This window comes from Bos grunniens, chromosome X (genome assembly GCF_055505025.1).
Source record: "Bos grunniens cultivar Pamir isolate PY7600 chromosome X, Bosgru_T2T1.0, whole genome shotgun sequence".
Lineage (NCBI taxonomy): Eukaryota > Metazoa > Chordata > Mammalia > Artiodactyla > Bovidae > Bos > Bos grunniens.
Genome location: NC_141194.1, coordinates 70,056,952 through 70,113,473, shown reverse-complemented (window position 1 = coordinate 70,113,473; position 56,522 = coordinate 70,056,952). Strand labels below are relative to the sequence as shown.

The window sequence follows — 56,522 nt, the reverse complement described above, 5'->3', positions numbered from 1 at the left end:
ATCATAAGGTGCGAACTATGACATAAAATACTAAATTCTGAAATGACTGTCTTGTGAGCTATGCCTGTACTGCTAAAGTTTGCACTGCTATTTTACAATCTAGAATAATTTTGTGGTGACCTAAAGACAGGGATATTCTTACCTTCATACACCATGGCATAAAGACTTTTAGTAACATTTCTAATTATTCAGACAATACAGATAATTTCATAAAACTATAAAACTTTAATAATGGAAAGATCTGTACAAATCATAGTCTAATTACCTGAGTTTACACATTAAAAAACAGAGGTTCCAAAGACTGTTAAACCTCCTAAGATTATAGTAGAAATCTATTGATTATAATAATAACATAATAGAGTTCAGAAACATTAATTTGTCACAGGACAAAATACTGTATGAAAGCTAACTAAACTGTAGATAAAATTTAAAGACTTATGAATTTCACTTTGCTTTTCTATAAAAGTGATGGTAAGAGAAAAAAGGGGGGGAGCTTAACCTAATTTGTTAAAATAAGCTTGTTTCTTACTACAGTGATCCAAATAACTAGCATAAATCTCCATTTTCACTCAGACATATGCCTATAAAAATAGAAATGAGCTTTTTACTCCTAATGAAACTTACCCTCAGAATCAGAGACTCAATCATCTATTTTAGTGATATCTTTTTTAAACCTCATTTTAGACTCATGCCTCTCTTTAAAAATAATAATAATAATAATACAAAGCAGACTCATGTCCTCCTTTGCATGTGTGTTAAGTCACTTCAGTCGTGTCTGACTCTGTGACCCCATGGACTATAGCCCACCAGGCTCTTCTCTCCATGGGATTCTCCAGGCAAGAATACTGGAGTGGGTTGTCATTTCCTTCTCCAGGGGATCTTCTCAACCCAGGGATCAAACCTGTGTCTCCTGCATTGCAGACAGATTCTTTACCACTGAGCCATATATATATTACCTTGGAAACTAAACACAGAAATTTATGTATAAATGTACATAATTTTGACCATAAGTTATCTAGATGGTAAGCTCACAATGCCCAGCTAGTACCTGGCACTAGTTGTTTGTCAAAAAATATTTGCTATTAGGTGGATAAATAATAAAATTATGACAGAAGAAACAGGTTTAAAATGCTCTGAGAAGCAAATATGAGGTGAAAGTTGAGACAGTACCATTAAGCTAAACTGTTATTATTTTCTTCATATCCCTAGTGCCTAACACAAATCATGTTGCACGGTATTCATTCAATATTTAACTGTTTAATTAGTGCAAGTATTAAGACAAGTGAATTTCTACAACTTTTCTATTCTAGTTAATGTTGAACTACAACACATTGTAGATCACTTTACTTATCATGGCTACTAATTTGTTTTATTTTCATAGTCAAACAGGAAAAGGAAAAAAAATGCTTCAAAGGGGAAAAAAAAACTTTGCAAATTATTTATATTAAGTATATTTTATTATTAGAAACTACTTTTCTAAATGCACATGCTTCTCCAGCAGTTCTAATGATCCTTACTCACCCTCTTGTCTCCAAAACCCATAGTTCTTCCCCTACCTCTTCATACTTATGGCAGCAATTTTAGAAGACACTGTTTATTAATTCCCAGAGGTATCTGAAACTGATAGAAGTAAATAAAGTCAATGACATAGGTTGTGATGAGTCTAACCAGTAGACAAGGAAACTTAAAAGGGCTCAACCCAGAATTCCATCTCTTATTCTGGCTACATTTTATTTTCCAAACTTCTCTTTAGTTATGAACTATTTAATCATATTGCTAAGTAAAATTCAAATTGCATTTCCAAGGTTATTATATACAAGCTACTGATTTGCAGTAAACTATTGAAACTGAGCAGGGCCCTATGGTCTTTGCCCTTCATGTCCTCAATCTGCCTTTTGTCTGTGGGAAAAAAATAGCCAAAGAATGAGTTTAATCACAGAAGTGAGAACATGCAGAAACAAAGAAAAACAGTTAAAGCAGACCAAATGTTAATAGCTTAGTCATTGAGCATAGTCAAGGATTTTTAGTTCATCTCTAGGACTATAGACAATATTCTGAGCCATATCCTGTGAGCAACATTATAGATAATGAAACCCCACCAGGTGGAAAAAGTTAACTACATAATGACCAGACTTTAGACATGAGATAAGCTATCACAATTCCAAGAATTAGCCTCAAGGAAATGGCAACTATCCAACCATCAAACTGAAGATTAACTGTACCTGAAACAATCAAGTTGCTGCTGGCCAGACCACCAATGACCAATCTCAAGATATATATTTCTACATGTAGACACCTCCCTCAGCCTACAGAAACACTTGTTCCTTGATTGTTGGGGTGGGGGAGAAAAGTCAGACTTTTAAAAGGCATTCACCCTGCCCACTCTGGCTTGCCAGCATCCAAAATAAAGCAAACTTTCCTTTCCACCACCCTGTCCTCTTTAATGGCTTTTGAGCAGTGAGCAGCCGGACCCCACATTCAGTTACACTATCTCAGTTTAGAAGATTTGCTAGTAAATAATTGTCTTGCTTAACTCAGAGCCTAAATTGAGCAATGGCAGAGGTACTGATGGGAATTTCCCTACACCTATTAAGTCAAGTTCAGACCCCAAATCCGGAACCCAATATAGTTTGCGTTAGATAAGAAAGGATGATTGGAGTATTTTATACATATTCAGAAATGATAGACTAGAATTATAGTTGATAAATAAAGAGTTAGAATGTTCCATGATTCTTACCTTAAGTCCAGCAGTGATTGGATTTTTCAAAATGGTTTTTAAACACCTCTGCAAGGTCCCATGGGAGCAATTATCAGGTTGGATGGATTCATAGAGGACTAGAGAATTTCCTTCCCAAGCAATGTCTTTGAGGAAGTTCATTCTTTTTGTTTGAGTTTCTGTTTAATATGGGGCTTCCCTGATGGCTCAGTTGGTAAAGAGTCTGCCTGCGATGCAGGAGACCCGGATTCTATCCCTGGGTTGGGAAAAGCCCTAGAGAAGGAAATGGCAACCCACTCCAGTATTCTTGCCTGGAGAATCCCATGGGCAAAGGAGTCTGGCAGGCTATATAGTCCATCAGGTTGCAAGAGTCAGACACAACTGAGTGACTAAACCTAACCTAACCTTAACCCTGTTTAATATTGTTAGGTACATTTATAATGCTCTTCTTGGCCTAATTCTATTTTGCCTCAGGTGTAGGCTTTACCATGCTTTTAAATCATGTTTAAATGGATTTGGAATACAACCAAGTATGACAGCTTAAAACCAAGATGAACAGATTGTTCTCATTGAGGAGATATTAAGTTTTTGAAGTATGCAAAATTCAAGTGTCACACTATTTTGTAAGACTAACATTTTGATTCAGAGCTGTGTCTATTGCAAGAAAATAAATTTGGACTTTTAAAAACCACTGAGTCAACTGGTAATTTAAACTACTGGTTACTGGTGAAACCACTGGCTTCATTTCCTTTTTATTTTCTTTATTATATCTTTCAACTTAGTTACTGGAAATTATTAAATCAACTAGATCTTTCAATTTTTGTTTGCATTAGAAGGACTATTTATCTAAGAATATAGTAATTGTTCTAACAAGTTCTCTGCTAGCTGACACAAATAAGTTTATAGGGACGGTCTTGCTATTCAAAGTTGCATGTGGTTGAGAGTGAAAATATAGTTACGTCTAGATTTCCAGTATTGCTCTGCCACCAATTTTCTGACACAAACAAGTTATCCTACAGTTCAATTCTGATACTACACAAAGTTAACACAGACCCCACAAGAGCAAGTCCTTCATAAGACCACCAACACTTCAGAAACTAACCACAAGTTTCATATATATTCAAGTGATCCCACTTCTGTTCAGCTGGCTACAATTTGGGGCCTCCAACAATGCCCCTAGGCTAAATAATTCACTAGAATGATTTGGAATTCAGGAAAGTGTTCTGTTTACAATTATTATTTTGTTATAAAATATACATATGTGTATCCTCACTGAGGAAACCAGAAGGGAAAGAGACACGTGTACCCCAATGCTCATCGCAGCACTGTTTATAATAGCCAGGACATGGAAGCAACCTAGATGTCCATCAGCAGATGAATGGATAAGAAAGCTGTGGTACATATACACAATGGAGTATTACTCAGCCATTAAAAAGAATACATTTGAATCAGTTCTAATGAGGTGGATGAAACTGGAGCCTATTATACAGAGCGAAGTAAGCCAGAAGGACAAACACCAATACAGTATACTAACGCATATATATGGAATTTAGAAAGATGGTAACAATAACCCAGTGTATGAGACAGCAAAAGAGACACTGATGTATAGAACAGTGTTATGGACTCTGTGGGAGAGGGAGAGGGTGGGAAGATTTGGGAGAATGACATTGAAACATGTAAAATATCATGTAAGAAACGAGTTGCCAGTCCAGGTTCGATACACGATACTGGATGCTTGGGGCTAGTGCACTGGGACGACCCAGAGGGATGGTATGGGGAGGGAGGAGGGAGGAGGGTTCAGGATGGGGAACACATGTATACCTGTGGCGGATTCATTTTGATATTTGGCAAAACTAATACAATTATGTAAAGTTTAAAAATAAAATAAAATTTAAATAAAATATATACATATGTGTATCCAGATAAGGATACATAGGGCAAGGTCTGGGAGGGTTCTGAGTGCAAGAGTTTCTGTTCAAGTAGAGTCAGACAGTGCCGACTTCCCAGGATCTCAATATGTCCACTAACAAGGAATCTCCTCCAAATCTCAACTTTCAGATATTTTTTTTCCAGTTTTAACTATGAAGGCATGGCTGATTAAGTTGTCAAGTTATTGAACTGAATCTGCAGCCTCTCTTCCCATCCTGAACATTAGTCTGACTCAGAGTTCCAACATTCTAATCATATAATTGCTCTTTTTGGTGACCCATCCCCCATTATGAAGCTATCTAGGTACTCCTTAATAAGTTAATTTATCAGCATAACAAATATACTTGTACCACTCTGGAAACCCCAAGAGTATTTGAAGTTCTGTGCAAAGAACAAGGAGAAAAAAACCATATATAAATCTATCTATCTATATATAGTCAAACAAACACAAGAAAATGCACACAATGCAAAAAAAAATAAGATGAATATGTTTCCTCTTAGATGAGTTTAATGGCACCAGAAGATCTTGCAAAGCCTTTATGATAAACAATAAATCTAAACTGTTTTTGTATGCTATAAAGCAAAAATTGTCTGTTGATACAGAATTTCAAACAATAGTATATGAGAAAACAGAGTTCAACTTATTTACCCTCATTGTCTGTTTCCCTTTTCAAAATATGTATTTTTATTGAGATATACTTGACGTATAACATTACGTAAGTTTAAAGTATAAAATATAGTGATTTGATACATTTAATTGCAATGTAATTGCCATTGTAGCATTAAAAAAAAGTCTATTGCATCACGTGATTAACATTTCCTCGTGTGGTAGGATGAAGATGTTATCTCTTAGCAAGTTTAATGTTTATAATACAGTTTTGTTGTTTGTAATCACTATACTGTGTATAGGTCTCCAGGACTTGTTTATCTACTAGTTGCACATATGTACTTTTAAAAAACATCTCCCCTGTTTTTCCACCTTGCAGCTCCTGGTTCTAACATTTTGCTCTCTGACTTAATTATTTTCATTTCTTTTTTTAAATTCCACATACAAGAGAAGTCACATAGTATCAATCTTCCTCTGTGTTACTTAACATGATGTCCTTAAGGTCCATCCACATTGTTGTAAATGGCAGAATTTCCATTTTTAATACCAGAATAGAATAACATAAAAGTAAATATTATATGTATGCCTTGCTCATTTTCTTCAGCTTATAATATATATATATATATATACATTCTTTATTGACTCTTGTTGACAGACAAAAGTTATGTCCATATCTAGACTATAGTGAATAATGCTGCAATAAATATAAGACTGTGTATGTCTCTTTGATAACCAATTATCATTTAATTTAAGTATATAGCTAGATGACACCACCCTTTTGGCAGAAAGTTAAGAGGAACTGAAGAGCCTCTTGATGAAAGTGAAAGAAGAGAGTGAAAAAGTTGGCTTAAAACTCAACATTCAAAAAACTAAGATCATGGCATTAGTCCCATCACTTCATGGCAAATAGATGAGGAAACAGTGGAAACAGTGACAGACATTATTTTCTTGGGCTCCACAATCACTGCAGATGTTGACTGCAGCAATGAAATTAAAAGATGCTTGCTCCTTGGAAGAAAAGCTATGACAAACCTAGACAGCATATTAAAAAGCAGAGACATTATTTTGCCGACAAAGGTCTGTCTAGTCAAAGCTATGGTTTTTCCCATAGTCATGTATGGATGTGAGTGTTGGACCATAAAGAAAGCTGATCACCTAAGAATTGATACTTTTGAACTGTGGTGTTGGCGAAGACTCTTGAGGGTCCCTTGGACTGCAAGGAAATCCAACCAATCCATCCTAAAGGAAATCAGTCCTGAATACTCATTGGAAGGACAGATACTGAAGCTGAAGCTCCAATATTTGACCACTTGATGTGAAGAAATGACTCACTGGAAAAGACCCTGACGCTGGGAAAGACTGAAGGGAGGAGGAGAAGGGGATAACAGAGAATGAGATGGTTGGGTGGCATCACCGACTCAATGGTTTGAGACAGCTCTGGGAATTGGTGATGGACAGGAAAGCCTGGCATGCTGCAGTCCATGGGGTCACAAAGAGTTGGACACAACTGAATTACTGAACTGAACTGATATACCCAGAAGTGGTCTTGCTGGATTACGTGGTAGTTGTGTTTTTAGTTTATGAGGCATAGAAATGCTGTTCTCCATAGTAGCTAAATCAGTTTACAATCCCACCAACAGTGTACAAGGATTTCCTTTTCTCCACATCCTTGCTATTCAATACTTGTTTTCTCTTGTCTTCATGATAATCATTATTTTTACAGGTCTGAGATAATATCTCATCCAAGTTTTCATTTTAATTGCCCTCATGATTAGCAAGGTTAAGCACATTTTCATATACTCGTTGGCCATTTGGACAAAAGTATATCTCCTCTTCCCATTTTTGAATCAGATTTTTTTATAATGAATTAATTGAATGAGTTCTTTATAAATTTTGGATATTAACTCCTGATTCAATTCATTGTAAAAATTTTCTCCAGTTCTGCAGGTTGCTTTTTCATTTTGATATTGTTTCTTTCATTTTGCAGAAAATTTTATTTGATGTAGTCCCATTTATTGACTTTTTTCTTTTGATTGTGATTTTTTTTTTTTTTTTTGATTGTGATTTTGGTGCTGTACCCAAAAAAACATTTTCAAGACAAATGTCAAGGAGAGTCTTTCCTGTTTTCTTCTAAAATGTTTACATTTTCAGGCCTTATGTTTTAAGTCTTCAATCCATTTTGATTTAATATTTTTGAATGAGTTATATAAGGACCCAAACTCATTTTTCCTTCTGTTGGTTAGCCAGTTTTCCCGCCACCATTTCTTGAAGAGACTGTCCTTTCCCCATTGGATGCTCCAGGTTTCCTTATCAAATATTAGCTTACCATTTATGTAGGGGTTTAATTCTGGGCTTTTAAGTTCCATTGATTTATGTGTCTCTTTTTTTTTTTTTTTTTTTTTTGCCAGTACCATATGACTTTAGTAGTTTAAAATCAGGATGAGTGATGACTTGTGTTTTCTTATTCTTTCTTATGATTGCTCTGGCTATTCATGATCCTTTGTGCTTCCTTACGGGTTTTACAATTGTTTTTATATTTCTATAAAATAAATCATTGGAACTTTGATAGAGGTTGCATTGGATCTATAGATGACTTTAGTAGCAAGGACATTTGAGTCAGCAATATTAACTCTTCCAATCCATGAAAACAGAATATCCTTCCATTTTTGTGTTTTATTCAATTTCTTTCAAGAAGGTCTCATATGTTTTTATTGCACAGATCTTTCAATTCCTTGGATAATTTTACTCTTAAATGTTTCATTGTGTTTAATGCTATTGTGAATTGGATATTTTTAAAACTTTATTTTTCAGATTTCTTATTGTTCAGTGCAGTTCAGTTCAGTCACTCAATAATTTCCAACTCTTTGCGACCCCATGAATTGCAGCACGCCAGGCCTCCCTGTCCATCACCAACTCCCGGAGTTCACTCAGACTCACGTCCATCGAGTCAGTGATGCCATCCAGCCATCTCATCCTCTGTCGTCCACTTCTCCTCTTGCCCCCAGTCCCTCCCAGCATCAGAGTCTTTTCCAATGAGTCAACTCTTCACATGAGGTGGCCAAAGTATTGGAGTTTCAGCTTCAGCATCAGTCCTTCCAATGAATACCCAGGACTGATCTCCTTTAGGATGGACTGGTTGGATCTCCTTGCAGTCCAAGGGACTCTCAAGAGTCTTCTCCAACACCACAGTTCAAAAGCATCAATTCTTCGGTGCTCAGCTTTCTCCACAGTTCAACTCTCACATCCATACATGACCACTGGAAAAACCATAGCCTTGACTAGACGGAACTTTGTTGGCAAAGTAATGTCTCTGCTTTTGAATATGCTATCTAGGTTGGTCATAACTTTCCTTCCAAGGAGTAAGTGTCTTTTAATTTCATGGCTGCAGTCACCATCTGCAGTGATTTTGGAGCCCCCAAAAATAAAGTCTGACACTGTTTCCACAATCACCTAATTTCTGTGTATTGATTTTACATCCTGCAAGTTTGCAAAAATCCATTGATTATATCCAATATGCTTTTAGTTGATATTTGGGGATTTTCAACATAAAGTCATATCATTAGCAAATAGTGACAATTTTGCTTCTTTCTTTCCAGTTCAAATGCCTTTTATAATATTTATTTGTCTTAGCTGATTGCTCTAGCATGGATTTCTAGTACTATGTTAAATAAGAATGGAGAGAGAAGGCACCTTTACTTGCTCCTGATCTTAGAGAAAATGATTTCAGTTTTCTCCACTGAATATAATGTTAGCTATGTGTTCGTAGTTTATGACCTTTATTGTGTTAGTATGTGTCCTTTCTCTACCCAATCTGTTGAGAATATTTATCATAAAAGAATTGTGTATTCTGTCAAATTTTTTCTGTTCTATTGAGATGAACATATAAAATTTGTCTTTCATTCTACTGATATGGTGTATCACATTTACTATTAGTCGTGGTGTATAATGGAGAAGGCAATGGCACCCCACTCCAGTACTCTTGCCTGGAAAATCCCATGGACAGAGGAGCCTGATGGGCAGCAGTCCATGGGGTCGCTGAGGGTTGGACACGACTAAGTGACTTCCCTTTCACTTTTCACTTTCATGCATTGGAGAAGGAAATGGCAACCCACTCCAGTGTTCTTGCCTGGAGAATCCTAGGGACAGAGGAACCTGGTGGGCTGCCGTCTATGGGGTTGCACAGAGTCTGACACGACTGAAGTGACTTAGCAGCAGCAGCATGGTGTATAATTCTTTTAATGAGTTCTTAAATTTGGTTTGCTGATATTTTATTAAGAATTTTTTCATCTGTGTTCATCACTGATCTTGGTCTATAGTCTTATTTCTTGTAGTGTGATTATCTGGCTTTGTTATCTGGGTAATACCGACCCCATAGAATGAATTTGGAAGTGTTTCCTCCTCTGACTTTTTGGAAGATTTTGAAAAATACTGGTATTAATTTTTACACATATATAATGCAACTTCTTTATCAGTATACACTTCAGTGGACACAGGTTATTTCCTTGTCCTGGTTATTGTAAGTTGCCGGGAGCTGGCATATTGCATATTGAGTGCAGCACTTTCCACAGCATCATCTTTCAGGATCTGGAATAGCTCAACTGGAATTCTATCACTGCCGGGAGCCAGTGTGAGGAACTCCACCCATGACAAAGGTCATGAGGAAGGAGGCTCGGCAAACGCAAAGGCGGGATCGAGCCTCAGGAGTCCCCCTGGAAATTCTCGAGCATTTACCCCCAAAACCAGAGTCTGCCTACTTTCTGCTTTGTGCTTTCACCTACACCTATGACTTTACGGGGGGTTGTCCCCCACTACCTCTCTCTGAAAAAAGAGTTAGCTTACAGCTCCAGTTAATAATTCCTGGGTGTGACAGTGTTTAACCTACAAACTACTTTGGAAATCCTCTAGCCTGCCTGAATAGGTTTTTCCGGCCACATGTGATTGTTCAGAGCCTCCCAACTGTGAGAGGCAGGAGATGTTCTAAACTGTCTAAACACAGATTCCTTTGAGTAGTTAAAAGATTGATTAGAAATTGTATTGGTGAAGGGTTTTTCACTTATTGGGCCAATGTTTGCTGCTAAGTCTCCATACTCCTTACCTACTGTGTCCTTGGCAGTGTATTGATTGATATAATGGGTGTATAGAAATGTAAGTAGTAGCCTCAATGTTTGTAACCTTGGACCCTTGAGTTAATTCTTTTCTTGATTGAGCCCACCTCACCTTTGCCCTATAGGAATGCAGCTTTGTCCAATGCTTTTTTTGGAGGCTGGTGCCTGACTTTGGAATAATCACCTTTAGAGAAAGATAAGTTTCTTAAAATGTTAACAGGCCTCCTGGCCAGAAGATGATGTAATTCACCTGAACTTTTGCATATGATAAGTTTGAAAGCCTGGCTTCGATTAGGACCAGGAGCTGCTGTCCTTGCATGACTCCACCCCTTCCCCCATTATCCTCTATGCACAATTTAAGGTATAAAAACTACTTTGGAAAATAAAGTGTGGGCCTTGTTCACCAAAACTTGGTCTCCCCATGTCACTCTCTCTCAAATTCTGGCTGAGTCTCCATCTGGAGTGCGGAACCCTCCATGCTTGCTAATTATGCCTGGGCTTCTAAGACCCGACCGGGGAGGCCTCAGTGTCTCCTCTCCTTTGGGAGAAGGAAGGACACCTGCGGCCTACGTAAGTGGTGCAAACTTCTTGTCTTGAAGTTTTATTGGTCTCCCACGTAAACCAAGCTACTCAGCCTCTTTTCTCCACTGAATTTCCTCACTGAGCTATCCTCATTCTATTACTCTTTATATCTTTGATAAATATTTAAATAAATAGGTCACCTATGCCGTCTCTCCGAATATCCTGGATCAGCCGGGGCTGGACCCCGGCAGTAAGTAATGCTGCTATTAACATGGGAGGGCAGATATCTTTTTGAGACACTGTTTTTATCTTCATTGGATATATTCTAAGAAATAGAATTGCCAGATCATACCATATAACAGTTCTGTTTTCTTTTTCTTTTTTTTTTTTTTTTTTTGAGGATCCTTCATACTGTTTTCTATAGTGACGGCACCAACTTACAATTTCACTAATAGTGCACACGTGTTCCCTTTTCTCCACATCCATGCCAGCGTTTGTTTTCTCTTGTCTATTTAATAAAGGCCATTCTAACAGGACTGAGGTGATATCTCATTGTGGCTTTAATTTGCTCTATCCTAATGAAGCCACCTCATGCGAAGAGTTGACTCATTGGAAAACACTCTGATGCTAGGAGGGATTGGGGGCAGGAGGAGAAAGGGACGACAGAGGATGAGATGGCTGGATGGCGTCACCGACTCGATGGACGTGAGTTTGAGTAAACTCTGGAAGTTGGTGATGGACAGGGAAGCCTGGCGTGCTGTGATTCATGGAGTCACAAAGAGTCAGACACGACTGAGCTACTGAATTGAACTGAACTGAATGACTAGTAATGTTGAGCATCGTTTTATGTACCTAATAGCACTTCATATATCTTCTTTGGAGAAATATATACTCAGGTTCTTAGCTCTATTATTTTAAATTGGGATATTTTTGTCTGCTTTTTTTGCTTGTTTTTTGTTGTATGTATTCCTTATATATTTTGTATATTAACCCCTTATCAGCTATGTGGTTTGCAAATATTTTTTTTCCGTTCTGCAATTTCTTTTTTCAATTTGTTGATGACCACTTCTGCTTTGCATAATCTTTTTAGTTCAATGTAGTCCCACTTGTTTATTTTTATTTTATTGCTTCTACATTAGGTGTCATAAAAAAACATTACAAGATCCAGGTCAGAGAGCTTTATTCCTGCTTTTTCAAGCAGTCTTGTTGTTTCAGGTCTTACATTTAATTCTTTTATATATTTTAGTTAATTTTAGCAAGTGCTGTAAGATATTGGTTCTGTTTCATTCTTATACATGTGAATATCCCAGGACCGATTAATGAAAAAACTATCATTTTTTCCAATGAGTATTCTCAACTTTCTTGTCAAATATCAGTTGACTATATATAGTCGGATTTATTTCTGTGCTCTTGATTCTGTTGCACTCATCTGTTTGTTTTATAATAGCACCATACTATTTTGGGGGCAGGAGGAGAAGGGGACGACAGAGGATGAGATGGCTGGATGGCATCATTGACTCAGTGGACATGAGTCTGAGTGAACTCCGGGAGTTGGTGATGGACAGGGAGGCCTGGCGTGCTGCGATTCATGGGGTCGCAAAGAGTCGGACACGACTGAGTGACTGATCTGATCTGATACTCTTTTGATGACTATACCTTAAGAGTATAGCTTCAAATCTGTAAGTGTGATGACACCTGCCTTGTTCTTTTCTCAGAATTTCCTTAGCTATTCAGGGTTCTTTGTCATTCCACATAAATTTTAGGAGTTTTTTTTTCTAATTCTATAAATATTTAATTGGAATCTTGATAAGTATTGCATTGGAATCATAGATGCCTTTGGATAGAATAGGCATGTTAATAATATTAATTCCTCCTGGACCTAGGTATCTTTCCCTTTCTTTGTGTTTTATTCAATGTCTTGTAGTTTTTAGATTAGAGATCTTTTATCTCCTTAGGTAAATATATTTCTGTGTACTCTTGGTGCTATTATAAATAAATAAATAAATATATATATATATATAAATCATTGCCAATAGAGAATATTTTACTTATTTCCTGCAAATTTTGATGCCTTTTATTTCTTTTTTCTTCTGTGATTTTCCCAGCTAAGACTTTTGATACTGTGTTGAATAGGTGTGGTGAGAATATGCACCACTGTTTTGTACTTCTTTCACCATTGAGTATGATGTTAGCTGTGCATTTGTCATATAAGGTCTTTATTCTATTGAGGTATGCTCCTTCTATGCCAAATTTATAGAGTCTTTATGAGGAATGGATGTTAAATTTTGTTGAGAGACTTTTTTACATCTATTGAGATTATCATATGACTATTTCCTTTCATTCTGTTAAAGTGAGGTATTAATTGATTTGTGTGTGTATATATATATATATATATATACAGTATTGATTTCCTTCACTAGATGCCAGCTCTGGGATGGGCCACGTCTGTTTCTTTTGTTTGTTTGTTTGTTTTTTAATTGGAGGCTAATTACTTTACAATATTGTGGTGGTTTTGGCCATACATGCACATGAATCAGCCATGGGTATACATGTGTTCCCCATCCTGACCCTGCTTCCCACCTCCCTCCCCATCCCATCCCTCAGGGTCATCCCAGTGCACCAGCCCTGGGCACCCTGTCTCATGCATCGAACCTGGACTGGGGATCTATTTCACATATGATAAAATATATGTTTCAATGCTATTCTCTCAAATAATCCCACACTTGCCTTCTCCCACAGAGTCCAAAAGTCTGTTCTTTGCATCTGTGTCTCTTTTACTGTCTCGCATATAGGGTCATCATTACCATCTTTCTAAATTTCATATATATGCATTATTATGCTGTATTGGTGTTTTTCTTTCAGACTTACTTCACTCTGTATAATAGGCTCCAATTTCATCCACCTCATTAGAACTGATTCAAATACATTCTCTTAAATAGCTGAGTAATATTCCATTGTGTATATGTACCACAGCTTTCTTATCCATTTATCTGCCAATGGATGTCTAGGTTGCTTCCATGTCCTGGCTATTATAAACAGTGCTGTGATGAACACTGGGGTACACGTGTCTCTTTCAAGTCTGGTTTCCTCAGTGTGTATGCCCAGCAGTGGAATTGCTGGGTCATAAGGCAGTTCTATTTATAGTTTTTTTTTTTTTAAACATGCAATCTGTTTATTTTTTTTTATTTTAGTAAATTAAACATTTCAAAAGTTTCTCAGTTTTAATCTCCAAAGGAGTAAATAACAACAGGTATAATCTACATAAATGTGCTTTGACATCTTCAATAATTTTTAATAAATGAAAGGGGTCTTAAGGTCAAAAATTTGACAACTGCTTTAGTAAAGAATATATATATATATATATATTTTTTTTTTTTTTTACTTTACAATATTGTATTGGTTCTGCCACACATCAACATGAATCCACCATGGACATACACGTGTTCCCCATCCTGAATCCCACTCCCACCTCCCTCCCCGTACCATCCCTCCAGTTTTTTAAGGAATCTCCACACTGTTCTCCATAGTGGCTTTACTAGTTTCCATTCCCAGCAACAGTGTAAGAGGGTTCCTTTTTCTCCACACCCTCTCCGCATTTATTGTTTGTAGACTTTCTGATAGCAGCCATTCTGACCGGCGTGAGATGGTACTTCATTGTGGATTTGATTTGCATTTCTCTGATAGTGAGTGATGTTGAGCATCTATTCATGTGTTTGTTAGGCATCTGTATGTCTTCTTTGAAGAAATGTCTGTTTAGTTCTTTGGCCCATTTTTTGATTTGCATATATTGATGCATACTTGCATCTCTGGGTAAGTCCCACTTGATCATGGTGAATGATCTCTTAATGCCCTACTGAATTCAATCTGTTAGTATTTTATTGAAAAATTTTGCATCTATATTTTCCAGGGATATTGACCCATAATTTTTGTTTCTAGTAGTGTTCTGGTTTTGATATCGAGATAATACTAAACTCATAAGATGAGTTTGGGAGTGTTTCATTCTCTATGATTTTTTTTTTGGAATAGTTTAAGAAATACTGGTGTTAATTCTTCTTTATATGTTTGTTAAAATTCATCTTTGAAGCAATATGATTCTGCTCTTTTCTGAGAGACTTGTTTAATGATTCAGTCTCCTTAAGAGTAAATGGTAGATTCAAATTTGCTATTTCTTCCTGATTCAATTTTATAAGTTGTATGTTTTTTAAGAATTTTTCAATTTCTCCTAGGTGATCCTATTTGTTGACACATTGTTGCTCATCTTTCAAAGTTTTTGATTACTGACTCAATTCCTTGTGTATTGGACAAATATTGTATGGTCTGTTCATATTATTTCTTTCTAGTTCAGTTTTGACAGGCTTTATGATTCTAGGGAATTATCCATTTCTTCCATGTTATCTACCTTTTTTTTTTTTTTTTTTTTTTTACTTTGATGACATGTATCTTTTCATAGTAGTCTCACTGGTTTCTTTGACGTTCTCTCTCTCTCCCTCTCTTTTTTGATCTTCATTTTGTTATTTTATACTGCAATCTTTATTGTTTCCTTCTCTTTCCTAACTTTGGGTTTGCTTTGCTCTAATTTTATTAATTCCTTGAAGTGCAATTTTAGGTTTTTTATTTGTGATATTTCTAATTTCTTAATATATGCATTTGTCACTATAAACTTTCCTTTCAGAACTGCTTTTGTGATGCCCCTAGGTTTTGGTGATTTGTGTTTCTATTTTCAAATGACTTTAGATATTCTTTGATTTTCATTTTGATTTCTTTGACCTATTGGTTGTTTTGAAGTGTGTTGCTTTGTTTCCACATATTTGTAGATTTTTTTTCAGTTTTCCTGTTGATATCTGGTTTCATATTAGAAATGTGTGGTCAAACGAGATACTAGATATTATTATTTCAATCTTTTTACATTTGCTAAGATTTATTTTATGTCTTATATGATCTATCCCTGAGAATGTCTTGTGTGTACTTGAGAAGAATATGCATTCTGCTGTTGTTGGATGGAATAATGTATAAATGTCTTTTAGGTTCACTTGCTATAATGTATGGTTTAAATCCATTGTTTCTTTCTTGGTTTTCTGTCTGGATGATTCATCCATTTTTGAAAGTGGGGTATTAACATTTCCTGGCTTCCCTGGTGGTTCAGTGGTAAAGAATCTGCCTGCCAATGCAGGTTTGATCACTGGGTTGGGAAGATTCCTTGGAGAAGACAATGGCAACCCATTCCAGTATTTTTGCTTGAGAAATCACGTGGACAGAGGAGCCTGGTGGGCTACAGTCCATGGGGTCGCAAAAGAGTTGGCCATGACTTAGGGACTAAATAACAATGAATTAAATCCCCTGCTATTATTGCATTGCTGTCTATTTCTCTCTTCAGAGCTATTGGTGTTTACTTAAAATATTTAGGTACCTCAATGTTTGGTTTGCACATATTTATGATTATTACATCTTCTTGATGCATTAATTCTTTTAATGAAGCATATCTTAACTTCTCTGTCTCGTGTCCTTTCTTTACTTAAACTCAGTTTTGTCTGATATAAGTATAGCCACCCCACTTTCTTTTGGTTTCCACTTTCATATCTTTTTTAATCTCTTCACTTCAGGTTTATGTGTGTTCTTAAATCTGAAATGGGCCTCTTTTAGGCAGTATATAGTTGGGTCTTGTTTTTCTTTTTTAAACCCATCCAGTCACTATATGACTTTTGATTGATAAGTTCAATCCATTTATATTTATACTAATTATTGCTAAGTAAGAACATATTTATAACATCTTATTAATAACTTTCTGACTATTTTGTATTTCCATTGTTTTGTTTTCTCTCTGTCTCTACATACTTTTATAAATTGGTTAGTTTCCATGGTGGTATTCTTTGTTTCCCCTTTCTTTGTCTTTTGTAGATCTAGTCTAGGTTTCTGAGTAGTCCATTTCCAGTTAATAGCAACTTATCTTTGCATGCCTATAAAAGCTCCACTCTTTTACTCTTTTCATATAATTGATGTTACAATTTACTTCTTTTTATGCCATGTATTTGTTTATAATACAATTTATGGTAGCTATAGTTATTTTTTCTACTCTCTTCCTTTTTTTTTACTATAATTGAGCAATTAATACAACATCCTAATATAGAGTTATGGTTTTCTGAATCTGACTTTCATCTTTACCAGTGTGTCATGTACTTTCACAGGTTTTCCTGCCACTGATAAGTGTTTTTTCATTTCAGCTTGAAGAATTTTCAACATTTCTTTCAAGGCAGGTCTAGTGGTGGTGAACTCCCTCAGCAATTGACTGGGGAAACATTTATTTCTTCCTCTTATCTGAAAGATACCATTGTCAGATAAAGTTTTCTTGGTTGGCAATTTCTATCTTTCAACATTGGATATATCATTCCACTCACTCCTGACCTTAGAGTTTCTGCTGATACTCCAGTATCTTCTTTTTTTTTTTTTTTTGCAGGATCTTCTCTTTTGCTTCAGAAGCAAAGCTGAGAGAAAGATACTGGGGTGAGAGTGATAGCCTAATTATAGCCTACCCCTATGAAGGAGCAGTTGTTCTATTATTCCTTGAAGATGTCCAAAAAGGCAAATTTAAGCCCTTAAATAAGGGCTATGACTATAGATGAATCAGAAAATTTTCAGTAAGGAATTAGATGAAGAGAACCTAGCCAACAAAAAGTAGAAGAAATATGGTCTTGGAAAAATCAAGTAAGTGGTTAAGACTGAGGAAGTACTGCTGAAGAAATGGTCTGTGTTCAAGAAAGTTATAGTTCACCTCCCACCCCTCAAACACACATCACATCCTTTAATTGTTGAGGAATAAATAAGTTGAAAGAGCCACACTTACTTGAGAATTCATCTTTTACTTTTTTCCCCTCAAAATATAGTACAGTGATGGCAGTGGGATCACTTCTGAATTGGCTTCAGGAAGGCACATAGGAGGAATGCACTTTATTTGAGGACATTTAAAGTGTGGGCAAATCCCATATTTAAATCCCATTATGTTCTTGAAGTCTACTAAAACATCAGAAATTTCTTCTTGGGAAATCCTTTACCACTTTCTAGGAAAATTTCTCTGCAGCAGTCAAAATGTGTAATTTATAACAACTTTGTTATTTCAGAAGACACTTGGGCCTCCTGAAAGTACTAGGAATATAGTGAGATGAGAGAGTTGCTAAAGTGGAAGGAAGATAACTAAGATGAGAGGAGAGCCAGAGACAATTGCCCTGACTTCACTTTTTGTTTTATTTCATTGTTTATGGAAATATGTTTTGCTAAGAGCAGAAGGATACAGTGAATGATAGCTTTTCCTCTGCTAAACTATACGGAAAATCAAAATATTGAGTCTTAAAAACTCTTAAAACTAAATAGAAAACATTCTTTCTTTCTCCTCATCTCCTTTTCTTCCCAAAAGACTATACTCTAACAAGTACAAGTATTTAAGTCATTAGAATAACTTGGTCAACAAGTGAGGATAGGGAATAATCTTAGCAGAGTGTGGATAGTAAAGATTCTGTTTATGGGAAGAGTGGAGGGCAAGTGTAAGGTAGGTTGGGGAAGTGGTTTATCTTTCCATTTGAAAATAGTATGCAACACTCCAGAGAGAAAGGGAGAGTAGAGCCTCAGAGAACTTACTATCCATGTAGTTGAGAATACTGACAAAGATTCTCAATTACATCAGTTTGCTGAAAAACTGGCTATATATACATGGAATTCTGGGGACAGAAATTTTTATGCAAATACAAAGACCATCTTTATTATAAAAATGTGTATTATAAATTATAAATATAAATACATTACAAATCAACATTTTCACAGTGTATTGGGAATAAAAACAAAAAGATGATATAAAAATGAAGTTGCACAAGAGTTCCACTTATGCACCCTTTCAGACCAATATAGTTTGTTCTGTTGTCCATAGGGCAGATGGTTCCTTTTCATGGAATTACAGGTTAACAGAATTAGTTGCTTAACCAAGTGACAATGAAAATGTATACACCATTTTAATATAATAATAATAACAATAATGAGAATAATAATAACATGGAAATCACTCCAATCAGTCCCAGATGCCTTGGTGGAGTCTGTACTGGCCTTAGAATAGTATGTCTGGAGCAAAGCTGGACCAAAAAAATTACTGAGGACTCTAGAGTCTACATGACTGGCTGCCTCTAGACCTTACTCTGGCTTGTGAATGTAGCCTGATAGTTGCCACTTAAAAGTAAAAAAATAACTTGTATCTTTTTGTTGTGGCCTAAACTTAGTATAGGCCAGGTATTAGTATAATAAATAGGTATTTGTATATATGTATGTATATATATATATATATATGGCATCCCCATCATGGTAAGCAAAGTAGGTATTTATTTACCATATGTAATCTGAAAGGCACTGCTCTAAGACCCACTTTCTTCAAAATATCGTTCTTTCTAGTCTGTTTCAGTGCTTTTAATCACTCCATTAAAACAAAATATTTACACTTTGAGATAAAATTCATCCCTAAGGCCTAGAATTCAGATATTTTTAGGCAAATTAATGTTAAGCTAACATTAGTCCTTAGTACCTTAGTGTGAATAGACTGATCAGTTACTGACTAGAACAAGGGAATAGAAGACAAAGCATATTCATGGTGAAAAGGGGTTAATAAAGTAAATCACAACATTAAATACAAACTTAGATGGGCAAACCTGAAGAGAAGTGGTAGTTCTTAGCTAAGCAGCATAAGAACACTGGACGCTTGTTCTCTCTGTACTTTTCTCAAATGACATAAATAATTTTCAAGGACTCCTGGACTGCTTCATAAATGGGCTCTAACCTCAAAATTTCCTCTAAGAAGTTCAGTAATCTCCTGGAAATATTTTTTCCTCTTTAAGATAACAGGTATGTTTAAAGTGAAATTAATACATTAATGAAATTAAATCACAGGTCTCCCCCAAATGACCCTAAAAGTGTAGTTCATGATAATATAGAAACTAGTAAACACATATTATATAGACAAGTTTCTCATTACAAGTACCCACAAAATTATTACTTCTGATCCCATTACAACACTAAATTATGGTCAAACACAAATCACTTTAAAGCAAATAGACTAGACATAGTTACAGTTACTCATTTTAAAACACAATTTACCACTTTTTTAGAACTCATTTAGCACATCCTTACCATGAACAATTAGGAGATAGATACATACACTATTGCTAGCAGTAAAAAGTCAGTCTTCTAACAGGATAATATTTTCATAACAAAGTACAAGCAAATCAACACTTGTCTAGAGAAAAGATTAGAAATTTTTCCATTCATCTAAGATATTAGAATTCACTTTGATTTCACTAATCCCCCCAAAAGTCTTAATAGCATAACTGTGTGTCTAAAATAACTCCTTTCCTGTATATATGATGGAGCTCTTCTTTGATTTTCACATTCCTTCCAGGCCAGAATTATCTGTGTTATATACCTCACAGATTTTAATTAAAGCATGTTTTAAAAGTTAGAGCTGTTTGCCAAAATATTTTTCAAAGTATTCTAATATTTAAGACCTCAGGTTTAATTGCTACTCATATTCTAGGTCTGTTTCTTGCATACTAGATCTAAACAGGTATTACTAGGCAAGGCATTTTAATAGGTGCCCGATGTCGCCAAAATTAATCTTCTGCACTTTTCTCAACAGGGGAGAAATTGACTTTCCCAGTTGCCTTGGAAGAGGCTGTACTGGCCTTAGAATAGTATGACTGGAGCAAAGCTGGATCAAAAAAATTACTGAGACAGGCATGAGTCTACATGCCTGTCTGCTTCTAGATCTTACTCTGGCTTCTGAATGTAGCCTGATAGTTGCCACTTAAAAGTAAAAAATAACTTTTATCTTTTTGCTCTTGCCTAAACTTAGTGCACTGTTTCTTGTATAGGCTCAGAAAGTGCAGTAGCCTCTCAGGTATCTCAATGTCACTCTAGAAGCATAGTGGACACTTTCTTTATTTGAAAGATATATATGTCTTTAAAGGTGCTGTCTGGAAATAGTTTAAGAGAATCAGAACTGTGATTATCATGCATATGCTTTCTCCTGGACCTTTAAAGACAATGTGGGTCACATTATATGAACTTTGATAAGCTACCTGCCCTGGATAGATTAAATATGGCAATTTATACAGTCATAGACAGTATGTGAATTAGTTTCTTGTTCTTATTTTAAACATATCAGAGGCCTTAGTTCAGATTTTCATTCTATTAATCGATGTGATAGATGATTTTTCATACTGATACTTAAATGAAGGAAATAGCTATTTGAGTCTTCAGACTCAAGAGTATAATCACATATAGAAGATCAAAATGGTCCATGTTTATAACACTGTTTCACAAAATAATATATTGCCTATCCTACTTAAAGACAACTGAAAAAAAAGACAACTAAAACATGATATTGGGATATAAACTGTGATTACTAGTATAAATAGACAACTACATTGTTTCTAAATATAAAGAAATTCAGTGTCCATTGTAACAAAACCAAGTGCTTAAAATGAGTTCAAGCTAATTATCTCTCTGTATCTTAGGTTCACAGATAAAACTACTGACTCCTGCTGAAAGCATGTGCATATAGTATGTCACTGAAATTTTAGAGCTTAAATCTTAAAGACTTTATGATAAATTACTACAAGGACATATCAACATTAATGATAGTGGAATATAATGCTCTAAATAGATTGTGTTATGAAGACATGAAATCTTCATATAGATAAGATAGAGCATAACTGAAAAGCTTTGAGTGCTTGCTGTGATTACTTCCCAGTAGCTAGGAGTATTGCAAATATGTTCTAATATACTTCAGTTCACATCCATTTTTTTTTTAATTTAACATAATTCACTTGACACGATTGATGTGGTGTGGTTGCTCACAAGTGATTTTGCATGGAGTTTTATGTTATCATGCAACTCTTGTCTTGAAAGCCGTCTTCTGAACTCATCAGTGGTAAAGTAGTATATGATTGGGTCAAGGCAGGAATTCAGACTAGCAAGACACAAGGCAACAGAATGAAATATTAGAATCACCCTTCTGGCTAGGCAGCTTTTAATTTCATTGGACTTGACCAGGAAATCTAAAGGAAAACTGAAGTGATAAGGTGCAAAGCAAATTAGGAAAACTCCTGCACATATTAGAATCATCTTCAAGGCTTTCTTTTTCTCTCCAAGGTCTTGTGCAACAGGATATTTATCTTGCAGTGATAAAACTGTTTTCCAGGTGCAAAATAGGACAATCAGAAGAGGAGTGATAAACCCAATCAACTCGCCAATGGTCATCATGACAACAGACTGAGCTAGATTGACATTCCTGGTAGGAAGATCCACAAAGCATTTGGTTCTGTGGCTAGGGGTGTCATCATTGCTTCTGAGGAGAGGAAATAGCAGACAAGCAAGGCAGATTATCAACCAGCCAGAAATGCTGATGTATAGGTCATACTTCTGTTTACAGTCATGGAAGCGAAAGGGGTGCAGGAGAAACCAAAATCTCCGCACACTGATGCAGACTAAGAAGTAGATGCTTGCATACATGTTGACATACTTCAGATAGAAACAAAACATGCAGAGGCCAGACCCGAATGGCCAGTCATGATTCAAATAGTAAAAGATCCTCAGGGGCAAGGAGAGGACTTGTAGTAAGTCAGCAATGGCCAGGTTTATCATAAATATCACAGCCCGTTTGGTTTCTTTCATATAGCCATAAAATACCCACAAGGCTAATATGTTCCCTATGAGACCTGGCACAAGAATGACAGTGTATGTCACAGCATAGATGAAGTATCGGGAATCTGTGTTGTCTCTATTGATCTCAGCACACGTGTCATTAGCAGTCATGTTTGTTTCTAGAGAAGCTGCCTTTGCTAAATGGTGGTTAAAAATCTAAATTTACAATCTACTACTGCTCTTTCTGAAAGATTGATCATCGATGGGCTGGAGAAACTGAATATAGAATAACTTCCTTTTTATTGCATTGGTCAGAGCTTCTAAACATGATTTGGGGGCTTTTCAAAGAACTACCTGCATATTTGCTTTGAATTTGTCTACATTAACTACCTGGAAGTCTAATGTGCAAGCACAGATGACAAGCTATTATAACTTCCCCTTCTTGTTACTCAGTTAAAAGGCCTTCTGAGACATTATGAGGGCTGATCCTCTCCCATTTGGATCATGAATGTGCCATATAGAAGCTCTTCAAATTCCCATACGATGATAGTCATCTCTTTACTGGTGTTTGGCAGGTTGTTTTTCTCTTTTTTTGGCTCACATAGAAGAAAGGTTTACTCTAGTACTTAGTGTGTCTACAACTCTTCAGAGATGATTGACTTGGATGGGTCAGCTTCCTGGGACTTTCTCAGTTATGTGTTGAAAACAAAGTCAGAACTGCAAATGAAAAAAAAAAAAGAAAGCCAATTATTGTCTTGCAAAAATAATAAATTTTTAAAAGTTAATTACAATTTTAATTTAATTTAAATTAAAATTTAATTTAAAAAATCTTGTTTTTGCAAAAACAAAAAAAGCTTATGTGTAGAAAAATCTATTACCATTAATGGAAAGTTCTGACATGAGTAAGGGTGATAGACACAAGTTCCATAAGGCACTTTAGAATCACAAGAGAGTATAGCTAGAAGGAATCTGAGAAGTAATCTAGCTCCTTACTACTCAAAATATGATACATGACTCAGCATTACTTAAGAGTTTATTAGAAATGCAGAAGAATCTCAAGTCCTACCTGGAACCTGCTGCATAACAATCAGCAATTTAAGAAGAACCACAAGTGATTCTTAGGCATGTTAACATTTGAGAGGCTCTGATATAGACCACAAACATCACTGATTATCAGACTCACCTGGGGAAGTTTAAAAAAAATTATAGCTTTCCTTAGACTTCCCAGTGTTTCCCCCAGAAATTCTGAGTCAGTGTTTAAGGCCTGGAATTTGTATTTTTAAAAGATCTCTATATAATTAAGATACAGCCAACCCAGCATTTGTCCTTGAATCATCATTCAGAGGCCACTGATTTGGTTCAAATATTTCCCAGATGTCTGAAAATATGTGGGCAACTAGCCTCTCTTTAAATACTTCCATTAACATGGGTTATTAAGACACTTTTCAATTATGCAAGACAACATCAGTACAAAGATTCAAAATTTCCAGAAAGTTGACCCAGTTAGGTCCACAATCTTTGTTCTAAAACAAATTTTAACTTAAGGGCATGGATAGTTACCTCAAGGCTGCTGAAATCCAGGAGGACGTAACTGACTTTAAAGATATGAGGGAAGAACAGAAATGAAATAGGAATTATAAAACATCCTGCTTTGGATTATCAAATCCATGTGGCTTGAAGTAGGCTTGATTCAGCCCCTGAAGGAATTATTATTGTTATTATTTTGCCTCAATTGCCTGGTAAGTAGAACAGCACATTTTGTTCAAGATATGTTACATACTTTAATTAAACATCCTGATGAATGATATGAACTAGGCATGCAGATTGATGAGGTTAAATACTTCAGATTTCTCATATAAGGAAATAGAGAGATGGTGTCATAAAACACAAAGAAGCATGACTGTAATAATAAAAGTTGATGCTGAAAAAGTGGTTAAAATTAGATTGTTTAGCCTCCAAACTGAAATATATCTTTGAAATATTTTCACAGGTAGTGACTTTGATTATGTGGCAGGCAAAATTAGGTGGACGACCAAAAAATCACAAACCCTGGTTTTTCAACCTCCTTTTAACTGTTTATGTATAAAAGTCATGTGTGCATGTATGCTTAATTGTGTCCAACTCTTCAACCCTATGGATTGTATCCCATCAGGCTCCTCTGTCCATGGGATTCTCCAGACAAGAATACTGGAGTGGGTTGCCATGCCCTTCTCCAGGGGATCTTCCCAACCCAGGTGTTGAACTTGCATCTCCTGTGTCAAATGCATTGAAAGTGGGTTCTTTATTCACTGAGCCACTGGAGAAGCCCATATATAGAAATCATCACCTGCTAATGTCACTGATTAGAAATCAGAAGTTAAAAAATATATCTAGTAACCTCTAACGAACATTCACCTCTCCTATCACAGTCAGTGGCTTTAAATCTACATGTCAATCGAGCAGTCGCTCTCTTCCTGAATATATATCACCTCTTCTTTTGGACATTTTATCATCATCTCAGAATTCAACTTATGAAAATGAAGCAATATCTATTTATACAAAATCCATTTCCTTCGAGGATGTGTACAAATGCACTATTTTATACATTCCTAGTGAATATTTTAGTTTCCAATATTGACTAAAGAGCAGTCTAATTATACTTACCATCTTAAAATGTTGACAAATTTTTGCTCTTGAAGCTCTTATTTCTGGGAAGTGATCCTGGATGAGGACATAATGGTAGTTCCTATTATAAGATCTATAGGTGCTATTATAGACTCTTGTATAATGTCTACAATAAACATTATATATGTACTAAAATGAAATATGGCATATCTTGTCAGATCATGTGTCTTTGATAAATCTCCTAATGTATTTTCATCTCACTCAGAGAAAAAATAAAAGTTCTTACAACAAACAGCCTATGTCACCTATCCGATCTGGCCCCTGGTTACTCTTCTGACCTCACCTTCTATGATTCTCCCCTTTGAACTCTGCTCCAGCAATTCTATCATTCTTGCTGTGAGGTGAACAGACCAATAATATTTTCGTCTCAAAGCATTTGAATTGGCAGTTTCCTGTACCTGAAATGCTTTAACCTAGTTATGTATGTGCCTTACTTCCTTGCCCCCTTCAGATCTTTACCCAAGTGGAACATTTTCATGAGTTTTTCTTTCCCTTATCTGCCTATTTAAAACTGAAGCTCACCTCTAACACTTCCTATCTCCCTTTAGTATTTATTTTACTCATTTCCAGTCATAGCTACCATACTCTTTGATTATTACTTATTTTGTTTTCATATATTTTCCCTACTAGAATGCAAAGTCCAAGATAACAAGGATTCTTGTATATTTTGTTTACTTGCCTTAAAACAGCACCAAGGACTGTGGAAAACACAAGTAAGTGCTCAGTATTTATTCAATGAAATACTTTCAGTAAGTAAAATCATTTGACTATAAACATCAATGTATCTTATACAAAAATCATCATCCCTCAAAACTTCAAACCAGTTTTTACTCCTGACTTCTTCACTGCTGTTAAGCTCATCCATGTTTTCCCAGGTTGTCTCAAAGTCTTGGAGGCATTGACTCGTTGTCATTTGTTTTCCATTTCCAAACTGGTTCCTGAGGGGAAGATAGTGTACTATGGGGGAAATAACATATGTTTAGGAGTCAGAATTATTTGAGTTTAAATTCTTGCTTTTTAAATTAATAGCTGTGCAACTTTGGTTGTATCATTAAACTTCTCCAATTCTTTAATTTCTCATTGATAAATGAGAATAATCATAGTACCTAACTTAGAGAGTCAATGTGATAATTGAGCCACCCTACATAATAAATTCTCCAAGCCATGCTTCAGCAATACGTGAACCGTGAACTTCCAGATGTTTAAGCTGGTTTTAGAAAAGGCAGAGGAAACAGACATCAAATTGCCAACATCCACTGGATCATGGAAAAAGCAAGAGAGTTCTGGAAAAACATCTATTTCTGCTTTATTGACTATGCCAAAGCCTTTGACTGTGTGGATCACAAGAAACTGTGGAAAAGTCTGAAAGAGATGGGAATACCAGACCACCTGACCTGCCTCTTGAGTAATCTGTATGCAGGTCAGGAAGCAACAGTTAGAACTGGACATGGAACAACAGACTGGTTCCAAATAGGAAAAGGAGTATGTCAAGGCTGTATATTGTCACCCTGCTTATTTAACTTATATGCAGAGTACATCATGAGAAACGCTGGACTGGAAGAAGCACAAGCTGGAATCAAGATTGCTGGGAGAAATATCAATAACCTCAGATATGCAGATGATACCACCCTTATGGCAGAAAGTGAAGAGAACTAAAAAGCCTCTTGATGAAAGTGAAAGTGGAGAGTGAAAAAGTTGGCTTAAAGCTCAACATTCAGAAAATGAAGATCAAGGCATCTGGCCCCATCACTTCATGGGAAATAGATGGGGAAACAGTGGAAACAGTGTCAGACTTTATTTTGGGGGGCTCCAAAATCACTGCAGATGGTGACTCCAGCCATGAAATTAAAAGATGCTTACTCCTTGGAAGGAAAACTATGACCAACCTAGATAGCATATTCAAAAGCAGAGACATTACTTTGCCAACAAAGGTCCATCTAGTCAAGGCTATGGTTTTTCCTGTGGTCATGTATGGATGTGAGAGTTGGACTGTGAAGAAAGCTGAGCGCCGAAGAATTGATGCTTTTGAACTGTGGTGTTTGAGAAGACTCTTGAGAGTCCCTTGGACTGCAAGGAGATCCATCCAGTCCATTGTGAAGGAGATCAGCCCTGGGATTTCTTTGGAAGGAATGATGCTAAAGCTGAAACTCCAGTACTTTAGCCACCTGATGTGAAGAGTTGACTCATTGGAAAAGACTCTGATGCTGGGAGGGATTGGGGGCAGGAGGAGAAGGGGACGACAGAGGATGAGATGGCTGGATGGCATCACTGACTCAATGGACTTGAGTCTGATTGAACTCCAGGAGTTTGTGATGGACAGGGAGGCGTGCTGAAATTCATGGGGTGGCAAAGAGTCGGACACGACTGAGCGACTGAACTGAACTGATAGTACATAAGTGCTTAATTACCAACATTCTTATTTTTAGTACTTTCTGCAACTGCATTATTTTTCATAATCATATTATTCCTTAAATTGCATTGTTTTTACTCTAGTTCAGGGGTTTATTAATTTATCTCTCTACCTCTTCCTTTATCTTTTTCCTTTAAATGAGATCCTTAAAAAGCACTAATGGCTTCCTTTTGCCCAACAAATTACAAAATACATAGTCTGGAAATCAATGGCTTCCTGGAAATCAATAGAGTGCCATCAACGTTTAAAATTTTGTCTTCCAGTGTTCTCATGTGCCAAGAACTCCAGCCAAACTGAGCTCCATACCATTCAAATTGACTTTTTCTTCCTCAACAAATAGATTTTGCTCATTCTGTTGCCCAGCTTGGAATATCATTTTTTTGTTTTGCATAGCAGTCCTACTTATTTATGAAGACCTCTCTCAAATTTCCAGTTCGTCATGGAAACTTTATTGTTGTTGTCCTAACTCCTTTTAAAATCCCCATTTATACTTCCATTAAAGCATATACTTCTGCTTTTTGGTTAGTAACTCGTTTTATTTATGCCTCTGCCCCTTTTCACCCCACTCTACCACAACAAGGCCAGAAAATTCTTGAAGTCTGGGGTTTAGTCTTATGTACTTCTATATCCTCTGGAACACTTAGAACTATGTCTTGAATGTATTGGGTTCATCCAATATTTATTAAGCAAATAGTTATTCAGCATTTATCATTTGCCAGGCAATGTGCTTGCTACTTTCACTTTTGAAAATCTTCAGAGTCAAATAGCTTACAGTATTTCCAGGAAACCTGCCCAGCAACTGTGTCTAAGAGCTGAATACAGTTCAGTAAGCAAATACTTTTAGAAAGTCTTTACCTGGTTAATTCTTCTAGAGAGAATGTTCCATCAGAATTTTTATTTTAGAAAGAGGTATTCTGTATACATACCATATCTAATCATGTTCCCAACTTCCCTTATCTCTGGCATCTATGACTCCCCAATAGGCCAGATACATGAAGGGAGGAAATATCTTTGTGTGGACAGACAAAGCAGCTATCTACAGTTATTATTTTACTGGAAAGTTTCACTTAGCCAAGTCTAAATGTTTCTTTTCAGATCTGAAGCACAGTTCCTCTCCAGCAGATTGGGCATCTTGTTCCTCTGCTCTGAGTAGTGCACTTTTAATTATTTGGAGAAAGAGGGAAGGTCATCACTCAATTTCACATCACCAATGATAATGCCCAGTCATGTTGCTTTTTCTCAAATATCCTAGTTCACAATCACTTCTCATCCTAGAGACCAGGGCATACCAACTGATATTTGATTGGGGGACTGCAGAAGGTGTTGAAATCTGTACTGATAATTAAAACTTAGTTTAGCCACTATCCACTTTCTTGTTTCTGCCATTCATTAAAAAACTTAGTTTTTTCTTAGACAGCTCTCATGTCTTAGGGTCTTGCTCTTATCCACGTGATTTATAGGTGTCTATGTTTAGTCTTTCCTTTTTTCTTAAACAAAGCTTCTCAAAATATGATCCCTGGGCAAACATAGTGCATATAACTTTCTATTTAAAATACAAGTAACCATTTTACAAAGTTCAATTCTACACATTACATTTAAAATATTTTCAGTTTTATAGAAGTGATGAGAAGATCACAAGCTGTTATGGTGGGAAAACTGTACGTATTTCCTGTTCTCAGTGCTGACAGGGCTGTGGGGATTTTCCTCAGCTCTTTTGAATGTTCACCTTGTGTCTGAGGCCATACATGAGCATTTGGGCAAGAAAGTTTTTTTTTTTTTTTTTAAGTAAAATTATAAGCTTCCAAAAAATAAACTAAGGTCCAAGATAATCAAGTCTTTCTGCCCACCCCCCCCCTTTTTTTTTTGCAGCTCTTTCTTGCAATTTTCTGTTTGAGAGGGTATCCAAACAAAGTATCCAGTGCTTCACATGATTAATAGTCTGTGAAAGTGGATAAGTAAACCAGTCCATTCTGAAGGAGATCAGCCCTGGGATTTCTTTGGAAGGAATGATGCTAAAGCTGAAACTCCAGTACTTTGGCCACCTCAGGTGAAGAGTTGACTCATTGGAAAAGACTCTGATGCTGGGAGGGGTTGGGGACAGGAGGAGAAGGGAACAACAGAGGATGAGATGGCTGGATGGCATCACCGACTCGATGGACGTGAGTCTGAGTGAACTCCGGGAGTTTGTGATGGACAGGGAGGCCTGGCGTGCTGCGATTCATCGGGTCGCAAAGAGTCTGACATGACTGAGTGACTGAAATGAACTGAACTGAAACAAACCTTATGAGTTTTAGTAAAAAGGGCAAGCATGAAGTCGAAAATTAAACCAGTCTCCAGGACCTCAGTCCAGGGTTGGCCTTGCTTTGAGATGTAGGTAACTACCTACTGTGATGTAAATTCATGAATTGCCCAAACTCCTTGCTTTAAGAAAGAAGAAAGAAAAAGCCCTTTCCCATTTGTTGGCTGGAGTCCAAACTCCTTTTTCTTAAGGATAAGCCTTTAGCCTTATACAGAGAGTTTTGGCTTGGGATATCAGCCTCCCACCTTTAAAGATAGAGTCCTGTAATTTAAACCTAGTAACTTTTCTTGAGGAATGTCACTACTTCATACAAACTCAGAATTTCTGGATCATGTTGTAATAGACCTCAGAACTTTTGCATCCTTTGCCTTTCTACTTAGTGTATCTGATGTTTCTGGTCTTGGTACTTAGTAATTTCAACTTTCCACCATTACTTGTGTTTTACTTGTAATTTGGAGCCATTTCTCCACACTATATTATTCAAAGTGTATAGTATTTGGTTTATTAAAAGGAAAGTAAATGTGGAAGCTTCTCAGAAGACACTGGGGTCTTCAGAAACTTCATAAAGGATCCTTATGAAAAATTATTTAGAATTAAATTTTAAATACTAAAGTACAAATGGCAAAAAGGAATTAGTTAGCCCTCAGTAAAAAGCCCTAAAAAGTACTCATAGAGACTTCAGTAACTACTCTGAAAAATTACCAGAGAACATTTGATATCCCAAGAACAAGGCAATTAATCTGACAAAGGGCAATCTTAATTTTGAATTTTAAATGGCAGATAATGTATATTGTCCAAGAAGTGACCATATACCAGGAACAATTACTGTGGTCCTACACTTCTCCTTTCAGCAGCAACAAACTGAGTCTTCTGGAAACTCTTGGCTCTTAGAGATATCTTTCTAATTATTGACACTAAAGTGTCACTGAAAAGGAAGATTATTGGATTCCTTGACTAATTTTCTAACAGTGACAGAAATGCTATGACAGGTACATGTCCCTTGGCTTTAGATGGAAGCAGAGAGGATGGCACATAACTTCTAATGCATCTTCTTCCCATATTCTTCTTCTTTTATAAGCCACCACATTTGAGAAAATAATTATGAATATAAAATGTTAGTAGAGTAGGTATATGTTTCCTTTGCTCTGTCTCCAAAAGGAAGAGTATGGGGGTGTTAAGTGGGGCAAGTCCCAGACTAAACTCATAGACTCTTGTGTCAAATCTACTCTACTCATGATCTAAGAACAAGGTAATGACATATTCACCTGGAGGTCACTGTAGCCCAAATCTGGAATAAGGATGCCTCAGGTACAAAATATCAAACATCAGATTATTCTGTAGGTCCTCACCAGAACTGTTGTCATATATGTTGGAGATGGCATCATATATATGTTGATTGAAAACAAATAGTGAAAATTGGGTAATATAGAACCCTTTCATATGACACTCTTTTCATCCCACACCAGTCTTTAAAGTACTAAATTCACAAATATCCAGACATTTTACTTTTCTTTAAGACAGGGCTGAGGTGTCCTAGAAGGATCACAGACTCCATCTGAAGTTAAGCCTGGGATTATGTCAGCCCCTGGAGCTTGATGCATGGCCAATAGTTGATTGGAATTTTGTATATTTGTTTTCATTTCATAATGCTCTGTTAGTAAATAAGGTAATTTTTCAGTGAGTGGAAATATTTGTAAGATTGGTATATAATGAAGAACAAGTCAATGTCCTTCATTAATCTTATTCTTTGGCTTTAAAAGCAGATCTATAGCATTCACTGTTTTCTAGCAGTCTGTAGTAGTTGAAAAGCATAAAAAAGAAACCCTGAAAATCCCTTCTTCCAAAGTCTTTTGCAGACGTTATTACAGAAAGATGATTAGATTCTATTCTGTCTTGACTCAAAACATAGTGTTCATACGTAAAATGAATAGGTAAGCAAATAAAGAATACCCACCAGCAGCTGCAAACTTTTTGTACCTTTCTAGCATAGTATCAGTAGCACTTAGCAGTATTTCAGGAGGAACAAACATTCATATTTTATCTCTGTTTACAACATTTTAGCATAAGCAATAGCCCAACTTCCTTTTTATTATGTTAAATAGCACACCTTTCTTATTTTAGATGAACATATTTCTACAGATATCTTTATCAGATACAGGATAAAGCAAATCATGAACTTATGCAAAATCTTTCAAATATTCACACTGATGGTTTAAAATATCTGACATTCAAAGCTCTATTTTGTCTCTTTAGCATGATCTCTTATTATACTCTTCCAAATGTCTTAGGCTTTCACCATGCCAGGCTGACCTTGAATATATTGTGTACCTTTTAATGTCTCTCTCTTTCTTTTAATTTAGTCTGAAAGTTTTTAAGGTCCAGTCCCCCACCCTCACTTTCCCACTTTGAAAAAAAAAATCTTGATAGAAAAGAGAATTTTGATAATTTCATTTCTTCCTCCAAGACTCTGAGTCATTCAGATTGGAATTAGCTCTCCTTCCCAGGTGGCACTAGTGGTAAAGAACACTACTGCCAGTGCAGGAGACACAGGAGGCTCGAGTTCGACCCCATTTCTGGATTGGGAAGATCCCCTGGAGTAGCAAATGGCAACTTACTCCAGTATTCTTGCCTGGAGAATCCCATGGACAGAGGAGCCTGGTGGACTACAATCCATAGGGTCACAAAGAGTTGGACATGACTGAAGCGACTTAGCATGCATACAAACCTTCTGATGGGGCCTGACTAATAGTATAGTTAGTTGTCTATATAACTGCTAAATTGTTAGCTTTTTGTGAACAGGAACTCTGTCCTAATCATCCACATATCTGTCACAACACTTCAGTCAGTTCAGTCACTCAGTCGTGTCTGACTCTTTGCAACCCCATGGACTGCAGCATCTTCCCTGTCATCACCAACTCCCGGAACTTGCTCAAACTCATGTTCATCGAGTCTGTGAAGCCATCCAACCATCTCATCCTCTGTTGCCCCCTTCTCCTGCCTTCAATATTTCTTAGCATCAGGGTCTTTTCAAATGAGTCAACTCTTCACATAAGGTGGCCAAAGTATTGGCGTTTCAGCTTCAGCATCAGTCCTTCCAATGAATATTCAGGACTGATTTCCTTTAGGATTGACTGGTTTTGATCTCCTTGCAGTCCAAGGGACTCTCAAGAGTCTTCTCCAACACCACAGTTCAAAAGCACCAATTCTTTGGCACTCAGATTTCTTTATGGTCCAACTCTCACAACACTTAGACCAGTACTAAATGCTCATTGGCAGACCTTTAGTAGATGCCTACTAAATTTGAATACAAATTCTCCTGCATGGCTGTAAGATATTTTTTTTTCCAATTATCCAGTTTTGTATAATTTTTGAAGTATGTCACTTAAAGGCTCTTGAAATTATAAAATCTAAAAACATATTTAGTGATTTCCAGCTATTGTTTTAATAATTGATAGTGGCTACTGCAAAGCATTTGAAGATTACCAAACCTCTTTTTAAAGAATTTCCTTTTTTTATTTACTAAGGATCACATCTGAATTTTTTAATAGCAGGAAAATTTGTTCTTCCTTCTTAGTCATCTCTCAGTGGATAAAATAATTGTTCTGGATGCCATACCATTGAACTGATTATGATTTCATCCACAGTTTCCTCAAAACAATCAAATATATTCATATAAGTGTTTGGAGATCAAATTGAAGAAATTTCAAAAACAATCAAAAAGAAAATCCCTCCTTCATGGCAACAGTGACCCTGCTAATCTTCCATGCTCACCTATCATTTAAAAAATAATTCAGCTACAATGTTACCATATTTACCTGCAACCTCTGAACTAAGGCAGAATTGTTGTTGTTATGTAGTCACTAAGTCACATATGACTCTTTTACTACCCTATGGATTGTAGCCCGCCAGGCTCCTCTGTCCATGGGATTTTCCAGGCAAGAGTATTGGAGTTGGATTGCCATTCCCTTTTCCAGGGGATCTTCCTGATCCAGGGATTGAAAGCGTATCTCCTGCATTAGCAGGCAGATTCTTTACCATGGAGCCACAAGGGAAGCCCCGAGGCAGAGTACAGAACTCAAAACAAACTTAGTGCCTTTTTAAAAAATCTCAACTTTCAGTATACATTTAAACAGCTGAATTGTATTACAATTAAAGGAAATGCAAATAAAATCAACTCAAGTTTAAAAAATATTACCCTCCTACCACACACACACACACACACACACACCAGAATGGAAGAGCATACTTCTTTGTGGTAATGTGGTGCTATTTTTATTTTTTTTTAAACCACCACCTGCTGCTTTCTTTTGGCAGGAAATGACAACTCCCTCCCCCATCATACCCAGGGGACTTACCAAGTACTGAAACTGTGTTGAACAAGCACTTGTTCCTAAAACCTGCAGTTGAGAAAAGATTATATTTTTCCCTATTACATTTACCTGCTGGCTTGCTCACTTTTATTTCTGACATAAGGCAATTGCTTACATTTCTGTCATTATCTAATCAGAGTACAGCTGGATTTCTGGATACCTATATGCCTAGGGAATTAATTTGGCCTAGAGTGAGTTTAGAAGCAATTTAGGCAGAAGCTTGCTCTTTATTTATTTCTTATATCTTTCCCTTAAATGTGTCTTATGGAAGGCTAAAGAGAGAAGGTACTTCTAAACCAAAACTGGTGACAGTAAATAAAAGGATTATTTCCAGTGAATGGTGTTATTTTCAGTGCTTGGCTGGTTTGAGATGACTCTTTACATCACTGGATTGAAAACTAAGTGGCTCACCACTTCTTGATATTCATTTAAATTTAATCATTTCATTTTCTTCCTGTTTTCTTTGCAACATTTTAACAATTGTTTGTTTCAGTGATTGACTTCAGTGACAGAGAACTGCAAATATGAGAAATATGATTCTTTTCATTTTAAGATATTCATCAAGTGTTAATGTGCTTCCATCATTAGTTCCATGACTGGCCTCTTATCTAACTGCCCATCGATTATTTTGACAAGACTTCACAGATAAGCTAAGAGGAAGGTTGAAACAAATGGCTAGCAATCCTAAATAGCAAATTTATCTAAAACTGGGACCCTTCTTTTTCCTTGTCCTTCTCAATACTGGGCAGATCATTGATATCATTAATAACTCAAAATTTAAACTTTAAAGTTTTCTTTAATCCCCTTCTTCACTCTGTCCTATTTCTCTTCTCTGCCCCCTGTTTAGACTGCAACTTACTTCATCTGACCTTCTCTGTCACATTGTTATTTTGTTTTTTTCTTATTTCTAGTTCTATCTGACTTTCTCATTACTTTCACAACATCTTCAACTGTATTATCAACATATCCTACATACCACACACCAATATATTCATCTCTAGTAAATTTCCTTTGCCTGGGAGCATGAATGGTATTCTCCATTTGAACTTATTTATCTGGGAAAAGTAACCCAAGAAACACAATGCAGCACATGCATGCTTTTAACATTTAAGACTTTGGATTCCTTACAGTGGTAATATATTTTAAAAATAAAGTTATCACAAACAACAAAGTGTAACTATATTCAATATCTTATAATAACCTATAATGGAAAATAACTTGAAAACACACACACATGCACACACACACACACACACATAGTCATTTTGCTTTACACCAGAAACTAACACAGCATTGTAAACCAATTATACTTCAATAAAAATAAAAAATAAAGGACATCTAGGAACATCCTACAGCTAAAATTTTATTTAATGGTGAAAGACTGAATTCTTTCCTCCTAAGATTGAGAGTAAGTAAATAATGTCTGCTCTCTTTCCTTCTATACAACATTGTACAACTTGCGAATGCAACCAGGCAAGATAAAAGAAAATAATGCATTCAGACTAGAATGGAAGAATCAAGATAATCTTTGTTTTTAAATGACATGATTGTCTATTTAAAAATACAGTAAAAAAAAAAAAACTGCCAGTTAAAAAAATGAATAAAGCAAGGTTTCCAGAAAACATGTCAATAAAGAGATATCCGTTTATATTTATGTACTATTAATGAACAGTTGGACACTGAAACTTAGAAAATAATGTTTATAATACCATCAAATTATGAAATACTTAGAAATATATCTGGCAAGTGATGTGAAAAAGCTGTACACTAATATTTACAAGATGTTGCCGAGAAATTAAAATGCTTAAATAGATGGAACAATATGTTTCAAAACAAACAAACAAATTTATCAGTAAGCAAGCAACCAATTGAATTTGTCTTTCCTAGGCTGTCACTTTGAAAAGTTATATGCTTATTCCAATTACATTCCTATTGCTCAGGAACATTTTGGAACTCTCCTTTAGAATTACACTCAGAGTTTGCCCCACATACTTTAGAATAATCCTGTGGTGAAAAGTCTTTGTCTTTTAATGGTAGTTGAATTTTGGAAACAGTTAAAAGTTATTCAGAAATAAGTCTGAAGAATGAAGTTTAAGGATCAAGTTAAAAATGCCTTTTTTGGCCAAAAACAAGATATGATCACAGTGTATTAAGACTCAGTTTTCTTAATTAGCTCAACTCAGTCTCAAAGATAATTTCAAAGAATAAGTTATAAGACTATTTGGTGAAACACGACATCACTATTAGGACTTCCTTGGTGGCTCAGATGGTAAAGTGTCTGTCTACAATGCAGGAGACCTGGGTTCAATCCCTGGGTCGGGAAGATCCCCTGGAGAAGGAAATGGCAATCCACTCCAGCACTCTTGCCTGGAAAATCCCATGGACAGAGGAGCCTGGTAGGTTACAGTCCATGGGGTCGCAAAGATTATAAGCATATAGCTTTGAAAAATGAAGATCTGAAGGTGATACTCATTAAAAATATAAATGATGATATACTTCCTTAAATTAATAATAGCAAAGGTAACTTAGTGAAATGAAAATAATATCAGATTGAGAGTGAGAAAACATCAGTTCTTGTTTCACTTCTGCCATTGAATATCTGTGTGACCTTGAGCAAGTCAATTTATCTGGGCCTCCATTTTTTTCTTTGAAATATGTAGGTTAAGCCAAATAATGTTTAACAGCACTTCTAGCACTAGTATGTTGTCCTTTTAGTTCTGAATTTTATTTTATTATTATTATTACTATTTTTGGCTGCACCACATGCTTTGGAATCTTAGTTCCCTGAAAATGGCTTGAACCCATGCCTGTTGCATTGGAAGCACAGTATCCTAACCAGTGGACCACCAGAGAATTCCCTTACTTCTGGATTTTAAATAACTCTGGCATTCTATGCCATATATATATGTTTTCATGTTAGTGTTAGTCATATCATTCAGACTTTTAGTGACCCCATGGACTGTAGCCTGCCAGGCTCCTCTGTCCATGGAATTCTCCAGGCCAGAATATTGGAGTCAGTATCCATTCCCTTCTCCAGGGGATCTTCCCAACCTAGGATTGAACCCATGTCTCCCACATTGCAGGCAGATTCTTTACCATCTGAGCCACCAAGGAAGCCCAAGAATATGGAGTGGATAGCCTATCCCTTCCCCAGAAGATCTTCCAAATCCAGGAATCGAACTGGGATCTTCTGCATTGCAGGCAGATTCTTTACTGGCTGAGTCGTGTTTTCATGTACATGCATATATAATTATGGCACAATATGTAAATATTTTACAAATAATGAGGCATCATTTGTAGTTGACAATAAAATGGACTCTGGAGCCAGTCTTTGTGTTTCCAAACTGAGGCTCTGCAACTGACTAGCTGTTGAATTTGGGCAAGTAACACAAAGATTTCTACATTTCAATTGCCTCATCTGTAAAATGAGATAACAATGCCTTTCTCTATGGGTATGAGGAGTTGATATTTCTAAGATTCTACACCAAGTGCTATATAAATATATTAAATAAAATGAACAAGTTCTTAGCATTACACAGTGTAAAATAATTATAAATATTCATAAATGTGTGGCCAAAAACCAAATGCTAGCTAATGTCTCCAGGAGGAAATCATTTAAACAAATTACATAAATTACAAGTTGCATACCTATTAATACAAATTGCAAACTACATACCTATTAATACAAAGAATTTATTGTTATTTGTCTTGTTTAGCTTTTTGTTTGTTTGTTTGCTAATTGTAGTAGTTGAGTATTTCTCTTTTTCTCTCTTGAGCCTGAGGTTATATCTTGTTTATGGACTTTTATGGTTATTCAGAAATGAAAATGCATTTGAATTGTCCTTAGTTAATTTGAATTTTATATCATGATTGGAATTCAGGCTAAAGCAGCACTTTCATTTGTAATACTTCCCATGGAAGTATGGTCCATTAATTGAGCCAACAGATATTTATTTCACAAAAGACAATAGAAATATATCAGTAGCGGTGTAACCTACTCAACCTATCACTAGTCACTGATTTATGATTGTTACAAACATTATACATTTTGGACAGTTGCCTAAATTTTTCTCTTTGTCTTACTGAGCTCTCCAGTTATGCTCATCACCTCAGGGGAAATGTCTCAAGTAATCTTGAGAAGAGGCTCTTCCGCCTTTTATGAGAAAGTACAACAAGAAAGCAAGGATGGAGTGGCTTCAGGTTGGCTTTCACATATCCATAAATCCATACACTAAATACTTGTTAGCCATGCACACATTAACATACAAATGATACGTTCACTACAAAGTATTGTATTATTTATTAAAACACTGACCTCATGGTTAGGAATATAACCCAAAGCGACCATATTTAGGGGCTTTTTTTTTTATCCATGTTTAAGTGATCTGTGTAGTCATTTTGCACATGATTTTTTATTATGTAAGTTTCAGGTATATGACATTATAATCAAACATTTGGATAACTCCAAAATGTTCACCACTACAAGTCTAGTTACCGTCCTTCACAACAAAGTTGACCTTCTTCATCCATTTCAACCACTCCCCCAACCTCCTTCCCTTCTTATAACCATTAATGTTTGCTGTATCTACAAGGTACAGGAATTGAACATAGACCATAGGAGCATGCGTACAAAGCCACTTCAGTCATGTCCAACTCTTTGTGACCCTATGGACTGTAGCCCACCAAGCTCCTCTGTCAGTGGACTTCTCCAGTCAAGAACACTGGAGTGGGTTGCCATGTCCTCCTCCAGGGGATCTTTGTGACCGAGGGATTGAACCCACATCTCTTATGTCTTTTCTATTGGCAGGCAAGTTCTTTACCACTAGGGCCACCTAGGAAGCCCATATCTTTTGGATTTAGTTCAGTTCAGTCACTCAGTCATGTCCGACTCTTTGCAACCCCATGGACTGCAGCACACCAGGCTTCCCTGTCATCACCAACTCCCAGAGCTTGATCAAACTCATTTCCATCAAACTGGTGATACCATCCAACCATCTCAACCTCTGTGATCCCCTTCTCCTCCTACCTTTAATCTTTCCCAGTATCAGAGTCTTTGCCAATGAGTCAGTTCTTTGCATCATGTGGCCAAAGTATTGGAGCTTCAGCTTCAGCCTCAGTCCTTCCAATGAATATTCAGGACTGATTTCCTTTAGGGTTGGCTGGTTTGATCTCTTTGCTATCCAAGTGGCTTTCAAGAGTCTTCTCCAACACCAGAGTTCGAAAGCATCAGCTCTTCAGTGATCAGCCTTCTTTATGGTCCAACTCTCACATCCATACATGACAGTGGGAAAATCATAGCTTTAACTATATGGATCTTTGTCAGCAAAATATTTTGGATATTAACCCCTTATCAGATATACTGTTTGAGAATATATTCCCCCATATAGTAGGCTACTTTTTTGTTTTGAGAATGGTTTCCTTAGCTGTACAGGAGCTTGTAAGCTTGATGTAGTTCCATTTGTTTACTTTTGCTTTTGTTTCCTTTGCCTTTTGGTGTCAGATCAACAAAATCATTGCTAAGACTGATGTCAATGAGATTACCACCTATGTTTTCTTCTAGGAATTTGATGATTTTAGATCTTATATTCAAATTTTTAATTCATTTAGGGTTAATTTTGTATGTTGTGTAAGCTGGTTTCATTTGTTTGCATGTGAAAGTCCAATTTTCCTACCACCATTTATTGAAGAGACTGTCATTTCTCCACTGTTTTGCTCATTTGTTGTGAATTAATTGTCCATATGTGTGAGCTTATATCTTAGCTCTCAGTTCTGTTTCATTGATCTGTGTGGCTGTTTTTATACCAGTACCATACAGTTTGAATCACTATAAATTTGTAGTAGAGTTTGAAATCAGGGAGCATGATGCCACCAGTTTTCTTCTTTCTCAAGGTTATTTTGGCTATTCAGGATCTTCTGTTTTGTTTTGTTTTGTTTTTTTCTTTACTTTTAAACTTTACACTATTGCATTGGTTTTGCCAAATATCGAAATGAATCCGCCACAGGTATACATGTGTTCCCCATCCTGAACCCTCTATTTGATACAAATTTTAGTATTAGTTGTTGTAGTTATGTATTGTACTGCATTGTTTTAGTTCTATGAGATATGCCATTGAAATTTTGACAGGCATTGCACTGAAGCTGTAGACTGCTTTGGGCAGTATGCACATTTTAACAATATTAATTCCTCCATTCCATGAGCATAGAATATCTTTTCACTTGTTTATATCTTCTTCCACTTCTTTCATCAATGCCTTATAATTTTCAGTGTATGGGTATTTTAAGTCCTTGGTTAATTTTATTCCTAGTATTTTTATGCAATAATAAATGAGATTGTTTTCTTAATTTCTCTTTTTGATTGCTCATTAATAGTATATAGAAACACCACAGATTTCTGTATATTGATTTTGTATCCTGTGACTTTTGTGAATTCACTTACTTCCAAAAATTTTGGGGTGCAGTCTCTAGTGTTTTCTATATACAGTATAATTTCTTCTGAAAATATTAACAGCTCTAATTCTTCCTTTCCAATTTGGTCGCATTTAATTTATTTCTCTTGCTTAATTGATGTGGCTAAGACTTCTAATACTATGTTGAATAAAAGTGATGAAAATGGAATCCTCATCTTGTTCCTAATCTTAGAATAAAAGCTTTCAACATTGAATATGATTTTACTTGTGGTTTTGTCTTATATGGCCTTCATTGTGTTGCATTATCTTCCCTTTTTAACTATTTTGTTGAGATTTTAATCACAAATGTATGTGGAATTTTTTTTTTCAAATGACTCATGTATCTATTGAGCTCGTCATATGATTTTTATCCTTCATTTTGTTAATGTGATGAATTGCATTGATTTATTTGTATGTGTTGAGACATCCCTAAATCTCTAGTATAAATCCTAATCAATTGTGGTATATAATCCTTTTAGTATATTATTGAATTAGATTCACCAATATTTTGTTGAGTTTTGCATCTATGTTTATTAAAGATATTTTCCTGTAGTTTTCTTTTTCTGTTGTATCCTTGTCTGGTTGTCATATCAGGGTAATGTTCAGTTCATTAAATACATTTGGAAGGATTTCTTCCTCTTCAATTTGTTGGAAAAGTTTGAGAAGGGTAGGTATTAAATCTTCTTTTCGTGCTTTGTAGAATTTATGATTAAAGTTATCTAATCTTAGACCTTTGTTTGTTGGGAGATATTTTTAACTTTTTATTTTATGTTGGAGTATAGTTGATTAACAATGTCATGTTAATTTCATGTGTGCAGCACAGTGATTCTGTTATACATATGCATGCATCCATTCCTTTTCAAATTCTTTTCTCATTTATGTTGTTACATATATTGAGCAGAGTTCCCTCTGCTATATAGTAGGTCTTTGTTGGTTATCCATTTTATATAGCTGTGTGTACATGTCAATTCCAAAGTCCCTGACTAACCCTTCCTTTTCAGAGATTTTTTATTAATCCTTCAGTCTCCTTATTGGTAATATGTCTATACAGATTTTCTATTTTCTCATGATTCAGTCTTGAAAGATTATATTTTTTCTAGGAATTTACTATTTGTTCTCAGTTGTCCAATATTTTGACATACAATTTTTCATAGTAATCTCTTATGGTAATTTGTCTTTCTGTGCCATCTGTTATAACTTCTCTTTCATATATTTTGAGCCCTCTCTCTTTTTTTGATATGTCTAGCTTAAGGTTTGTCAATTTGGTTTATACTCATGATATTTTAGAGTAAGCTTAAGTATTAGATATTTTCACTTCTGATTGTTAGATATCTAGGCTGATTTTTCAGTAATACTCTTCTTTTAAGAATAGACATCAAGACAAAGAAGCCAATAGAAGCATACCAAATCCCCCCCATCTCTAAAATCTGTTCTTAGCCTAAGATTATTGATTTTAAGCTTACCAATCAATGAATAGATGTTTGCCTAATATGTATGTGAGTCACCTATAGCTACTATAATCTTCCTTTCCAGCAAATGGAATACTCTTTCTCAACACACACATATTATTCTCTATTGTATGACTAGTGTGGCCAATGTGTGTTGAGTAATAATAATAATAATTATATATATATATATATATATATATATAATTTAAACTTATTCTTCCCTTTGTCTCAGATTCCAATATGACTCAATGGGACACTATTAATAAAAATAACATTCTATCAAATACTCTATAAACTGTGGCCTTTCATGTTCTATAAGATTACATTTATTGCCTAAGATAAATGTAATTTACCTGGTCATCACCTGGTAATCTGTCAAGTGGACCAGGAAATGTGAGACAGGCTCTTAGTGCCTTTCCAGGGCCCACAGAGTGTAAGCACACTCTTTTAAGGATGATGAAAAAAGAGAAGTCAAGGTAATGTTTGAATACCTACTGTTTTCTCCAGTGCCATTAAAATTCTTTAATCAGAGCAACAGGGTCTCTTTAGGAAGCCATTGGGAATCCGGCTGCTTTGATTCATTCGTGCCTGAAAGAACATAGAAGAACCATGGTCAAGAACAGTGGGAAGAGCATTCTCACAGAAGGCTGGCAAATTTCAGAAAGCAGATGCTTAGAACCTAGAATTAGATTACTGTGGACAAGTGAGAGCATGAAAAGAGTTACCTTAGCCCTTAGTGACAGCAAAGTAGAGCGAGCAGGAATCCATTTACTACCATCTGACATCTCTTTTTGACTTAGTAGCTTTTTGAAAGAGTATAAGTGGATAAGGATGTCAGTGCTGGGTTCACAGTCCTTCCTTGTTCATAAGGAGCTCCTCATTTTGATGAGCTCCCCAGGAAAATCTCAACAACTTGTAGTCAAACTCACAACACACTTGGAATGTAGAAACTGACTTTTTCTCAGTTAGTGATTTTTCTGAGTTCTCGTGACCACAGCTGTTTAATTAGTGAATACACATATAAGGAAACCAAGCTGGCCACTGGCTGTTAGCACAGCCGGTGCTAAGAAGAGAGACTAACTTGTATGCAAAACTACCTTACAGGTATCCTTGCAATGATTATAGATGTCTTCCTACGTAGGGTGATTTAGAGGCATCAAAAAACCACACTCCACATCTGCTCCTCTCTGCTCCACTTTACCCAATGATTTCTTGCCCAGACTTGCCACTTTGCCTTAAATACACCAGTATAGATGCTATCCTTTAGGGCACTTTGTCTCCAACAATCTCCTATTAAAATAAAAGTGCTACAGGGAGGATTTTCACATTAACTGATTAATCAATCAGATAAGCTAGTTTTCACCATAAAAGGTGAATTGGATGAAATACAAATATATATGTATACTTTTTTACTTGGTAGAAGAAGGAAAATAAATGAATGCAGAGGCAGATTAGCCTTACATGGTGCGATATAGTAGGATTACCTGAGAAGCCAGATTGCAGAAGTTTTAGCAGAGATTTCTACAATAGGAAAGAGAGAGCAGGAAAGATAAGAGGTAGGCAATAAACATAGCAGCTGCCACCTAAACAAGTTTGATTCAAGCTAGTCTTTTCTCATCAGATTGCCAGTTCCTTCAGGAAGGGGATCCTTTCAAAGAGACTACATATTAGAGTTCAAACACCAGGGTCAGTTGGGGAATATCTCTCTCTCTCTCTCTTTCTCTCTCCTTCTCTTTCTCTCTTGCCCTCTTTCTCCATTCTGTAAAATGAGTATAATAAATAATGCCTGTTCCTGGGGTATATTATTAAGATTACATGAGGTATACCAAGTAAAAGTCAGTAAGAGTATGCTTGACACACAATAGATAGCCAATGCATGTTGTTTGTCTTTTTCTTCTTGCCTTTAAGACATAGTAATTAGGATGCTAGGCACACAGAAACTCCTCAATATAGGCTTTAAAATGGCCTGATGAAGAAAATTAATAGTGTAGATAAAGTAGACTGAAGTTTTTTCTAAACTGCTTTGTCATTAAAAGAAGGTAACAATGTGAAAGAAATAGACATGAGAAGACAATGAGTAAGCTGAATGCATTCTCAGATGCCCCAGAATCCACAGAAGTCTGTCATGGTGGCTTTGAACCAAAGCCCGGACAGGAAGTTACAAAGTTATGATCTCTACTGGTACTTTGTTAGAAGGTAAAACAAGAGCTATCCAAGTTCAACTATACCACCAAAGTGGGGCAGATATCTGAGGACAAACTATAGGGACATAATTCAGTGACTGAGCAGAGTCACAGATTAATCATAAACTCTACCAAGAAAATCCAGCTGGCTAGAAGTAGATTCTAAGATGGTAAATATTCTCAAGAACTATTTTTTAAAGTCATTTAAATTATTGTATTTCATGGACAGGAGTCAGGCAAGGTATCAACAAGTGGATTTTTACTTTGGAGTCACTTCATCGATTACTTCTAAAAGAGCCATATACTACAGAAGTATTCTGCTTTACTTGCTGGATTTTTCAACTCCCAGAACAGGTTACTTAAGCTGAGAGAAAGCAGGATGTAGGGGAATGAACACCGGCCAGGCACTGGATTCCTGACTTCTAGTTTTGGCCATATCAGTAATTAGTGATATAATCTTAGGAAAGTTCCTTCCATCTCTGGGACTCATCTTTTTTTGTGTGTAAAATGAGAGACTGAATTATCCCTAAGGTTCTGATATTATAAGTCTAGTAGAAAATTGGATTTGGCAGATAGACTCAGTCAGTGGCACCCCACTCCAGTACTCTTGCCTGAAAAATCCCATGGACGGAGGAACCTGGTGGGCTGCAGTCCATGGGGTCACAAAGAGTCAGACATGACTAAGCAACTTCACTTTCACTTTTCACTTTCATGCATTGGAGAAGGAAATGGCAACCCACTCCAGTGTTCTTGCCTGGAGAATCCCAGGGACGGGGGAGCCTGGTGGGCTAACGTCTATGGGGTTGCGGAGTCAGACACGACTGAAGTGACTTACCTTACCTTACCTCAATTCTAAATAAAAATTGGAAAAATAAGAAGAAAATTTGTGTTCTTTCTTTCCAGTACTTCATCACCTCAGGTCTGATCAAGAGGCCTCATATCACAAGCCTACCTGCCTGGATTCCATATCCAATCCAAGATATACAATCTTAGGCAGACTTTCCTGATTTGCACAAACTGAAAGAGGAGAGTGAAAAAAGTTGACTTAAAACTCAACATTCAGAAAACGAAGATCATGGCATCTGGCCCCATCACTTCATAGGAAATAGATGGAGAAACAGTGGAAACAGTGTCAGACTTTATTTTTTTGGGCTCCAAAATCACTGCAAATGGTGATTGCAGCCATGAAATTAAAAGACGCTTACTCCTTGGAAGAAAAGTTATGACCAACCTAGATAGCATATTGAAAAGCAGAGACATTACTTTGCCAACAAAGGTCCGTCTAGTCAAGGCTATGGTTTTTCCTGTGGTCATGCATGGATGTGAGAGTTGGACTGTGAAGAAGGCTGAGCACCGAAGATTTGATGCTTTTGAACTGTGGTGTTGGAGAAGACTCTTAAGAGTCCCTTGGACTGCAAGGAGATGCAACCAGTCCATTCTGAAGGAGATCAGCCCTGGGATTTCTTTGGAAGGAATGATGCTAAAGCTGAAAGTCCAGTACTTTGGCCACCTCATGCAAAGAGTTGACTCATTGGAAAAGACTCTGATGCTGGGAGGGATTGGGGGCAGGAGGAGAAGGGGCCGACAGGGGATGAGATGGCTGGATGGCATCACTGACTCAATGGACTTGAGTCTGAGTGAACTCCAGGAGTTTGTGATGGACAGGGAGGCCTGGCGTGCTGCGATTCATAGGGTCACAAAGAGTCAGACACGACTGAGTGACTGAACTGAACTGAACTGATTCCCATCGAGGGGCTTCCTGGGGGCTCAGTGATAAAGAATGCACCTGTCAATGCAATAGATGTGGGTTCAATTCCTGGATTGGGAAGATCCCCTGGACAAGGAAATGACCACCCACTCCAGCATTCTTGCTTGAAAAACCCCACTGGCAGAGGAGACTGGTGGGATACAGTCTATGGGGTCACAAATAGGGTCACTATCTCTGCTTTTAAGCTGAGAAATTAAGCTAGTGCATTAATGATAGAGAACTCTAAGACATTATCCAAGACCTTCGCAAAAAACATGCAGACATTTTCCTAGCAGTTTATTATTAACTAAATCATGGAAATTTTGGCAGACCTAAGCAAAATGAGTGTGGTATCATAGGTGGAGAGTAAGGGAGAGGTTTTAATTAGACTCTTTTTTGTTTAGTAGCTAAGTCATGTCCAACTCTTTGTGCACCCATGGACAGTAGCCCACCAGGCTCCTCTTCTACACTGGCAGGCAGATTCTTAACCACTGAGCCAACAGGGAAACCTGCTAATCAGGTTAGAGCCCTTATTTCCTACACTAACACTGGTTCAGTAGCCTATACATGGAGTAAGTAATTCAACAATTTCAGACAGCAAATATTTATTGAGCATTTGGAACGCCATGCTGTTTACATCAATACACCCAAAGATGACATAATGATTCAGTGAGCCTTATTATAATTTTTAAATTTCTGTCAGGCTGAGCATTTAAAATAAAGATTAGACTACTAATCTTTATTAAATCTCTATTAATAACTTAATAATCCCTATTAATGATTTAGCTATTACAAACAAGGTAACTGAAGTAGGGGATTCTTCCTGAGTTACATAGGAAGCTAATAACTAAGCCAAAACTACAGCTTAAGTTTTAATTCAAAATCCGTGTGTGTGTGTGTGTTTATCTACATCACATTTTCTCTCAACTGTGTATTCTCTAATATGTGTGTATCCACACATATTTCTCTTCCCTTCATACAGTCTAATCATTTGAATGAAAACTTTATGTATATTATTAAGATTGCCAACTTACTAACTAATGGTGAATGTAAAGATCAGCAGAAATAAATGTCTCTCATTTTTCTTTCTGCAATGACATGGAAACCAGCGATCTTTATGCAAAAACTCATCTATTCTTTCCTCTTTCTCATCTCTCTCCATATCCCACTCCTCACACATAGAGAAACACAGACACTCAGACATCCATTTCTGCTGACATACAAGACTGGAAGAAATTAACCAAAATGAGACAATTGTTCTTTTTTTCCTCTTTAGCGCCTTTCTTGATGCTATAATTTGTTAAATTATCAAAGAAAAAGGAATTAAGCAATGAGATGAGCAATATCATAAAGTAAGTCAAGTCACCATGCTAGATGCCACTGGAGATAAAAAGAAAGGAGACACAGTCTCTCTCCTCAAAAGCTTGTAGACTGGTAGCAGTGACATGATAAACAAAACAAGAGAAATTAGTAAAATCAAATACTAAATTGAGCAATTCAAATGTCAAGCTATGTAAAATCTGCCATATATTTAGGGTACAAACCCACAATAGTTTTTAGCATGGTTAGGCCATTCCATAAGGTATTCTTCTCCATCCGTGTCTCTATTTCTGATACCACAAGTAAGAAAGTGTTAGTCACTCAGTTGTGCCCAACTCTTTGCGACACCATGGACTGCAGCCCTCCAGGCTCCTCTGTCCATGAGATTTTCCAGGCAAGGATACTGGAGTGAGTTGCCATTTCCTTCTCCAGGGGATCTTCCCAACCCAGGGATCAAACCTAGATCTCCTGCACTGCAGGCAGATTCTTTACTGACTGAGCTACAAGGGAAGCCCAAGGCATTTCTAAAAGCAGTGATTTCACCAATCCATAAAACTCATACAGTAAGTCTCCTACATATGAATCTTCAAGTTGTGAACTTTCAAAGATGCAAGCATGTGTTCCAACAACATCAGGCATGAGTGAAATTGAGGTTTGCCCTCCATTTTATATTGCTGAAGATCCTTCAGCTCTGTCATCTTCCACCTTCTCTCCCTCTTCCAGTCAGTAACTCTTCTTACCTGTTCTCTTGATGGCAGCCCCTGTATGACAGTTACTGTACTGTCCTACTGTTCTTCCCAAGGTACTGTATTGTAAGATTGAAAATGTCTTCTCTATCTTTTGTGTTTGTTTTTTTATGTATTATTTGTGGGAAAAGTATTATAAACCTATTACAGTAAAGTACTATATAGCTAGCTGATTCTGTTAGTTGGATACTTAGGTTAACTTTGTTGGATGTACAAACAAACTGGACTTACAAACGTGCTCTCAGAAAATAACTCGTTTGTATATAGGGGACTTACTACACTTCTCTTTCTCATTTATTCTGCTCTAATGTGTATAGCTATTATCCTTCTTATAAGCATTTCAAACTGCAAACTTGACCAAATGTAATGCTCTCATGTGCTGAAGGAAATCTGTCAGATGAAAGACAGGTGCAACCTAATTTTCCCAGTGTGATTTCAATCCAAGCACACATGGCACTTTTACAAATTGTGTAGAGGAACTCCGACCAGAGGAATGCAAAGTATCTATTAAGCATTAGCATGATGATTCATACTCTATAGAAAGAGGTACCCTTTATCACACGGCTTTTACAGACAGAGAAACTGAAAACAGGAAATTTTGCTGTCTTGTTCAGGTTATGACCCAAACCAGTCCCAAAGGAGCACACCTTGAAGCTCATGTATGTAACTGGTGCCTGCAGAAAGTATGATTTAGAGTTCTAAATCAGGTGTAGATGTCTTAAGTTCTTTCTTTTGTTTCTTCTTGGATAAAGAAACATAGACATGGGTGGGGGATGAGGGGGCATTGCAGAGATAAGAAAGACATGAGGGGATAACCAACATTATCAGGAGATGAACTATCTTAAAACTTTGTTCCTCTGATTTTGTTTTGTTTTGTTTTTTGTTATTGTTGTTTATTTTAAACTTTATTTTATTTTTTTAACTTCATAATATTGTATTGGAGAAGGAAATGGTAACCCACTCCAGTGTTCTTGCCTGGAGAATCCCATGGATGGAGAAGCCTGGTAGGCTGCAGTCCATGGGGTCGACCGCACAGAGTTGGACACGACTGAAGCAACGCAGCAACAGAAGCAATATTGTATTGGTTTTGCCATATATCAAAATGATTTTTACACAGAGTTCTGTAACCAGGTGGGTCAGATATTATACCACTGAACTTCTAAACTTATATATGTTAGATTACAACTAATTCTTTCTGTTATATAGCCATAGATTGTGCTCTGAATCTGGGACATACATCCTGTAACACCAAAGCCTTGATCTTAAGGAAAAAAATGATTCACTAATATAAATATAGCTCTACTTTTTCTTCCGATGGTTGGTGCATGCATGCACAGTTGTTCCAGTCACGTCTGACTCTTTGCAACCCTATGGATGTAGCCTGCCAGACCCATCTGTACCTGGGATTATCCAGGCAAGAACATTGGAATGGGTTGTCATTTGTTCTCCAATGCATGAAAGTGAAAAATGAAAATGAAGTTGCTCAGTCGTGTCGGACTCCTAGGGACCCCATGGACTGCAGCCTACCAGGCACCTCTGTCCATGGGATTTTTCAGGCAAGAGTACTGGAGTGGGTTGCCATTGCCTTCTCCAGGGTGTTTTTTTTTTTTTCTAGGAAAGACTCAGACACATAGGAATGGCCTAACCAGGCTAAAATACTTTTTGTGTCACATCAGCTTAAATGTAAATGTGGATAGTGAGTCTCTGTTTAATGCAAAACACAATGTATTTTCTAAATCGGTTTTGTATATTCAGGTTTAGTGTGGGCTATTTTATCTCCCTCAAGCAAATAAGCCCCATGAGGGCAGAAGCTTTATCTTCTATGACTCCTCTTATTATCCATACTACACTGAAAAAGTAGTCATCACACCATATAGATTGGTTAAAGAGAATTAAAGTACTTCATCTATACTTTCTATGATCTCTTTTTTTAATCCATTTTTATTTCTCATTTTATGTGTTATACTCTCTTATTTCCTAGTTTACTCAGCCCAAACCTAATAAAAGGACAACCTATTTCAAAATTGGTACAACTTGATTCCTTCTGCTATAAACTCTGTTGATTTCAAATGGAAAGGGCCAAAATAGTGTGATGTGACATTGTCATATAGAGACAGCCTAGTGTAATGGAAAAGGCTTTGACAACCAACAAAATTGGGTTTGAAATTTTTTTTTAACTAACATTTAATTTTAATTTTTTTTTTTTTTTACTTTACAATATTGTATTGGTTTTGCCATACATCAACATGCATCCGCCATGGGTGTACATGTGTTCCCAATCCTGAACCTGCATCCCACCTCCCTCCCCATACCATCTGTCTGGGTCATCCCAGTGCAGCAGCCCCAAGCTTCCTGTATTCTGCATCAAACCTGGACTGGCGATTCATTTCTTATATGATATTATGCATGTTTTAATGCCATTCTCCCAAATCATCCCCCTCTCCCTCTCCCACAGAGTCCAAAATACTGTTCTATACATCTGTGTCTCTTTTGCTGTCTCGCATACAGGGTTGTCATTACCATCTGAACAAGACAGTTGTAAAACGTTGAGTAAGTTATTTAATTTCTTTCACATTGCTTTTCTTCATCTATAAGATGGGGGGAGATAATAAAGTTATTATTGAGAAGTAAGAGTTATTGCCCAATGCTTAGTGCACATCATAAGTGCACAATAAATAATAATCATTTTTATTTTTGATGGTATAGAACTCAAAAGCAAAGTTAGGGCTTGTAGTAGATAGGCTTTAAAAATTGGTTAATCGTAGGCTATAGGTAGCTTATTAATTATTTAGCAGTTTTTTCTGGAGTCATTACTAGGAAGATACATGATTTTGATTAGGGCATTAGTTCCTTGGGGAGAAAACAGCTCAAGGATAGCCTGAATTTGATGTTGACCCTTAGACCACAGAGTTCACAGCTTGAGCTTTGAGGAGGATTTTGGAACCACTAAATGTATATCTAAACTCATAAATCATATTGGAAAATTCTAGTTATTTTTCCTTTCTTATAAAAACTAGACTGATCTCCCAGAATTGTAATAATAGAAGAAAGAGAAAGACTCGGAATTTTTCATGAGGATAATGAAATCAACATGCTTAAGAGTGAGATTGAGCAAATCAAAATTAACTTATATTCCAAAATGAATTTTTCAAATCTAAAAAAGGGTAATGTGAAATTAAAATCTTATTTTGAAAGCACACTATTAGACAATCCATCTTTTTTAATGAAAATGTTAAAACTTCATGGGAAAAGAGAATAAACTATCATTGCATAAGAGTATTGTCCATTCTTTGGCCTAATATGACAAGAGAGTTAATGCACGAATTCATTACTAGATTAGAATTAAAATTTCCAAGGCAGTATCATAATTCTTTGGAGATGAGTTTACTAGGATGATTCACCTTTCATTTACATTTCATATCAAAATATTTGCTTCAAGTTCACAAATATGTGACTAAATGAAAAGGCTGGGGAAAAGACTGCATCTTTATCCAATGTATTAAAGCATCCTGCATATTGGGGATCACACTGCATTTGGATACGAGCCAGCATGATTAACCATAATGCCATATTTTCCAGATATTTGTTTAGTATAAGTTTTTATTCTGGCTCTATATGTTTTTCCCAAGTCCCAGTCAAGGAGCAACTTATAACCCAGGTTAATCAACCTTAACATCTCTTCCTTATTGAATGATATCACAGGGATTTTCAATTTACTGATTCCCAGAGGTCAAGGAGCTTTAAATTTCCTCAGCGATTTTTTTCCCCTAGAAAAGACTCAGATACACAGGTGACATTTCTTAATATTCAGTTATTACAACTGTAATTTTGAATCAAGATGCTTATTAACAAGTAATTCTATGTAAAATACATTCCAAGCCATCTTCTGTGAATTCTGAGAAATAGCACTCTTGTCTCTGCTGATTGCAAAATGTCTTTACAGTGCTTTGATTAGTCAAATTTCGTGGTCCAAAATTGAATGAAGTTTACATTATTTTCTGTGACCAAAAGGCTCTTCTAGCAAGTGGCCAGAGAAAAGCTGAGCAACTCAAAATTCAGAGTATGATCACACACTCTGTATAACTCAGTCCCAAAAATCTACTTTCCCTAATTAACCCTAATTGTGAAGCTAATTGATAGCTTCACAGTATGTCATATTCTTATTGTGCTTCAGCTAGGTAGAGCATAAATAGAGTGAATTTATCATATCCATTGATGTGAAATTAAAACAATTCATTTTTTTAAGACCTGATAAGATTTGGAAGTCATAGACTTTCAGAGGGAAAGACATTACTATACCTGATGTCTTGACATGGACTGTGCTTGATTTTGATAATCAAACTGGGTATTTCTATCATCAGTGGCTCTTCCACAGAGAGATTAATGCTAGGTTAAGTGACTGAAATTTCCCTTATTATATTAAATAAAATTAGTACTACCCAGTTTTATGCTTAGCATTCTTAGAAAAAAGAGGTCTACTTGTACTTTTAGAATTAAAAAAATATTAAGATGAAAGGAAAAAATGATTAACCAACAACAAAACAAGAAAAAAAATTAGATACCAATCAAAATTGAATCAAAAGAGATAGAAACAGATGTTATTAACATTATTATTATGGAAATATGGAGAAAATGGCAAATATATCTTTAGAATATTAAATCAGTAAAATTCTTGGTTATAAAAATTAATAAGGAGCAGGATAACATAGATTTTAAAATCCCCTCTGCACATCCCTACCACCCAAGAAAAAAAATAGAAATTTCTAAATTATTTTTATACTTACAAATTTAAACTAACCTAGTATATTGGACAAAAACAGGAAGAGAACAACACTGTGTCTACTAAAGAAAAGTTTGCTTATTGGACCCAAGTTATGATCTTCCTTTATCAACATTAACTGAATTATTTAGATAATTATTTAACTTTCCACTGTGAGAGGCATGTATAAGCATAACTTTATCTTAGAGTACCTCTGATAGAATTTTAATAAAAGTTATCTAACTTTGTCATATCATTGTGTTTAAAGATAACACCAGTCTTTTGTTTCAGATTCTTTACAAGAATGTCTAGTACATATCCTTGATTCACTAGTATCACAATATATTATTGTCAAGTTGCCAAGAATGTTCATTAGTTTCAACAATTTCATTTTACAAGAAGAAAAGAGAGAAAGAGATTTTCAACTTGTTATAGTAAATTTAGAACACAAATTTTTTTCTGTAGTTTGGAGCCACTGTCTTACTCATCTTTGTAATCAAGATGGCTTAATTATATCCATTGATGTGACCTTAATTACAAATATCAAGAAAACATGTCCTTTTGCAGTTTTGAAATTGATTTTTTTTAAAAATGAAACAAATCAGATAAATAATAAATCAGTCCATATTGTGAATAGCATTCATTTTCCAGCAGAGCAAAATCTCTTGGAAGAAACAAATATATTGTCAATTATTAAGAAAGGGATTTAGGTATCTGATTGGTGCCAAAAGTGTCTATCAGAGAAAGACAGAAAGCATGCTTGTTTCTCCTTTTAATTTCAGCTATCTTAGTGCAAGGAGATCAAACCAGTTAATCCTAAAGGAAATAAGTCCTGAGTATTCATTGGAAGGACTGATGCTGAAGCTGAAGTTCCAATACTTTGGCCACCTGATACAAGGAACTGACTCATTAAAAAACACCCTGATGCTTGAAAAGATTGAAGGGAGGAGGAAAAGGGGAAGACAAAAGGATGAGATGGTTGGATGGCATTACCAACTCGACAGACATGCATTTGAGCAAACTCTGGAAGTTGGTGATGGACAGGGGAGCCTGGCATGCTACAGTCCATGGGGTCGCCAAGAGTCAGACACAACTGAGTGACTGAACTGAACTGAACCTAGTGTTAAGGGGGATAATTGAGTTCATTCATTCCTAAGAATCCCTAGGTGGAAATTCAGTGAACTTTTTGGAAGAGTCAATGACCCTCATGTGTTTATTCACCTTTACAATGTTCTGTACTATATTTGCTGGCCCCAACAGAATAGATACACTAGATGGTTCCTGTCTCACAGAAATGTTATTGTAAACATTAGCAAGGCAGAGTGGTACATGTGTTCACAAGTGCAAAGAAAATTTTTGTAATTAAAAAAATCTTCCTCTGGCACAGACTTCTTGGAGGATGGCATTTATGTATTCCAAATATTCACTAGTATGGAATCTTTCCCTGGGCTAAAAAATTTAAATCCCATCTATGAGATTGGTGCTTTTGCCACCATATCTGAGATTTACAGCAACTAAAACACTCAGAAATATATACTCTTTGCTGAATGACAGAAAGCTTTCTAAAAAATAAATGTAAGCTTTGCTAGTTGAATAAAATTATAACCTTTTTCTTCCTTGGAAATATTATAGCATTATAATATGAAGCCCTTGCACACAATTGTCAACAGCAGAGAAGAGAGAAGGAAAACCATTTGGAATTTAATCTTGGGTCTTGTTGCACCATAAGAATATATAATTTCCTTTCTTTTAATCTTGGGATGCAATTTCTAGTGGTTACATGCTATTGATAGACTCATCACTTAAAATTTGAGTGTGAGTGTGTTAGTTGTTCAGTCGTGTCCAACTCTTTGTGACTCCATGGATTGGGGCCTGCCAGGCTCCTCCATCAGTGGGATTTTACAGGCAAGAATACTGGTTTGGGTTGCTAGTCCCTTCTCCAGGGGATCTTCCCAACCCAGGGAGTTTGAAATTTTGAAGGTATCTTCATTAATATTTTCTCTTTGAGCATAAAAGAAAAACAACATGCATACTAGAAAACAATTTCACTTACATTTTTTCAAAATAAGTTGTCAATTATAAATGTATAAAATGCAAACTTAATTCAAAATTATTTTATCTGTTGTTGACTTTATAAATATACTGATTATTTATTCTCATAGATACAGCTTATGTATGAGCAACTGTGTCTGTTATCTTTCTTATTTCCCCTCTCATTAGAAATGTGTTTTTTCTTACTGAAATGTTTTGTTTGAAAGAGAATTCTCTATAGCTAACATTTATTATAATTTAAATTATAATTTAGAGTGAAAATATGTAACTTGTACAAGCTAATAGGAACACACATTCATGTTGATAAGGGTCTTCTTGTTTTCTTATTATAGCTCATTTTGAAAAAGTCACAAATGTAATATTTTGGCAGGTAAAAATATCATCTCCAAAGAGTTATAGCAAAGAGTAGATAAAAACAATCCTGAACATTCATATAAGCAACTCTACTTAATACAGAGTTGATTAAATCATGAATGTCCATAGGCTATTTTTATTCAGTATCAACTGATGGAAACACATTATGAAAAACCTCTCTATGTCAAACTTATATTTCTCCAAGTTCAAAGATTCTTCCTCCTTCCCACCTCAGGTAGCCAACTGTACAATTATTTTTGTTTGTGCAAATACCAAGGAAATGACATACAAGGATGGTCCAGGTTTACTACATCCATGCCACCCTTAGATCTGACAGTTTGCCCAGAATCTGGTGTAAAGAGGTCAGTCGAAGAGATCAAAGGTGAAAGGCACAGATAACAGCTAATATGCATTTAAAAAGTGGAGCTTACCATTTCAACTTCTTTCTGTTTTCTCCAGAGATATCCAAATAATTCATGTATGAACCACTCCAACATGGATGCTACTGATCAATTTAAGCGTTTCTCTTTGTTCTGAGAAAAACTAATCCAATCTCTCTTCACTACAAATCCCTACCAAAAAAAAGAAAGAAAGAAAGAAAGAAAGACACAAGAGAAACAAAGGAGGGATAAAGGTTGGAAGGAAAGCGTAAATAGAAAACAAAATAAAAGAAAAATGAAGAAAGCAAGAGAAAAAAGAAAAAAATTATCTGCATTGCCTAACCACTATCATATTGAAAAACATGATAGTGAGATGTCAGAGTGAAATATGCAAGCCACTCTGAACACTGAACATTTCCGTTTTCCACGGGCAGCTTGAACTAACATTTGTGCATGTACTCTCTCTCTCTCTCTCTCTCTCTCTCTCTCTAATTAATGATGCAGGACTAACACTATGGGCTACACATACAGTCTGCAAAGCTTTACACTTAACGGAGAAATTCTCATTTCTATTTATAGGACCACAGTGCATTGTCTTTCAATCTTGTGGTTGCACTCAGCTTTGAGACTGTGGTAATACACAGCCTATTTGTGAATGCAGCCTTTTTCTGAAACTAGGTTTCCTTTGGCCACATGCATAGATAGTGGATGACTGTAATCTTTACTACTATCTTTTCTCACAGACCCTCAACTACTGTGTTCAAGTACCAAAGTGGACACACCCTGTCTAAGGAT

At 36.1% G+C, this 56,522-nt stretch overlaps 1 protein-coding gene across 11 annotated transcripts; it reads right to left on the bottom strand.

Annotated features, from left to right (window-relative positions):
- Positions 1 to 18,595: 18,595 nt before the first annotated feature.
- GPR174 (G protein-coupled receptor 174) lies at positions 18,596 to 56,277 on the bottom strand. Of its 11 annotated transcripts, XR_015159083.1 has the most exons (6): positions 55,779 to 56,277; positions 42,682 to 42,774; positions 26,045 to 26,170; positions 25,193 to 25,249; positions 24,110 to 24,144; positions 23,129 to 23,266 (listed from the first exon to the last, which is right to left on the bottom strand). XR_015159083.1 is itself a non-coding variant. In XM_086388144.1 (5 exons), the coding sequence occupies exon 5, from the start codon at positions 22,718 to 22,720 to the stop codon at positions 21,719 to 21,721; it is 1,002 nt and encodes a 333-aa protein (XP_086244270.1). In that variant the 5' UTR covers positions 22,721 to 23,266; positions 24,110 to 24,144; positions 25,193 to 26,170; positions 42,682 to 42,774; positions 55,779 to 56,277; the 3' UTR covers positions 18,596 to 21,718. The 11 variants fall into 11 exon arrangements, 9 of the variants coding, with proteins under 9 accessions (XP_086244270.1, XP_086244274.1, XP_086244275.1 ...); XM_086388144.1 differs by having other exon boundaries at positions 18,596 to 23,266; positions 25,193 to 26,170; XM_086388148.1 differs by having other exon boundaries at positions 18,596 to 23,266; positions 25,193 to 26,151.
- Positions 56,278 to 56,522: the final 245 nt, after the last annotated feature.

What these genes read in the sequence shown, in the direction of transcription:
- GPR174 (XM_086388145.1), bottom strand. Translation starts at nt 22,720, where the DNA reads ATGACTGCTAATGACACGTGTGCTGAGATCAATAGAGACAACACAGAT.